This window comes from Excalfactoria chinensis, chromosome 5 (genome assembly GCF_039878825.1).
Source record: "Excalfactoria chinensis isolate bCotChi1 chromosome 5, bCotChi1.hap2, whole genome shotgun sequence".
Classification (NCBI taxonomy): domain Eukaryota; kingdom Metazoa; phylum Chordata; class Aves; order Galliformes; family Phasianidae; genus Excalfactoria; species Excalfactoria chinensis.
Genome location: NC_092829.1, coordinates 55,054,733 through 55,122,612, shown reverse-complemented (window position 1 = coordinate 55,122,612; position 67,880 = coordinate 55,054,733). Strand labels below are relative to the sequence as shown.

At 53.6% G+C, this 67,880-nt stretch overlaps 4 protein-coding genes, 1 long non-coding RNA gene and 1 pseudogene across 6 annotated transcripts in view; 4 read left to right on the top strand and 2 right to left on the bottom strand.

Annotated features, from left to right (window-relative positions):
- Nucleotides 1-5,180, bottom strand: part of LOC140253608 (uncharacterized) — a 6,081-nt gene extending 901 nt beyond the window's left edge. Inside the window, exons 1-3 of the long non-coding RNA XR_011903912.1 lie at nucleotides 5,054-5,180; nucleotides 4,817-4,937; nucleotides 1,766-1,877 (exon numbers count right to left, since the gene is read on the bottom strand). This is a non-coding gene — a long non-coding RNA (uncharacterized lncRNA). The remainder of the gene's footprint in view (nucleotides 1-1,765; nucleotides 1,878-4,816; nucleotides 4,938-5,053) is intronic.
- A 6,857-nt stretch (nucleotides 5,181-12,037) lies between these two features.
- LOC140253258 (protein MANBAL-like) lies at nucleotides 12,038-17,498 on the top strand. Of its 2 annotated transcripts, none has more exons than XM_072338761.1 (5): nucleotides 12,038-12,058; nucleotides 15,902-15,991; nucleotides 16,066-16,147; nucleotides 16,522-16,716; nucleotides 17,155-17,498. In XM_072338761.1, the coding sequence occupies exons 4-5, from the start codon at nucleotides 16,567-16,569 to the stop codon at nucleotides 17,260-17,262; spliced, it is 258 nt and encodes an 85-aa protein (XP_072194862.1). In that variant the 5' UTR covers nucleotides 12,038-12,058; nucleotides 15,902-15,991; nucleotides 16,066-16,147; nucleotides 16,522-16,566; the 3' UTR covers nucleotides 17,263-17,498. The 2 variants fall into 2 exon arrangements, with proteins under 2 accessions (XP_072194862.1, XP_072194861.1); XM_072338760.1 differs by lacking the exon at nucleotides 12,038-12,058 and adding an exon at nucleotides 15,625-15,788.
- A 1,068-nt stretch (nucleotides 17,499-18,566) lies between these two features.
- LOC140252468 (E3 ubiquitin-protein ligase Itchy-like) lies at nucleotides 18,567-24,734 on the top strand. Its single transcript, XM_072337223.1, has 6 exons — nucleotides 18,567-18,704; nucleotides 22,615-22,713; nucleotides 22,894-22,998; nucleotides 23,185-23,281; nucleotides 23,809-23,880; nucleotides 24,559-24,734. The coding sequence occupies exons 2-6, from the start codon at nucleotides 22,648-22,650 to the stop codon at nucleotides 24,597-24,599; spliced, it is 381 nt and encodes a 126-aa protein (XP_072193324.1). The 5' UTR covers nucleotides 18,567-18,704; nucleotides 22,615-22,647; the 3' UTR covers nucleotides 24,600-24,734.
- Nucleotides 19,339-21,910, bottom strand: LOC140252529 (uncharacterized; annotated as a pseudogene).
- A 3,134-nt stretch (nucleotides 24,735-27,868) lies between the features above and the next one.
- On the top strand, nucleotides 27,869-32,317 carry LOC140252467 (uncharacterized). Its single transcript, XM_072337222.1, has 13 exons — nucleotides 27,869-28,108; nucleotides 28,266-28,327; nucleotides 28,630-28,783; nucleotides 28,977-29,233; nucleotides 29,434-29,519; nucleotides 30,010-30,307; nucleotides 30,422-30,478; nucleotides 30,644-30,700; nucleotides 30,836-30,895; nucleotides 30,973-31,037; nucleotides 31,261-31,336; nucleotides 31,499-31,545; nucleotides 31,637-32,317. The coding sequence occupies exons 1-13, from the start codon at nucleotides 28,006-28,008 to the stop codon at nucleotides 31,836-31,838; spliced, it is 1,524 nt and encodes a 507-aa protein (XP_072193323.1). The 5' UTR covers nucleotides 27,869-28,005; the 3' UTR covers nucleotides 31,839-32,317.
- Nucleotides 32,318-36,615: 4,298 nt separating this feature from the next.
- Nucleotides 36,616-39,462, top strand: LOC140253339 (ciliary microtubule associated protein 1A-like). Its single transcript, XM_072338854.1, has 6 exons — nucleotides 36,616-36,720; nucleotides 37,818-37,947; nucleotides 38,190-38,390; nucleotides 38,770-38,871; nucleotides 39,213-39,334; nucleotides 39,445-39,462. Exons 2-6 carry the CDS (start codon nucleotides 37,830-37,832, stop codon nucleotides 39,460-39,462), a joined length of 561 nt encoding a protein of 186 aa, XP_072194955.1. The 5' UTR covers nucleotides 36,616-36,720; nucleotides 37,818-37,829.
- The last annotated feature ends 28,418 nt before the right edge of the window (nucleotides 39,463-67,880 follow it).

Here is a 67,880-nt window from a genome sequence, read left to right as displayed (position 1 = left end):
TTTGGGCACCCCAAGTCAGAAAGGAGGTGCTGGAGCAGGTTTAAAGAAGGGCAGCAAGGCTGGTGAAAGGCTTGGAGAATACGCTCTACAGGGAACGACTGAAGGAACTGGGGCTGTTCAGTTTGGGAAAAAGGAGGCTGAGGGGAGACCTTATTGCTCTCTCCAGATACCTGAAAGGTGCTTACAGTGAGAGCGGGGCTGGTCTCTTCTCACTGGTGACAGGACAAGGAGAAATGGCCTCGAGCTGCACCAGGAGAAGTTTAGGTTGGATATCAGGAAAAACTTCTTGACAGAAGGGTGTGTTAAGCACTGGAATAGGCTCCCCGGGGAGGTGGTTGAGTCGCCATCCCTGAACGTGTTTAAGAACCATTTGGATGTAGTGCTCAGGGACATGATTTGGCAGCAGGTTGTCAGGTTTAGGGTAAGTTTGGTTAAGTTATGGTTGCACTTGATCATCTTTAAGGTCTTTTCCAACCTGAGCAATTCTATGACTCTGTGATCCCTATTGAAGTTGACCTTCTGCAGTTTCTAAAATCACTCTGCCTACAGCAAAATGTTACTCTCTGCATCCTCCTGCCTTCCAAGACTAAGTACAGAAGCCTATCTGCCAACCAGTAGTCTTTGCTGGGCTGCTTGCTGAAATTACACACCAACAATGAAGAGGCAACACTACAAATAGAAGTACATCAGCTGAATTAGTTACGCTTTAGAATACCAGATGCTACTAAGATCTAAACTACCTGAGGCCCCACAGGCAGCCTTTCTCAATCTACACTATCATCTACTGCAGCTAGGAATTACGCTCTGTGTTCCTAAGCCTACTTCTTCAGCTGATTGCAAAGACTGGCTGTATCAGCAGCACAATATCAAGAGCTCGGGGTTCTGGTTACGTGCAGCAAAGCTCGATCTTAACAGAGACATCTTGAACTATTCTGGAAGCCACCCATTGGTTCCTGTCGATAGGAAAGATCAAATGAAATCCAACAAGCCTGCACTCTCAGCCTGTGCTCTCAAATCACATGACAGGATCTGCCAGAGTGGGATGCAAGAATGACACGAGTCCTCCAGCAGTGAGAACCTTCATTTTAAAAATAACCACATTTCTATGAGGCTGTAACAGCAAGTGCAATGTGCCCCCCCACGCCACTGCTCAAGCAAGTAACCAGCTGCTCACAAAGGGTGAGGGGCGATGACAATCAGCAGTGTGGTAGATACCCTATCCTAAGCAAGATCGTTCTCCTAAGACATTCAAATTCATGCAGCACAACCCTACCTTATTTTCTGTATTCATCTCTGTGTTGATCTCACGTGGATCAACATAACAGTCAGCACCTGCAATGAGTCTAGACCGAGCAAAGCTTTTGATGGAGGGAGCAAAGAGATCAAGACAAGATGATGGAGTGCAATGCAGTCAAAGCAGATGGCCAAGCAAAAGCTATGTGCATGCATTTCCAAGCTGAGCACGCACCTGGAGTTGGGACTGGATCACTCATTGTCAGGAGAATTCCTGAGTACCCTCATAAAGAGAGCTACACACCGGCATGACTGGAGTCCATTTACATTAATTAGCCCTCTTTACATTTTAACATGCACCGTTTACTACTCCAAAGTTGCACTTCCTTTTGCCTTTCTATCTGAAGGGCTTTGAAAAAGTCTCTGAAATAGAAATTCCATGACTGCTGTAATACACTTGGGCAGGTATCTGGACTTCCATCCTGAGACATCCAATGCCTTTTATGGAAATAAAGAATACTCAAGGACTTACCCCACCAAATTCACACTCAGTTTTACACCACTGGTTTTTGGTCTGATAGGCAGGAGGCAGCACAAAGCAGTGAAAGGCAGCAATTCAGCAATCCCAGGAAGTCAGCTGGGCTCTAGGGAGACAAGAAGGGCAGTAAGGTGACAAACAACCATTGCCTTTCATCCTTCTTCACAGATCTTAACATCCTGGTTTCCTCCTCCCCTTTACACTCTCCCTTTGTCCATAGGCCAGCAAGTCCTCTCTGATGGCCTGAACTGCTCAGCAAAATGGAAATCAGACAAGCTGTTCTCTACTCTGGGAGAGTTCCAAAGCTTTTTGACCTGGGGTGAAACACGAGTGCCTCACAATACTTTTCCAACCATTAAAGCCACTATCTTTCCTTATGTGTGTATTACCCATCTTTACGTTTATCAACAGGTCCTGAAGATCCCAGAGAAAATGACCAAGGGACATTCCTCCTTATTTCTCCTATTGTTTGGCCACTACTTTGTGCTCCTCCATAACAATGAAACACTACTGGCACGTTCATTATCCTTTCTATTCTTGAAATAACAAGTACTTCAACTTGAGGGTTTTCTGTTTATTTTCCATTTCCCCATGCAATTCATTTGAAAATTAGCGATGGACAATCCTCAAGCTTTTGAGAGGTTTGAGCTGGTTATGAGAAGCATCCAGAAGCTCAGAGGCTTAGCCAAAGCTAATCTGGACATTTCCAAAGCACTTGGATCAAGACAGAGGCACAGAAACCCCATGGCTCAGGACTCCTACCATCACTTGGCTCGCCTCTCTCACTGCTGCTCCCACACCAAACATCCAGGACTGGTTTTTACCACGTCCTTGATAAAGAGCACACAGGATACTCAAGCACATCTTTCCCCTATGAAAAACATGGCTCCTGGGTCATATAAACTCTGCAAAGCTATAAACACGTGTTTAAGTCCTACAGGAAACAGAGAAACTTAAAACATATGCCCAAGGCCCCTGTTTAGCAGTAATCATTTGCTGAATTTGGGCTCACAACAGGATCCCAACTTGTCACATCCAAAGCCTTAACGTCCCTACCTAACAGCATCTACTTCATCAAACACAGAGGAAGGAAGGTCTCAGTAACGTACACCACACAGCTCTTCTGTGACAGCTTCACCAAAACCTTACTGGATTAGCCTTGCTATCACCTGCAGCTCCTTCCAGTCACTGTTTTGAGGGGTCAGAGCCCAAACTCTGCTAAAAGGCCACATACCATCATGAGATCAGGTACACCTGAGGCAACCACACCACTGAGGCTCCTTTGGTAAACTTCAGTGGTCCCCAGTGATCGCTAAATAAAAAAAATAAGTAAATAAAATCCAGAGTTCCAAACACAAGCACTTTTCTCAGTATCCCAACACCTCTGCCTTGTCCATCACTGCCCAGCAGGACTAAAGTCAAAGCAGTGCAAACCACAACTCCGCAGAAGTTGCTGGAAGCTCTGTTCCATCTTCTCACAAGGTTTGCAGATCAGAGCTCAATCAATGCTGGCTAAGCACAAGCTGCTCACAGAGAACAGGGGCTCTGCTATCACCAGCACCTGCTATACATCAAGAAGGTATGCGTCAAGAAAACAAATACAGCAGCACACAACTAGGAGCTCCCCATGACTGTCAGCACTGGAAGGAAAGCAGGCTGAAGAGAAACACAGCTCAGTCTGTACAGGACAGCAAAGCAGGGAGGATTAAGGACAGAGACTGATCCTGGACTGAACACATTAGAGAACAACAGCCTTTAGAAGAATAATTCATTACACAGATTAACAACATACAAGTCTGAAATGACGGTTGCTGCAGAAGATTCCAGAGTGTTCCTCATTTGAAATAAAGAAGTAATAATAATAAAAAGAACCATAAGTAAAGAAATCAGGATGGATATAATATGAAAACTCTTTTCAAGTGGCCTGGCATCCTAGGGCAAAATGAAGACTACACAGAACACCAACAGCAAAGGAGAGAACAGAAACAGCTTAAGGGGGTGCCACAGAGAAACTGGGAAGCGACCGAGTCCCTGCTCAGATAATAACTGCTGTGTGAGGTAGAAAGCTGATGGTGATACCTTCTGCCAATGAGGAGCACAGCTGGGAGGAGAAGGATGAGGAAGGATGCCATCTGCAGCACAGGCATCCACACCAGCGGTATAACCCATCTCAGAGCTACAATGCCAAAGTGATTATAAGGTTTTATTGAACAGCTCTGTATGGGACGATTCAACTACTGCAAGCTCCAGCAAGCTGCTAGTGACTGATAAACCAAGACTTCTCAGCAACCTAAAAGCTGACAGCCTTTCAAAAAACAAACTGATTGTATGCTTTCTGAGATGGTTTGTTCAGTCTACAGAAATGAATCCAGCAGGCAGTTCAATGGTCAAATTCTGTGCTGCCAGCAGAGCCTTCTCATGAGCATTAGGAACATCCCCAGTTACAGAGCTACCACAGAAGACACAGCCACCTAGGAGAATAGAAAAATAAGAAGCACCTTACCGTACCCTGATCTAACTCCTCTCCCACATTTAGAATTGAAACTAGGAGTTCAAATGCCATAAAAAAAAACTGGGGGGAAAATCATCTGGTAATTCCCATACAAACCACCAAGATCACAGAACCACAGAATATCCCAAGTTATAAGGGAACCACGAGGATCATCAAGTCCAAACAATGATCCAGGAAGAACAACACAAATTCAAACGGCCTTTAAGCTGCAGCAGCTCAGGGCCAGGCCCACAGCCCCGGGGAGCCTGTTCCATGACCACTGGTATCAGACGCAGCAAGCACAGGGAGCACGCAGGCAGGCACAACAAAGCAGCAAGCAAAGCCCAATCTCTCAGAGGGGGCCTGCTTACAGAAGCCCAGACATTGCCCTCCCAAAAAAACTCCACCATTTTGACAGCCAAAACAGAAACTACCTTTGCACTTCTCACGACTCTTCCCTGCGCTCCCAAATAAATGGTTTCATGACATCCCCTACCACACTGCAACTGCTCAGAATAATCAAAATTAGATCGTTCATGACATAAGAAACTCACTTTTGCCTGGTAGCAACGACAGTCCATTCCCATCGTGTCCCTCCGTGTTACGAACACTGCAATTGGCCTTCTGACAGCCTGGATGAATCCACCAAAAGCAAGGAAGCACCCTGCACTTACTCTGAAGAGAGAAAGAAAGCAAGGTTCATGGAAACAGGCACACAAGGCTTGCAGTCAGACACGGTTCTCCAGATCATGCCACAGATAGGACTATCACAGTGCCAGAACATAATTTACCTCTAAGGGAAACATCTGGGAACACATTCTCAACTTCAGCACAAGCTGTAATGTCTCAGCATATTTAGCTTTCTTATTGTTCAGCTGGAAAACACGATACTCCCAAGCATCAGTCAGCAAGAACTCGGATGAGCCAGCCCTCTGGTTTTTACCATTACAGACATCATTACTGCCACCTCTGACACCTCACCAGGAGACGCTTCCATTTATCAGCCTGGTCTTGATTCCTTCCATCAGCAGCTGCTCCTAAACTGACCTCGATTCATACAGTGATACCATCGACTTCTAGCACGAGCTGACCTGCAAGATAGAGAAGAGAAAGCAGGATGGCCACAAACACTGATATAGCATGATCTAATATTCTTGAACAACCACAAACAAGACAAAACAGGAGATAAGTGCATCTGCAGCAACACCCCAGTTCATAAAGAAATGCAAATCCAGCCTGGCCTCAGCAGCCCTTATATATTTCTTACACGTCTGATTAAGCCAACTGTGGTTTGAACCAGGAGAATTCACAATCTCTTGCAGATGTGACTGTAAAGCAGAACATGACAAAGCAAAAGAAAGAAGAAAAAATAGCAATACAAAGAGCAATAAAGAAAAAAAAAACAAGGCAAAGACCAGGAAATCCAAGTTTAAAAAGGAACCACACAGCATCTGTAACAGCAGAAATATGGCACAATGGGAATATACTAGCAAAGCAAGGAAAGAATGGCTCACCCACCTCTGAGGACGGAAGCGCACAGAACAAACTCCACAGAGGAGAAATCATCAGAAAAAAATCCCACCCAGGGGCAGTCAGCCCTCAAACATGAGCTGTAGGAGAGGTGCAGCCAGGCTCCAGCCCTGCCAGTCACTCAGCTGCACTCAGCAGTGCTTAGCAGAAGGACTCGGGGAAGGATGGGTAGGAACTGTCAGGAGGACAGCTGGCATTGCGTGGCCACAAACAGGCTGTTGGAGCAAGGAATGTTCCTAGGAAATTAAAGCAGAGTAAAGCAGCCGTATCTGCTCCTGCCTTTCACTGCAGTTACCGTTTGAGGTTCTGGTTCAAGGCTGAACTTTGCAGTCTGAGTGCTGCCACAAGGCCCTGGCTGTGCCGGGCCCCCTTCCGGCCCGGGCCCCAAAGCAGCCCCGACTGTGCCGGGTTCCCCTCTCACCTGGGCCCTGCAGTGGCCTCAGCTGTGCCGGGTCCCTCTCCGGTCTGGGCCCTGAGGTGGCCCCAGCCGTGCCTGGTCCTCCTCCATGCTGGGCCCCAAGGCCCTGCCTCTGCCTGCTCCCCCTCTGCTCTGGGCCCTGAGCTGGCCCTAACTGTGCCAGGCCCCCCTCTGGCACAGGCCCTGCCTCAAGCCCCGCCCCCTGTGGACAGCAGTGCTATTGCCTGTTTTTTTTCTCTCTTCCCTCTGCTTTCCCTCTTCACAAATGCATTCGGATCCCCCAGGATGAAGTGCGCTGGTACTGCTGCATTCTTCCTGAGCAAACTGTCTGGACAGCTCAGCTTTTTCTGCAGAGCAGCGTGCCTTTGGAAGTGCTTGGAGGATGGAAACTAACAGCAGGAGAACACTGAGCTCTTCTGGGTCCTTCTAGGAATGGCCAAGAGACAAGAGTGTGCTCAGCCTTGTCTGGTTGCTTGTATGCAGAAATCCCATAATGCCACAGTCAGAGAGGCGAGCACCAGCCTTGGGGCATACAGATGTGCATTCCTATTCATTCCTACTAGCTCCCCTTGGACTCCATTGACCACTATGAGGCCACATGAGTCTTGACTGGTTTTTAATGGGCTGCACAAGAGTCACCTTCACTTCCCTGCTGTTTGACTTCAGATCACCCCATGGGGTGACCCTGGCATTGGTTTCCTACAGTTTGGATCTAGGAGGCGTCCATTCCCTTCCCTTATGATGAAAGCGCAGAAGCCACGCGAGCACTTGCTGAGGTCACAGTGGTTGCCACAGTGGGAGCATCTGTCCCACAGCTGGTGAGCAGAGCTGGTGCTCACGCGGAGACTGAGCTCTGTGCCTTCCTTGGAACAGATCACCCTGGCAGAGCCTGTCAGAAGCGCTGCTGTGCTGTGCTGGTGAGCTGGGCGCAGCTTAGGCTGAGCAGGCCCAACAGGTGAGCTGGGTTTGGTGCTGGCTGGCTGCTGGGAGGTGTCCCAACCGAAATGCTGAGCTGGGGAGGAGTTCCCAGCTCCAGCAGTGCCCCTCCGCATGGCTGTTCCCAGGGGAAAGAGGTTCTTGTGGAGATTCCAACCCATGTTTGGGTGAGGATGATGAAACGCCATTCAGAAGGAAGGAGAGGGCAAACAGAGCGCAACTTGTGCCTCAGTGCCGCACGGATGGCTGGGTGCAGAGCTACTGAGGAGATGGAGAAGAGCACTTGCTGACACGAGCCACGGCAGTCAGACACAAGCTGCAGCTGGCGTTGGGACGTTCTTGCAGCCAGCTGATTCCCAGACCTTTCTCTCCACAGCAGACTCAATTGCATGGCAGAAGAAAGCTGGGAATGTGCTTCTCCCTCCTGACTTTTCACTTGTGGATGATTTCTGCAGGGTTCCTGTCCAAAGGGAGATCTGGGGGATCGAGGCAATCTTAGGAAGAGTGAAGCTCTTTCCAAGAGCAGGGAAAGTTCCTGTGGAGAGAGCCCTCAGAACTTGGGCTTCCTCTGAGACCTGGGCGGTCATGTCTCAGCAAGGAGACAAGCGCGGATCCAACGCCTGCTCTGTGAGCGGAAAGGTACAGCCGGGTTCCTTTGGCTTGACTTTTCTTCCTTGTTCTCATTTGTAAGGGGAAGGAGTGGAGCAGGGGGAGCCCTGCTGGTCCTTTATGACCTCAGGAAGCGCTTGGATTCTGCACTCACTGCCGGCAGCCTGGGCTAATGGCACGGGCAAGGCTCGGGCTGTATTTCCCCTTAGTGATCAATGATGTCTCAGCACCCTGATATCCCATGTCTGGCACCATCTGGAAGCTCTCTGCCAAACTCAGCTGCCCGTTGCCACCAGCGTTTCTTCCTTTCTCTCTTCAGAGGCGGCGCGGCACTGCTGGCCGTGTTTGGGAACTGCAGCCAGCAGGCTGCCAGAGATCCAGCTGCGCCTTGCAGCGCACAGAGGGACGCAATGGGGATGGACCGTCCTTACTGCCACGCAAAAGTGAGTTTCCCTTCTGGCCGTAAAACGGGGTTTTTCTTTATGGGGGGCTGGACATGGCTAACAGGACAGTGCTGCTACTGACATCTGTGAAATCAACACACTATCTCTTGTTTTAGGGATGGAGCCTGCGCATCCATGGAGTGGTGCTGGGCAAGGGGGAAAACAGAAAGCCCGTGCAGGTAAGAAGCTCTTGTGAGCTGTGGTGTGGGTACCTGCCTCTAAATAGGGCTGCACAAAGGGGTGCGTGTGTGATGGAAGAGTGAAGAAAGTCCACTGCAGATCTGTGCTGCCTGCAGAAATGGCACCATGCTGTAGCTACACTTCAACTACACTTGAAGAGTGGAAGTTTGTGGCTGGCTGTGCTCAGATCTTCCTCCCAAGAGATGCTCTTCAACTATTTATTGTTCCTTCCTGCCAGAAGCTGACGCAAGTGGCCTTCCAGCAAAGCGCAGCCTTGTGGAAGGTCTAGGGAGGACTGCAGCCTGTGCCGTGGCTCCCAAGAGAGGTACAGGCACACAGCAGGCATCAGGCTTTGATGCACTGTCTTTCTATCTGGCTTTCTGTCTGTTCTTTCCTGGGACTGTTGTTGCTGCGTGTTGCTTGAGGTCTTCACCCCTGGGATTTACAATTATCTTTCCTGCCTAGTTTTGAAATGCAAACCCACACTTCACCTGAGATCCGCAGCCGTGAACACTGAAGATGTTATTTCCTGGTATTCTGTCCCATTCTGCAGACTGAAAGTAGCCTTGGGCTCTCTTTAAATCTCACTGCTTCCCCTTTCTTATTGTAACAGATGTACGACGTGAGCCAAATGGAAAGATCTACGTGAAGGTGGTGCAGGGGGAGATTTATGAGAGAGGCCGTCTCCAGGCTGGAGGGCTTCCTCCAACAGCAGGTCCCAGCTCAGGGAGAAGACCTTCCCCAGCTGTGTGCCCCCGCTCTGTCTCCAAGACCCTGGCTGGGTGTAAACGCAAGGGCTTGGACGAAGAGAAGCAGACGGCAGTGCAGTTGTCTGCTAACAAAAGAGCCAGGGGTCAGAGCACAGACAGTGTGCTGGCCCCAGCAGCACACCCTGGGCCTGCCCCAGCACAGAGCTCCAAGCAAAGAGGTAAGAAGGTGCTGTGGTACCGTCCTGGTCAAGTGCTGTCCTTATCAAATGCACTGAGTTTGCTTAGGGCTTGCTTTGCTTTTTCCTTCTCTGTAGAGGGGAAAAGAGTTGAAGAGTACAAAGTCCAAAGGCAGCGAGGTGCCAGAATACCTAACAGCATCTCTTTCCATTAACTCCACGATGCTCTTCTGTAGGTCCCCCTGGAAATGTCATTCACTGAGAGGCTTCCTAGTCCCATTTCCTTTGTCTTTGGACTGCCATTTGTTTTCATGGCACCCATGTTTCTGCAGTTTTGCTGTTGACAAAATGAATTCATTGGTATTCTTGCTTTCTAGCGAGAAGACAACGACAAAGAGAAAGGAGAAGGGAATTGAAAAAGGCTTCTCTGAGAGCTGCGCGTGCAGAGGTGAGTCCTTGGTGAACACAGACAGGCATTCTCTTGTTGGTCTCAGTGCCTCCATCTGTCAGACATGAAAGAGATGGTAAAATGCTGAGGGAAGCGATGGGATAGCAAAACAGCCAGCTGTGTGTTTGAGGAAATGACACTGTCAGTGAGAGCCTCCATGGGGAGCTTGGACGCCTTCCTCTGGCTTGGGAAGGATGTGGCTGGTAACAGTCAAAGGGTTTGGCTGTGATAAGGAAGCTTGCCATGTCGGGCACTGCAGCCTTTGAAACTGCCTTCCCACGACAGAGCATGAATCTTACCATAGGCAGCGTGTCATGGGAAGTAGTGTCAGTGACCTGCATGAAAGGAACGTGCTGTTCCGCATGGGGCCATTCTGGAAGTTTACTGGTCAGACTTTCTTCATGAGATCTCCCTAGATTGTTTCTGTCCTACTTCTACGCTTGCTTTGTCTCTTTCCAGTTCTCCGCAGTGATGAACAGCCTTGTGGAGATGATGCGAAAGCTGCAGCTGAAGGACTGAGAGGAGGAGCGTCAGAAGGCAGCGGCTGCAGTGCGCAGCGTTTCAGTTGCTGCCCAACTCAGCACTCCAAGTTTGATTGCAGTCAATCAATAAACCGTCACAATTACAGATTCACAAAGAGCGCACGGCCCGGTTTGTCCAGTGGCATTCCATGAGCTGCTGCACCACTTTGGGTCGAGCAGCATCTACGCATCTTCAGCCCAGCACAGCCCATCCCAGCACTGTTCTTCCAGGCCGTGCTCCAAGTGCTCCTGCTGTTGCCAACACCCATAGAGGTTTCCCATGGAGCTCCATGGCATGCAGGACCTGACCCCGCACACAGCTGTACAACCCCACACCTTTGCACAGCCCTGCACACAAACACGGGCAGCTCCATCCTTGCACACAGCCACATGCCTGCGCATACTTGTATGACCCCATCCATTTGCCTAACACTGTGCACACACACTTGTGTGCAACCCTGTCCTTCTGTCTACCCATATGTGTGGGCATCTGTGTGTGCCACCATGCCTCCTTTGCACACCCATGTGCCCACACAACCTTGCATGCCCTTATTTGCATTTACCGATGTCTGCAACCCCATCCATTTGCAAACCACTGTGCACACAAACGTGTGCATCACCTTCCTTGCACTCCCAACATGCATGCAGACACCTGTACCACCCTATCCTTGCACAAACACTGACACGCACACAGACGTGCAACCCCACCTGTTTGATCACCCCTGCACACACACACACGTGTGCAGCTCCATCGTTGCACTCCCCAAGTGCACGCGAACCCGTGTCATCACATCCTTCTGCCCAGCCATGTGCACACACACCCATGTGCACACACACCCATGTGCACACACACCCACGTGCACACACACCCACCCTGCCCCCTTTGAACATTCTCCTCCCCACCTTCCCCCATTCGCATGCATGTGCCCCCCCACCCCTCTTTACCCACACCCTCTGTCTCTCACACCCCCACTCCTTTCTTTCTCCTTGCATACATGTGTGCATCCCACCCCCCCTTGCCATGCAAATGCACCATCCCCTCCTGCACCCTTTGGCCACACCGCCTTCCTCCTCCTCCTTCTCCCCCCGTTCCCCTTTCCTGTCCCCCCGCATACCTCTCCACTCCTCTTTGCTGCTGCAGCCCCAAATGCACCTTCCCCCACGCCGCCCTCCTCGCAGTCCTCAGGTCTGCACGAGGCTTTGCCATCGCTTCCTTTGTGCACAGCCCTTCACTGCAGATCTCCTTATTGTACCCTGCTTCTGCAGCACCATTTAGCAATCCCCCCTACTAAAGTACAGGTAGCTCAGAAATCCAGGTTGTCTCTAGTTATTGTTTTTAATTAAAACAAGCATGAACGATCCATACTGCACATGATGTGATGATGTGGAATATTGACAGCACCACCACAAAACGATGACATTCCACCCCTTGTCCTTTCCAGAGGCTGGAAGGACCCAAACAGCTTTTCCCAACATGTTCTTTACACGCACAACAGGGACTTTATCTCCTGTGTAGGGGCTGGATTGGCTGGGACCATCACGATTGACAGATCCTCTAGTACTGACCAACCAAGTGGCTTCTGCCAGATGCTTCTCCCAGCGCTTCCACGTTCCACCACCCATTGCTTTCAACATCGTTTTCAAGAGCTGTTTTGTTGTTCTTCAGGTTCATGAAGGGCAGCTCCTGTTGGACCAACCTGATCTCCTTTACCGGCAGCCGCCCCCCCCAACAGGCCCCGGGCCGCCCCCAGCCCCGCCTGAGCCACATGACAGGAAGGGCTCGGCGGCATGGCATGGAGCTGGGGAGGCCTCCCAGCACTTTGAGGTGAGCACTGCCAGGCAGGGACAGATCCCAGCAGTCCCTGCTGAGCATGAGAACAAGGACACGGACACACAGAGTGTAGGTTTGCTGAGGGATTTATTGATCATCAGAGGGTGTCACTGATCATCGGGGTCCTCACTGGGCACCAGAGGGCAGCACTGGCAAGGAGGAGCCTTGTCCCTGCAGGGTTTGTCCCCTCGGGGCAGGAGAAGGACTGGCAGCAGCCAAGAGACCCGGGGCAGGACGTGGGTCCCCTGGGGACGGAAGCCACATCCCCTGTCCCAGCTGCATGGTGACTCTGGCCATCCATAGGGCACCCTGAGCCTGCCCCCTCCAGATCCGTTCCTCTGCACAGCCCCATAGAGCGCAAAGGAAGGGCTGGAGGTGACAGTGCCCAGGTCCCTCTGGAACAGGCCACAGACAGTCCCCTCCATGCCATCAATTAATTCCCAGCCCCTGATGCCCGGTCCTCAGGGCTGCGGAGACACCCAGGGTCCCCCAAGTGCCCTGTGGGGCTGTAGTGTCCCCGTGCCGCTCACCTGGACGGTTGGGGTTGGAAATAGGGGCAGGGCAGGGGGGTGGGGGGACTAAGGGGAGGGAAATAAAGGTGCCTAGAGACTTGAGAGTGCCAAATAGAGAGGAAGGGGGAGCTGAGTAAGGCTGTTGATGTGGTCTACTTGGACTTCAGCAAAGCCTTCGACACTGTCTCCCATGCTATTCTCCTGCAGAAGCTGGCAGCCCGTGGCTTGGACGGGTACAGTCTCGGCTGGGTAAGGAGCTGGCTGGAGGGCCGGGCTCAGAGAGTGGTGGTAAATGGAGTTAAATCCAGCTGGTGACCGGTCACGAGTGGTGTTCCCCAGGGGTCGGTGCTGGGGCCTGTCCTCTTCAACATCTTTATTGATGACCTGGATGAGGGCATCGAGTGCACCCTCAGTAAGTTCGCAGATGACACCAAATTGGCTGGGAGTGTGGATCTGCCTGGAGGTAGCGAGGCCCTACAGAGGGATCTGGACAGGCTGGAGAGCTGGGCTGAAGCCAATGGGATGAGGTTCAACAAGACCAAATGCCGGGTCCTGCACTTTGGCCACAACAAGCCCAGGCAGCGCTATAGGCTTGGGGCGGAGTGGCTGGAGGACTGCATAGAGGAAATGGACCTGGGGGTATTGATTGATGCTCGGCTGAACATGAGCCCACAGTGTGCCCGGGTGGCCAAGAAGGCCAACGGCATCCTGGCTTGCATCACAAACAGTGTTACCAGCAGGAACAGGGAGGTGATTGTCCCCCTGTACTCAGCACTGGTGCAGCCGCAACTCGAGGGCTGTGTTCAGTTTTGGGCCCCTCACTGCAAGAGAGACATTGAGGCCCTGGAACTCATTCAGAGGAGGGCTACGAAGCTGGTGAGGGGTCTGGAGCACAGGGCTTGTGAGGAGCAGCTGAGGGAGCTGGGATTGTTCAGCCTGGAGGAGGCTCAGGGGAGACCTTATAGCTCTCTATAACTTCCTGAAGGGAGGTTGTGGTGAGCTGGGGGTCGGCCTCTTCTCTCGTATAATCAGTGATAGAACTAGAGGGAATGGCTTCAAGCTGCGCCAGGGGAGGTTCAGGCTGGACATTCGGAAGTATTACTTCTTGGAAAGGGTAGTCAGGCATTGGAATGCACTGCCCGGGGAGGTGGTGGAGTCACCGACCATGGAGGTGTTCAAGAAACGTTTGGATGTTGTGTTGAGGGATATGATTTAGCTGGGAAGTATCGGTGATGGTTGGACTGGATGATCTTTTAGGTCTTTTCCAACCTTGATAATTCTGTGATTCTGTGAAGGAGGGAAACCCAATACTTCGGAGTGGTCATTGCATCTTAGGTCTGGGCTCAGCCCGTGCAGCAGCACCTCGGGGCTGGGGCCGAGCCCGGTGCCTGGGGCTGTGCTGCCTGCAGGAGGGCTGCGGGGCTGGGGCAGCCGGTGTGGGTGCAGCACATGGGCATGGGGGAGGGCCGGCAGCAGGGAGGGCATTGGGCCTGAGCCCCGCTCGTGTTGGTCACAGCACAGGGGCTGCAGGGGACACCAGGAGCGCAGAGCAGGGAGGGCCGGGCTGTGTGCAGGCCAGGGCATGAAACCTTCCCTCGGCAGCTGCTGAGCTTTTCCCCCACGTCTGCAGACTCTCCGATGAGGCTCTGCAGCAAAGCCAGCCTGGCCATCCTGATAGTGCACAAGGGGTTAGGAAAGGGCACAACAGAGCGGCCATTGAAGAGCACAAAGCAGCGAAGCACAGCAGGAGCCATTGACTGCCTGCACAGATGAGCTTCTGCAGGCACCTCCGTTGGAGATCTGCGTACTGAGTGTGGGCGGAACGTGAAGGGAAAGGAGGAGAGGAGGGGAAGGAAGGCAAAGAAAGGAAAGGAAAAGAGGAGTCCAAAAGGCCAGAGCAGGAAAGGAGAAGGAAAGCTCCGTGCCGCCGGCGCCACCCGCCAGGAATCCGGAAGCGAACCCCCCCACAGGCCCAGGTGCTGGATGCCAACATGGAGAGCAGAGCTTGTGTGTCCCAGGAGGCAGGCGTAGTCAGGTCCGCTTTGGAGCCTGCTGTTGTTGGCGCTGAGCTCAGGAGCCCCATCAGCGTGGTGCTGCGTGCTGCGTATGGCAGCCCGAAGAGATTCCCTTGTGGTGGAAGGGGGAGGCCGAAGGAGGCCGAAGGAGGCCGAAGGAGGCCGAGGGCCCTTTGCTCAGGGCCGGCTCCTCTGTGCCCTCTTGCTGGCCAGAGAGCAGGGCTGCCCGCTGGGCACAGCGAGTGCCTTCTGGCTGCCGTGCCGTGCCCTGCCCTCCAGCCCCCTCCTCATGCCATGTGGAACGCCAGTGCCAGCAGTGCCAGCAGCGCGGCCGCCATTTTAGAACCCTGGCCATGTCACAGCTGTCGCCTTGGTCACCGTTGCCCCACGCAACGCACTCGCCTCTCCGAGCTCTGGCCGTCAACAGCCATGTGGGCAGCCAAGAGAGCGAGGCTGGACGATGGGCAGGATGTAGGTGGGAAGATGGAGCCGGGGACCGCAGGAACGAAGAGGAAGAGGGGGCCCGCCATGACCATCGGGCAGCAGACAGGCAAGAGAGCCCGTTCCCATTGCACCTGGACCAGCCCCGTGACCACCTCCATGGAGCCCATGGAGGTGGATCCACCTCTGGACGAGCCCATGGAGGTGGATCCACCTGTGGACGAGCCCATGGAGGTGGGTCCGCCCGCGGCACAGCTGGCCTGGCACCACACCACCGTGCCAGGCCCCGCATCAGTACCACCAGGGCTGCAGCATCGCTGGTCCAGGCGCAGGGCTCCTTACCATCTGCGCGGCCCCCGCCCCCGGCATTAGCCGGGAGGCTTCATTTCACATCTGCTCCTCCTCTGCGGGTCCCCGGTCCCATCTTAACCCTCCTATGTCCCATCTTAGCCCTGTTTTTATTGTTGGTTTTCTTGTTAATTTAGTTGTAGTGTTAGGAGTAGGTTATTGTTCGTGTTTTTGAGTTAGGAGTAGGTTATTGTTCGTATTTTTGATTAGGAGTAGGTGTTACTGTTCATGTTTTAGTGTTAGGAGTAGAGGATTGTTCCTGTTTTAGAGTTAGGCTTAGGTTACTGTTGGTGTTTTATTGTTAGGTGTAGGTTTTTGTTCCTGTTTTAGAGTTAGGCTTAGGTTACTGTTCGTACTTAGAGTTGGGTGGGTTCCTACCAGCAGCTGGCAGCAAACAGCGCTCACTCGGTAAGCACACACCTGCTTTCTCACCCGAAGACGTGAGTGCTGCTCCATGAGTGCGGAGATGTGCTGACATCTCCCAGGGATGGGATTTGCAGCTTGTGACTCTTGTGTTGCAGGTTGTCGAGGGGCAGCGCGTGAGTGGCTGTGAAATGCAATTGGGCTTCAGGAGAGCAGTCTGGAGCTGCGTCTGGAGCTGCCGTTGTAAGGTAGGTGTGCCTTACTGTAAGCGTGCTCTGAAGCAGTGCTGGTTAAGCACGGCTCACTCCGCTGTCTTCAACAGATCAGCTTTCTGCTCGCTTTATTTCCGTGGCTGGCGTTGTAGAGCACAGCAGCAGCAAGGCCGCGAACACGTCCACAACCAGGTACGTGAACATGGGTAACTTTAATGGTAAGAATAACATTGCTGTGATAGTAATAGGGCAGTGGCTACGTGTGTGTGATGGATCTCAGGGATAGGTTTAATCTTGCCTGGTAAGCTCTTCCCTTATTTGACGTCCACCCGTCCCCTCTTGCTTCTCTTCCCCCACCTGCAAGTGCAGCAGTACCGAAGGCTGAGGGCTCTTTTCCTAGGCAGGCGGGCAAAGGGAATGCAAGTTTGATGTCCCTCTTTGTTCTCAGGTCAGTAGGCCCTGGATCTCTTCCGAGCAGCTCTCTAAGTTAGCCTGGAAATGTTTGCTAGCAGGAAGTGACCCCGTCGCAGTGCCTGAGACTAACGGTGCCTTTTTCCCCCTCTCAGCAGGCAGCCTCTGTGAGAGCAGTGGAGCAGCAGGCTGTCTGCACTATGGCTGCTGAGCTGCATTTCTCGCCACCTGAGATCCCTGAGCCCACACTAAGGGAGAACGTGCTGCGCTGCGGACTCTTGTTTGGAGCCCTTTTCCAGCTCCTGTGTGTTCTGGCCATCATCCTGCCAGTTTCCAAGTCCCCAAAGGCAGTAAGTAGCGCTGTGTGAGACTGATAGCAATGCTCAGGCAGTGGGCTGGGAGGGAACCGTCTGTAGCTGTTGCCTACGGCAGAGTGCCCCGGCACTGCTGAGAGTGCCGCACTTGGTTCTGTCCTTCCTTCCGCACTCCAGCAGCCTTGAGGTGCCAGCTTGTCCTATCCTGCAGCTGCTGCTGCGCCCTATGAGCTGCCAGGCAGGGGGTCCACCCGATTAGCTCGGACCACTTTGCTATAGAGGACTTTAGGCTCTGGTTTGCATGGGATTTTTGGGAACTAGACAGAGGGGGAGTTTCTAATGTGCCCTGAGGTCAGGAAGGTGATTTCCTGTGCTGGCCCCAAAGCTGCTCGGTCAGGTGACTTGAGCTCCCAAAGCCAGCTGTCAGCCAGTTGATAGGGAGCTCCCTGACTGTGTCCCAATTGCTTCTTGTAGGACTCGGAGGGTTTTGAGTCTAAGACTTGGGAGACGGTGAAGAAACCCAAGGCGAGTGCTGCACAGCTGAGCAAGAAAGCCAAGAAGGAAAGCAAAAAGAAACGATAAGGGCTTGAGCAGTGAGGCGCAAAGGACAGCAGAATCGCTTGGAATGCTTCCTCAGAGGTGCACCAAAGGACACAGACTGCGTGGTCCTGTTTTCAGGCATGGCCGTGCTTTCCCTTTTGTGGACTGCGGAGAGGAACTAAGGAAGCTGTGTCTTTAGTCATTACCAGTATCCCGCCTATTTGATTTCCCATTGAAATGCATTTTGGTTGCATTTAGCATCTCTTTCTTGCAAATAAAAGCGGAACAAACATTTGAATAGTGGTGCTGCCTCTTTCAGTAGCTGCTCAAAAGGTGCCTGGCTCGGGCTGGCAGTCGCAGGGCCATGAAGCGGTCGGCTTCACGTCCCTCCCTGGAAATGGAGCTGCTTGTCCCACGTTTCAATTGGCTGGGAGTGTGGATCTGCCTGGGGGTAGCGAGGCCCTACAGAGGGATCTGGACAGGCTGGAGAGCCGGGCTGAAGCCAATGGGATGAGGTTCAACAAGACCAAATGCCGGGTCCTGCACTTTGGCCACAACAAGCCCAGGCAGCGCTATAGGCTTGGGGCGGAGTGGCTGGAGGACTGTGTGGAGGAAACGGAGCTGGGGGAACTGATTGATGCTCGGCTGAACATGAGCCCACAGTGTGCCCGGGTGGCCAAGAAGGCCAACGGCATCCTGGCTTGCATCACAAACAGTGTTACCAGCAGGAACAGGGAGGTGATTGTCCCCCTGTACTCAGCACTGGTGCAGCCGCAACTCGAGGGCTGTGTTCAGTTTTGGGCCCCTCACTGCAAGAGAGACATTGAGGACCTGGAACGCGTTCAGAGGAGGGCTACGAAGCTGGTGAGGGGTCTGGAGCACAGGGCTTGTGAGGAGAGGAAGGAAAGGGGGAGGGAAAGGAAAGAAAGCGAGAGGAAAGACACGACATGAGACGTTCATGATCGGGTCCTTTCCCGGCAGCCGCCCCCCCCAACAGGCCCCGGCCCCCAGCCCGGCCTGAACCACGTGACAGGAAGTGCTCGGCGGCGGCGGAGAGCACTTCCGGGGCGATGCAACATGGCGGCACGGCGGGGCCGGGAGGAGCGGGCTGTGCGCTGCGGACGGGGTCGGGCCTCGGTGCGGGGGCACGGAGGGGCTGCCGGGGGAGGAGCTCGCGGCGCTGCCGGCAGCCAGAGGCGGCTCCCGGGCGGCTCCACGGTCTCGCTGCGGAGTCAGCCGGCCGGCCCCAAAAGCCTGGAGGCAGAGCCTGAGCCGGCCCGGGTCGTGCGGTGCGGCTCCGGCCGTGCTGGGCCGCGCGGCAGGAAGACGTCCGTTTGTTTGCCGGTCGCTCGCTGGCTGTAAGATCCGGGTGGCGCCGGGTGCCGAGCCGCGACTCCCCGGCGTGCTTCGGTCCGCTGTTGTGCGACGTGTCGGTATCGACGTGCGGAATCAGACTCTATAACCAGGATCAGGTTATAAAGCAGGTAGGTGTTTATTCAGCGCTGGGCACATGGGGGATGGCTCCTCCTAGCATGTGCACTGATGGACAGAAGCGTTAGCAAGTTATAGAGCAAGCATATACATATTCCTAACATATCCATTGTTTTTCCGGGAACTCATGCACATGCTGTCCCTCCTACTGACGCGTGCGCAGTCCGTAGTGGGGGTCTCGCTCCGGTGGTCGTTGTGATGAAGTCAGTAGTCTTCTTCAGGTTACATTGACCCAGTTCCTCTACTCAATCAGTCAAAGCCAATTTCTTTGGCTACCTTTCCCTTATGCATACCCCCAACGGTATTGTCTTAACTATGGACCCAGCTGTATTATCCCAGCTGTGTTATCCCAACTGTATTATAACTATAGCAATGTCGACATGTCCCACTAGTCCTTTTCTTCTAACATTCCCCAAAGCCTAGGATGCTTAATCTTCATGAAAGGCCCCCATTTACCCTAATTCTTACTTTCAATTCCCCCCTTTTCTTGAATCTAGCAAAATCTTTTGCTAAATGATTCCATTTCTAGAAAGAGACTTTCTAAAAGAACTTCCATTTTCTGCCGTAATCTATGCCTCTTCCAATCCTCATAGCTATTTCTCTATCTTTGCAAAGCCACATCACACATCATGACATGATACACACCAAAACAAGCAAGGCCAATATGGCAATGCAAGTCAGAAACAATTATTTTAACCAGGTAAAATTGGGGAGCCAATCAGTTAACTTTTCCAGGAACTCTAAAACCAAGGGAAGTGTCGTCTAATGAAACTTGATGGAGCACTGTAGTACATTCCCACATAGTCTGTAAGTCTGTCTCTACTCTTTGTGTCTCATCTACGTAAGCACAGCAAACTTCCCCCTTCTTTTGCTGTTATTAAGTCCAGCACCATTCTATTCTGCAGTACTACCTTACTTAACATTGAAACTTCTACTTATAGCGCTTGTATTGCATCAATAGTTGCATTTTCTATTATCTCTAACGTAGCTGAAATATTAATGATTGCAAAGCTATGAAAGGCAGTTGGCCTGTCTATCAGGGGGTTATTTACGTGCTTCACCCTCTTCCAAGGAGTTCTTAATATCCCAGGAGGGAGAATCGTGTTGTTGTACCAAATATCCCCCTATGCAGTGTCCCCTCCAGTTAACTTGGTAGTCTTTCTTGCCTGTCCATCACCACAAAGCCACCACAACCCCGGTCCCAAGGGGCACTTTTCTGACCCATGATATTGTAGCAAGGGTCATTTTTCCCACTTTGTCTGGGGCTTTCAAGGTTACAAAACTGTACTCCATCTCTTAGGGACGCATTAAATTCCCCTACGCTTACTGGTTGACCTATGCCATATCTCCTAAGCATTGTAATGTTATGTTTTGCCCAGAATTGTAACTCAAACTTAGGTCCCTTTATTTCTGAGGTTATATTCTCATTCATACACTTACGTTTACCTCCTGCTCCTTTCCACAATGTCCAATTAGTGGATGGAATCCCATATTGAGGGAGTTCCATTCCTCCATCCCTTGGCAAGGCTGTACATACACAGGAATCTGAAATATTCATAATTCGAGTAAGATTTTCTGTCATTTGTATAAAAGCATTATCCCGCCAAGCTAAAGCAGCTCCTATATATATATATATATATATATATACTAAAAACTAATACGTTCATGTTTTCTTCTTAAGTCTAAGCTTAAGAGGTTCTTTCTCTTCAACAGTCCACCGTGGTCGGGCAGCCTTTTTCAGGCGAGTGTGATGTATCCACCGGATCAGTCCTTCCACCTTAGCCGCTGTATGTGTAGTCAGTGGCACTTTGTAGGGCCCTTCCCACTTCAGTTCCAAAGGTGAATAATCATGTACTGGCCCATCCAGGCCCTGTGCTCTAGTACCAAATACCACTCTTTCAATTCTCTTTATTTGCCTTGTTAGGCTGATCACATATTTGTTCAGCACCTCATCCCCCACTTGTGTGGAAATTCCCTGTTGTACAGCATAGGGTCGCCCATAGACAATTTCATACGGGATTAATCCTTCCTTGGTTTGGTGTTTAGTTAAGAGATTGTTCCTGGCACCCCGAACCTTGGAATTATTTCATGTAACGGAACCTTTGTTACTTCCCTAGCCTTGTTAGTTTGACAAGGGTATGCCTCAGGCCATCCTGAAAAGGTATCTGTTAAAACCAAATTGTATCTATACCCCTCTTCCTGTTGTGCTGACAGCTCTGTACCCCAGCTGCTGCCTCCCTGCTCCCTGCTGCCGGCTGCCTGCTTCGTGGCAGGAGGAGATGCTCTCTTGCTGTCGCTGAACATCTGCAGCGGGGAAAGGACGCCGACATCGTCCACAGGCCTGAGGTGGCTGCTGTCCTTCCAAGTCCCTGGGTGTCCTCTGGAAGTTGTGTCCCGCAATACTTCCCTAGCCCGTCTTTGCCAGCAAGGCTGCCTGAGATGATCTGGCGAGCAGTGGGGGTGTGATTGCTGAATGCAAGGGGGTTGTTGAATGCAAGGGCTTTCTAAGCCAGGCGAGTAACAAGCAGTCTTGTTGAGGAAGCTTGTTCCCTATGAGGTCTTCCCTCAGAGACTCTGAAGCTTTTGTTCAGAACTCAGTTGTCCGTATTTCTTGTTGGTGATGTTTCAATGCCCAGAGGTGACCTGCAGGAAGAGGCGCTGGGTGCTGAAATGGAAGCCGGGGCTTCTGTGTCCCAGGAGGCAGGCGTAGTCAGGTCCCCATCGGAGCCTGCTGTTGTTGGTGCTGAGCTCAGAAGATCCCTGAGTGTGCCGCTGCTTGCTGCGTGCGCCAGACCCAAGGGGGGATTCCCTTGTGGAAGGAGGGGGAGGGTGAAGGAGGCTGAGGACCCTTTTCTTGGGGCCTGCTCCTCTGTGCCCTCATGCTGGTTGGAGAGAAGGGCTGCCCGCTGGGCTCAGGGAGCGCCTTGTAGCTCCCGTGCCGTTCCCTGCCCTCCAGCCCCCTCCTCATCCTATGCAGAATGCCACTCCCAGCAGCACAGGTGCCATTTTGGAATCTTCCCCATGTCACAGCTGTCACCTTGGTTGCTGCTGCCCCACCTGGCGCACTCGCCTCTGAGAGTGCTGGGCAGGAGGCAGCCATGTCCAGCATGAAGAGAGTGAGAGACCAGGATAGCGTGGTTTTAAGTGGGAAGAAGGAGCTGGGGGCCCCAGAACCAAAGAGGAGGAGGGGTCCCGCCATGACCATCAAGTGGAGGAGGGGGAAGAGAGCCCGTTTCCATCATGCCTGGACCAGCCTGGTGACCACCAACCATGTGGAGCCGATGGAGGTGGATCCACCTCCGGATGAGCCTATGGAAGTGGATCCACCTCCAGAGAAGCCCATGGATGTGGATCCGCCTGCGGCTCAGCTGGCCTGGCACCACACCACCGTGCCAGGCCCCACGTTGGCAAGGTCACAGCTTCACCATTGCTGGTCCAGGCGCTCGGCACCTTACCTGCTGTGCGGCCCCTGCCCCCGGCGTTAGCTGGGTGGCATTATTTAACATCTGCTCCTCCTCCACCTTGTTGCTCCTCCGGTTCTGTGGGCCCCCAGTTCCTTCTTCCCCCTGTCAGAGTTAGGCACCAGTTCTAGGCTTTGTTGTTGATGGTAGTGTTAGGTTAGTGTTAGTGTTCAGTTTCGTTTTAGCATTAGGCATAGGTTCCTGTTTGTTCTTTAATGTTAGGTATAGGCTCCTGTTGTTATTTTAGAGTTAGGCATAGGTTACTGTTTGTACTGTAGAGTTAGGCCTTGGCTGCTACACTCAAGTAAAAGTAACCACTGCTCATTGGGTAAGCACACAGCTGGTTGCTCACCCCGAGCAATGAGTGCGACTGCCCTGAGAGCGGAGGTTTGAAGACATCTGTGATGAACTGAATTTCCCTCTTGGGACTTTTCCTTTGCAGAACATGGAGGAGCAGAGTGTGAGTGGCTGAGAAATGGAGCCGGGACTCAGGAGAGCAACACGTGGCTGTGTCCCAAAGCTCCCGTGTGGCCATTGCAAGGTAGGCGTCCCTTACCGTAAGCGTTGTTCAAGCACAGCTTGAGAGATTAATATTAAAAACGAGCGTACTGTGATTGCAGGTGCTTTGAAGTACAGTAGTATTGAAGTACAAAGGTCTTGCTGTAGAAGCCAAGTAGTAGCTTGTAGTTTCCATGTTTATGATCCATTTTCTCCCCTAAAGGTGCTGCTGTGTGGAATGCAAGAAATGGATCCGAATGACTGGCAGAGGCATACCATCTACCGGCGTTATACCAGAACCAGCAGACAGATGCTGTGGTTCTGGCAGGTTTGTAGACTTCTTTTTTCCTCACAAGAACACAGCAACAGCTTAGTGAGCAGCAGTCAGAATTACTCAACAGATATTTAGCGTGTAAATATAAATGATAACTGCTGATCCAGCTGTCCGAGGGGTGATGGGGAAGTAAACGTCTCAATATTAAACTTAACATCAGTGTTAATTATTATTTTTCAGTTTGTGAAAGAAATAGATAACGAGAAGAGAATGACACTGCTACAGTTTGTTACTGGAACGTGCGGATTACCAGTCGGAGGATTTGCTGACCTCATGGGTAACAAGCCCTTTTTAATTCATTTTATGCTTGTGTTAATTCCTTTTTTCCTAATAAGGACCAAGCTGTGTGTTTAAGGGTATTTTTTCATAAATTTATATGGAATCTTTTTTCTGACTCTTGCATATTGGTAGAGCTGTGATAGAAATAGAGATACCGGGAATGTGAACACGTCTTGCATCAGTGGCTTGGTAGATGGTTTGGACGTGGTCCTGGCAGGGGCAGCCTGCTCTGGGTATCCCTGCTTGCTCACAGTGGAAGGACTAGGTAAACTCCAGGGATTCCTTCCAGTACCAAACCAACGATGTGATGCAGTGGTTGAGTTTCTTTGAAAACCGCTTCATATTTTTGCATTTCACTACGTGGATTGTTTCAGAGGGATGTAGTGAGAGACAGATGTTTCTGTGCTCTGCTAGTAGTTCTAATCTTGTTTTCTCTTCAAGGCTTTCACACACTGTTGTCATGTCTTACCTACTGGTCTACACGGGCAGTTAGACCTAAGAATTCATGGTTTGATTTTTGTACAGGGAGCAACGGACCCCAAAAATTTTGCGTTGAGAAAGTTGGGAAGGAAAACTGGTTCCTAGAAGTCACTCCTGGTAAGTACGAAGGATCAAACTCTGCCGTGGTTCTGTTCTTATGGATGGCAATCTCCTTTCAGATTGTAGGAAGTGGGTGTGATATGGAAGTGGCTGAGATTGTGTGAAAGCAAATCACTGGGTGATGGCAGTAAGCTCTGCGGAGTAATAGTTGAACTTCTGAAAAGCAGTTTTGTTGTGGAGCTGATTCCATTGTAAATGCCGTGGATTTGCACAACACTAAAAACAGCAAGTTACTTTTAGTACTGAAGGTAGTACTTTCTTCTAAAGAGTCTGGGATCGATCTTTCATGATCACCAGACCCGATCTTGGCAATGAAAACAAATAGCCACATTCGTGCTCCCTCTTGGCTGGAGGAAATGTAGCTTCTGCTCAGTTTCTCAGTTCTGCTGGTGCTTTGTGAAGATGCTCAGATTTTAAATTTCAGATACAGAAGAGAGATAAGGTGAGAGTTGTTGCTGAATACGTTGCCAGTTCTGGAAAGTTATCGCTGCTCAGGTGCTTGTTGTGCTTTAACTCTCACAGACAAATGCACATCAAGATACAGCTGTTTTAGAGGGTACAAATGCAGTTATCCCTCTGAACAGGACAGTTCACATGCCTGTGTTCCTCGTGGATTTTTTTGGTGGTCTAAGCTGTTCTTCAATACTTAAGGTTTCTTTTTCTTTTCATTTTCAGTCGCTTGCACCTTCCAGCCTAGAAGAATTAGGAGCAGCTGAAGGAAAAGCTTTTATTTGCAATTGAAGAAACAGAAGGTTTGGGGCAGGAATAGCTGTGGTTTGCACCTTGAAGAATGTGAACTCAGTGTGACGTTCTTCTTCGCTTCTTCTGCTTGTTGCACACTTCCTTGTAAAGTAGACTTGACTTGGATTATTTAACAATAGTAGCGTGTAAGTAAATGGATGTTATCCTGAGGTTTTATCCACGTAAACTCTGGATTTCTACCGAGTATTTTCAGAAACCAAAAGAGCAATCAGATATGGCGACAAAGGAATTGTGACCCGAGTAGGGATTTAATACAGCTCTGGGCTCTGCTTTGTTTTACCTTTCGTCACTTAGAATGTGTCCCTAAGGACTGAGAGATTTTTTTAAAATAGTTTTGTCTTTCCTATTCAGTAGCATATTTGGCTACTGATGTACTGGGAAGTTCAGTAGTAGCTGCAGTGCTGCAGCAACATCATCACCTCTTGACAGCAGTGTTATTAGAGCCAGCTTGTAACCGTCCTCTGCCTACTGTGAGCAAATTCATCACTTAAGCTATTCTTCTAACTCAAGTGTGGCTGGACTGTTTTTTCCTTGCCTGGAGTCTGCTCACGTGCCAGTGGGACTCAGACTGCTGTTCAGGGGATGTCAAACTGTGGCACCAATCCAGGGCGTAGCTTTGCTTTGTTTTCCTCACAGTCTTGCTAATTTCAGCAAAAGAACCGTCTGCCCAAAGTTGCTGGAGATTTGCTTGTGCCCTCTGAGGAGTTCTGATCTTCTTCTGTGTAACACATCTAACTTTTCAAACTATGTTCACACTGTGGTTCTTCACTTGTTTTGCAGAAGACAAGACCACCTGGGATTGCACTGATTCAACTTAGATTCCCATTTGCAGACTGATGTTTCCTGTCGGGAGTGTTAATGGACGTTATCCTCAGTGTTATTCTTCCACGATGCCGTCAGTTTTCTCTGGAGACTTCTTTGGTGTCTCAGGAAGAGGTACAAAATAACTGGGTTTTGAAAATGATGGTACTTATCATTTTTGGTGATGAACTGATGATGCAGTATTAGCATTATCAGTTCTCGGAGGACTTGAAAGTTTGTACGTGGATTCCAGACTGTTTGTGTTTATATGCTCTATTGAACAAGGCCATGAGCTTGGATAAGCAGCACTGGATGGTAAAATACTGTACTGAAATTCATTGTCGAAATGTCCTTGTATTGTAATTTCCAATACTCAGGTAACTGTAACAGTATCTCCGTAAGTCAAATACTGGCATCCTTCCGGGAGCTCCATCTTTCTTCCTCTAGGCTCAAAGTCCTCTGGGGAAATGCCACTCCTCCCCTCCCTTCTGAGAGCCACAGTGCCCAAAGAAGGCAGGTCACAGGACCAGAAGGTGAACTCTTGAACTGCCACCGCTCTGCATGATGTTCTGATGTGGGATATCTACAAAACATCCCCAAACCACAACAGGTAGCACGGAGCTGCAATGGGGAATGCCCTCCACACACGGCCCTGTCGGTGCACGATGCTGCAGGCACGCTCCTTGCCATCTGCACACACGTGGGCCGACTTTGCACTGCCGGGCACATCATCTGGCCTGGGCACTGCAGGTACCCACACATGATGGGGTGCAGACACGGCAAGGCCAACCCTGGCTGATTGTGCATCTCATTCCCGCTTGGCGTGGGAAGGGGGACTTCAGTGGGACACAATTGCTCTAAAGGAGTTTTGGGGCTCGGTTACAAATGTTGCCCTGACCTGTTGGCCTTGTCTGTCACCAGTTGCAGTGGTTACAAAGCACACGGAGGATGCATCGCGCTGTGTAAGCTGAATAAAACACGGGATCACACAAAGTACAAACATCTGAGTTACAACAGCACACATCACCAACTTGTCACAGACACTAGCCCGTGGTTCTGCAGGAGTGGTGACACAAACATTACAGACCATTACAGATGTCAACATCTTCCTTTCCCACCCTTTTCTTCCCTGCATGCGAAGCAGCAAGCTGCTGGCCATCAGAGGGCTTGCAGTGACATCAGAAGGTGGCTGCGGTCATCTGAAGGCTTTTCTGGTTGTCGGAGGGCTCCGCTGGTTGTCAGAGATGTTCACTGACCATCAGAAAGCTTCAATGATTGAGTTGGGGTGTCACCGGTCATCAGAGGGCTTCATTGGTCAGTGGAAGATTGGAGGTGTCCATGGGAGGGGATATGCAGCCCTTGTTCTGGGTGATGGGTAGGGGATTGGGGCACTGAGGCATGCGGCCTAAAGCAGACCCAAAGGAGTGACAAGTGGCTGCAATAAGAGAGGGGCTAAAAGTAGGGTGTTGTGGTCACACTGTGTCCATGCAGAGGCGGATCAAAGGGTGAAGGCTTTGGGAGGAAATGTATGGAGGAACTGAGAGAGAGCAGAGGGAGGGTACTGGGGTTGATGGCAGCATGAGGAGCTCCATCCTTTAGGACTTTGGAGCAGATGATGAGTGAGGGAGGGGAAGCCCACAGGGGTGCAGGACATGGTGTGCATGGCATGGAGCTGGGGAGGCCTCCCAGAACTGTGAGGTGGCCAGTCCCTGCTGAGCATGAGAACAAGGACACGGACACACAGAGTGTAGGTTTGCTGAGGGATTTATTGACCATCAGAGGGTGTCACTGATCATCGGGGTCTTCACTGCTCACCAGAGGGCAGCACTGGTCATCAGAGGATGTCAGAGCGCTGCACTGGCAAGGAGGAGCCTTGTCCCTGCAGGGTTTGTCCCCAAGGACTCGGGGCAGGAGAAGGACTGGCAGCAGCCAAGAGACCCGGGGCAGGACGTGGGTCCCCTGGGGACAGAAGCCACCAATAGGGCACACTGAGCCTGCCCCCTCCAGATCCATTCCTCTTCACAGCCCCATAGAGCACAAAGGAAGGGCTGGAAGTGACAGTGCCCAGGTCCCCCTGGAACAGGCCACGGACAGTCCCCTCCATGCCATCAATTAATTCCCAGCCCCTGATGCCTGGTCCTCAGGGCTGCGGAGACACCCAGGGTCCCCCAAGTGCCCTGTGGTGCAGGGACCCATTGTGAGCACTAGAACAACGTGGCCAAGTCATGGTCATGTAGCCTGCTCAGCCCCAACTGCCCCCATTGCCTCCTTCCCCTTCCCGTTGCCCACCCATGGCAAGAGGGAGCCCAACAGAGGCTTTGGAACACCAGGGGTGTCCCCAAGGCCCAGGGGAACTGAGAGAACAGAAACACATCCCAGCCCCATCCTCTCCCCTCAACTCACAGGCCCGGGAGTGGGAGAAGGCAGAGATGGGTCAGCAGTGCCAGCATCATAATGGGCAGCTGGCCATGATGTCACCGCGTTGCCGTGGTGGCAGAGCACAGAGGTGGGTCCTGCATCCTGAAGGAGCATCTGGTACAGAGCAGACGCATCTGAAGGATGAGCTCCAGCATGGCTGACGCCAACGAGGAGCAACCTGGGATGAGTGAGGACGGCCCCATGGTGGGCCATGCCTCTGGACAAACACGCAGTGAGACTGAAGGTACACGGGCCCACAGCCACCATGGGAGCGATGCTGCAGCCAGTCTTGGGATGGAGATGGCACTTTTCCATCTGCCGCCTCCATCCTGCCCAGCAGTGGGAGGGGTGCCGGGAAGAGGCAGATGCAGAGTGTGACCTGCTTTTCCTTTGCCCTCTAGAGCGAGTTGCCGTCTGGGATGCAGTGGCCGCCTTCATCCGAGAGCAGCTCCTGGTGCACAAGGTGTGTTTGTTGGCTGTTGGGTTCCTCCTCGCCCTGTCTGGCTCAGCCTGGACTTCCTCTGAGCCTTCCCCTGCACACACAGCAGGAAACTCACCCCGTGTTTCCCTGCTGAGCTGCGTTTGGGAGGAAGGGCGAGGGGAAGGAGTGGGCTGTGCAGCCCCAGAGCCATCCCCGCTGCCCTGGCTTGTGCCTCTGAACAGCAGGAGGGGGCTCCTGAGCACTGTCCCCGCACAGGACCAGCTCCAGCTCTTCCTCTAGCCAGCCCTTAACTCTTCCGCCCTTTCTTCCTCCTCCACTCGCAGGGGGTCTGGATTCCCACCTTCGGCTCCTTTGACATCATCTCCAAGGAGATCAGGACGAAGGACAGGACCGTGACCCTGTGCTGGCCTGTGTTTCAGCTGGCCAGAAACCTCATTGCAGTGCACCACCTCAAGTCCCGCAGGGGGTCCCTGCCAGGTAGGAGGGGGGATTAAACCCTTGCTGGCTTCATGGATGGGGCAAACAGGGCCACCGCCTCCCTTCTCAGGAGCAGACCTCCCCCTCTGAGGAGCCCGTCCAAATGCGGGGCCGTTCTGGATGATGTCCCTTAGAAGCAGTTCTAGGTGGAAGAGCAACCTTATCATCAACCCCATCCCTGGTATTTTCTCAGTTGACAGGAAGGTGGAGGCCCTGAAGAGCAGCCAGGTGGCCGCAGCCGCCTCTGTGAGCTGGAAGACAGCACAGAAGTGCATCCAAAGCACCGTGTCGCTGCTCTCCAGCTGCCTGCAGAATGGGAAGAACGTGGCTGTGGTTCTGAAGGATGTTGGAGTGCTGCTCATTGACGGGCTGACCTTCCAAATGAAGTTCTATTACGACTTCCTCGAGCAGCTGTCGGGGAAAGAGAACTTCAGGAGAGCCGTCCGCAAGGTGAGCCGTAGGTTTCTCCATAGCCCGGGCAGTGCCGTGAGCCTCACTCAGCCCGCACACGGCCCACCAGGACCCGGGCAGCTGCTCGAGCCGTGCAGGTGCTGCGGTGCTGTCAGCTCTCCCTGCCTCGGGCTCCTCGTGTCCCCTGTGCCTCAGCCATAACCAGGACATCCCACAACCTCCCTGTTCCTCCCCTGCAGGCCCCCTCGCTGCTGGACATGGGGGTGTCCCGCGTGACACCGGTGGCTTCTCTGGTGTCCTCTGGCTGCCTTGTCGTATTACCCAAGTGAGTATTTTTCTGCTGCTTGATGCAGCTGCTCAGCTCTCATTCCGTAGCGCTTGTGCCTCGTGTCCGTCAGTGTCCTGCCCAGGAGGATGTGCCATAGAATTGCAGAATGACTGGAGCAGGAAGGAACCCGAAAAGAGCACCCGGTGCCACTGCCCTGCGGGGAACAGGGACACCTACCTCCAAATGAGGTTGCTCTGAGCCTGGTCCAGCCAGGCCTTGAATTCCTGTCCAGGCACCCAGCATCTCTCTGGGCAAGACATCCCAGTGCCTCACCACCCTCCAGCCAAAACCTTCCTCCCATCCAAAGCCAGTCTTCCCTCTTTCCGCCTGAAACTGTTTCCCCTCCTCCTATCCCAAGTGACCCTGCTAACGGCTTTAGAAAGCTTTCATGCAGCATGAAAACGTGCCTGTGAGCAGACAAGCAGAGCGAGCAGCAAGGATTGCTTTTGCACTGTCACACCGCTCACTGCCTTTTCCTCGCTTCCAGGTTTCCAATGGAGTTGGTCCCCTCTCCCCCTGGACTCTTCCAGCACAAACCACGTTCTGTCCCTGTGACCTCCCAGGACCCTCCTGTGCTGGTGACGTCACGATGTCGCGCTGACCTTAAAAAACCCCCCCGGGGTGGGGCAGGGGCAGTGGGTCAGTGCCGAACCTGCCGGCCCCGTTCTGCAGGCGGTGCAGGTCCTGCGAGCAGCTGTGCCAGTGGTGCAGCAATGCGGGCCCAGTTTGCCAGCGGAACATTAACAGCTCTGCAGCGCGTGGAGCTGCTGCAGCAGCTGGAGCAGGTGAGCTCTGGGTGGACGGGCACAGAAGGGCCGAGCTGCCGGCTGGAGGGCACCCTGCCCACGGCATGGCAGCAGAGAGCCGGGTGCCAACGCTGCTCCTTTCCCCTCCCACAGGCTCATGAGCAGATGATGGAGAAGCGCACGGTCACGGCCAGGGCGTCTTTGCTGAAGGTGAGCAGATGCTGCTGTGTGGGGTGGGGTGGGAGAAGTGCCCTCGTGTGGGTCTGCAGCTCCAGCCCTGCAGGCCCTGCTTGCTCCGATGGAGGAGGCAGGAGGGGACGGAGCCCCGTGGGAGCGCCGGTGCCCTGACGGCCGCTGCTCTTCTCTTTCCCACAGGACGCCCAGCAAATACGGGCTGAAAGAACGGCTGCCCGTAAGGAGGAGCTGGAGCAGGTAGGGGGCAGTGAGGGCTCGTCCTCACAGCTCGGCATCCTCACACCTCTGGCTGTGCAGGAGGACCTCGGTCCCCATCCCTCGGGTCCACGGGTCCCAACGCAGCCACCGCTCATTACACCCATTGTCTTGCAGGAGAAGCAGCTCATTGCCCAGCTGGAGGAGCAGCTGAAGGCTGGGAGCGAGGAGATGGAGGTAGTGTGGAGGGGCGAGGGGAGCGGGGCTGCCCACCCCCGTGTTGTGGACATGGAGCTCAGCCTTTTGTCTGCCAGGTGCTGCGCCGGGAGAAACAGCGCCTGCGAGAGGAGCGGGAGGAGCTGGAGCTGGAGGGTGCCTGGTGAGTGGGAGCCACCCATGGGACCCTGCACCCCACGCCTGCACACGGGGGTCTCTGACACACCTGGGGCAGCAATGGGTGCAGCGCTGCTGGGGATGGGGCTCTGCTTCCTGCATGGCGTGGCAGAGCAGCCCCGTCCCAGCCCTGGGGTGGGCACGCACTGCTGGGGAGCCCCCGCGGTGACAGAGGCCAGCAGCCTCCAACCAAGCCTTGTTGCCCACAGGCGGCAGCATCAGATGGAGCTGGAGGTAGAGCGCGTGCCTGGGGCTGTGCTGCCGGAGCTGGTGGAGGCACAGCTGGTAAGGGGCAGAACACACGGCACCCTCACCCCATCCAACAGAGGTCTCCCTGGGGACAGGGCTCCCTGCAGCACCGTTGTGCTGCTGGGCTCCCGAGTCCTGCATGAAGCCCTGCTGCGCAGCGGGCCCTGACCACCATCCCTGCCCCATCTTCACCTACAGGAGAAGAAGGAGCGGGCCAGGAGACGTGGGCTCTCCTTCTGGATGCAGTGAGTCTCCCCTCCTTGCCCTGTGCTGAGCCAACAGCTGCCGGGCTCCCATCAGTGGGCTGATGGCCAGGACCCCTCTTTTGCCCCACAGGACCATCTGCCTCATCTTGGTCTGCCTCCAGCTGCTGCTCGTTGCTGTGCTGGGCTCTGGCCTATTTTACGCCCGGCACTATGACCAGGAGCTGCTCTATCGGCTCCTGCAGCGGGTGCTGCCCCAGCCAATGTACGCTCTTGTGGCGTACTTTGCAAGCAGGACCCTGCGTGTGGTCTGTGATGGGCTGCTGCCCATCTGACCGCCCAGCTCAATAACCCCTCCCAGCTCGGGGCTACGCAGTGGGGCAGGGGACAGGGCTCTGTCCCCATGGAAGGGGCCTCTCCTGTGCTCCTGCCCCCAGGCACAGCAGTGGGGCAGTGCTGGCAGGCGGCTGAGTGCCACCACGTTGGACTTGTTGGAAATCAGTCTGGACTGTCATCGGGAGCCGCTGTCAGCTGAACAACAAACCTCCGACGGCCCATCAGACTGAAGATCCGCACCCGACAGCAGGACGTGGCTGGATCTACGAGCACTGAACCGCCTCGCTTTGCTGCCTCTCTGTCTCGTTTTCTTCCCCGTTTTCTGTCTTTTCTCTTGGTCTTCTTTCATTCTTTGACTCATCAAAGCAGCCGTGGCCTATCCTAACGGCCTCTAATTGTAATTAGCCCATTAGCCAATGTTACCTCCTATTGGTTGTTAAGAAAGCCCTCAATAAATACATACCTATTATTCCCCTCATTTTGGCGGTTGTGACCCTTTGCTGAGCAGGGGAGGCTCAGGAGATGGGAAAAGATCCACCCCTTGAAAAGCACAGAGTGAGAGCAGACATAGATAGGAAGAGAAATGGGATGGGCAGCATCCCTCTGCACTCAGATGCCTGCTGCTTTGTCTGCATGCATCTCTTCTGCCCACTGCAGTTTATCCATGAAGGCTGCAGCAAAGATAAAGTGTCTCTGCTATGGAGCCCTGGAGGGGGATAGAGATGGAAAATGGGGAGAAATGGAACCTAAAAGCAGAACCCCGAGGCCAAATGGGTCAGCCCTACAGCAAACTGCATAACCCCAAGAAATAAAAGGGTGAAGCCCTTTCAAAAGGGCCAAAGATTGAACCCCTTTAGCAAAAGGGTGCACCCCAGTGCCAAATGAGATCCAGAGCTGCAGCTCCAGTGCTGTGTTCATTGTTGGGCCCCTCACTACAAAAAAGGCTCAGGGGAGACCTTATTGCTCCCTATAACTTCCAAAGGGAGGCCGTGGTGAGCTGGGGGTCAGTCTCTTGCATAACAATGATAGGACGAGAAGGAATGGCCTCCAGCTGCACCAGTTGAAACGAGATGATCATTACAGTGCTCCTCAATGCAGGCCATCCTATGATCCTATGATAAGATATTGAGAGCCCCTCAATGCCCTCCATTGCCCCCAGTGCCCCTCAGAGCTCCCCAGTGACCCTCAGAGCCCTCCCCAGTGTCCTCCATTGCTCCTCAGTCCCCCTCAGAGCCCCCCAATGCCCTCCACTGTCCCCAGTGCTCCTCAGAGCAGGGGAAGCCGAGCATGAGGTTGCACTGCCCAAGCTGCAGGAAGCTGAGGACTCACACCACCAGACAACAGCTTGCAGCCAAGAGCCACTATCTTGCTCAAGGGCTGAGTCCAGCCTGTCCATGGAGACTCCAGGCACACCACCCAGGCTGAGGCTTCGGGCATGTGACTCGGTGACACTTCCGAGGAAGAGGGTTGAGAAAAGCAGGGAAGAGTGAGAACAAGCCAAGGAAATGGCAGCAGCAACATCCCGTGGTGAGACCAGCCTGCCCGAGGAGTCCTGCGACAGATCTGTATTGCTGCCTCCCATAAGGGAAAAAACGGGGTCTCCCACTGAAAAGATGGCAGCAGCAACATCTCACGGTGAGCCCAGCTTGCCCAAGGAGCTCTCTGTTGTCCCATCTGGGTTGCTGCCACCCATCAAGGAAGAAACGAGGTCTCCCACACAAGAGATGGCAGCAGCAGCATCTCATGCTGAGTCCAGCCTGCCCAAGGAGTCCCCAACCATCAGATCTGGATTTCTGCCTCCCATAAGGAATGAAACGGGGTCTCCCAGATGTCAGTCTCCAAAGACCGAAGTCCCACCCCGCAGGAAGGACACACCTTACCCACACTGATGCGGGCATGGGGTGCCCAGGACAGACAGAGCTCCACCGGAGGCTGCAAAACAGCTGCTGAGTCCATTAGTGCCATTGAGACCCATCTGTGTCGTTCCTGCATGCCATCTCCTTGAAGAAAATCAAAGGAACAAGGAGAGCGACTGAGGACTCTTGCGAGACCCCTTGCCTCTGGGAGATGCTTAGGAACAAAACCCTACAGCTGGAAGTGTTTTCAAGGCAAGGGATAAAGACTGTCATGGCTTGCTAATTTTTGCTATTGCTCTTTTACATCACAACATCTTACTTAATATACAAATCTACACACAAATAAACCATCATCAAAACACCTTACGCACTTGGGTCTGTATGCATATATATAGACAGAGTTACCGACTGCTCTCCCCCAGCATCAAATTCCCTTGTGGTAACACAAGCATCCCCATCATTCTGCAGCACCCACCGAGTGCACCCAGCTCCCTGGGCAAAAGCAGTTCCAGGGAGAGGTGTGCCCTTTCCAGAGGCTGGAAGGACCCAAACTGCTTTTCCCAACACACTCTTTACATGCACTGCAGGGACCTTATCTCCCTCTACAGTGTGCAGGGGGCTGGATTGGCTAGGACCATCACGACTGACAGATCCTCTAGTACTGACCAACCAAGTGGCTTCTTCCCAATTCTTCTCCAAGTGCTTGAATGTTCCACCACCCATTGCTTTCAGCATAGCTTTCAACAACCCATTGTATCTTTCAGTCTTACCAGAGCTGGTGCATGGTAGGGGATATGATAAACCCACTCAGTGCCATGATCTTTGGCCCAAGTATTTATAAGGGAATGTTTGAAAGGAGTCCCATTATCAGACTCAGTTCTTTCTGGGGTGCCATGTCGCCACAGGACTTGTTTCTCAAGACCCAATTTGGTGTCTCTGCTGCCATCTGTCGCATGGCAACCACATGGAACAGAGATCCCAGAAACACACACATCTCTGTCATGGTGTTATCTGGATCAATCTGCCCGTGACAGGGGTGGGGGAAGAGGGGCAGTAGGGCTGTGGGGCCCCCGACAAATGGGAAGGGAATAGGGAAAGGGGTAGGGAGATGGGAGCTGGGCACAAGGAAACAAAGAGAGCAGCAGCAACAATCTAAGGAGGAAAACTTCTTTCACTAACTGTGATCAGGGAATGCAAGGTAACCCAGGCCCCACAGGCCGGACAGCCGGCTTCTAGCCTGGCAGGGAGCCTCGGACAGGATGGGTTTTGGCCTGGCAGAGACCTCGGCCTGCAGGCTTTTGGCCAGGAAGGGCTTCCCCGGCCTGCAGGCCTTTGACCTGGCAGTGCCCCCCAGACCAGACAGCTGGCTTTTAGCCTGGCAGGGGCCCCCTAACCGGATTACCAGCTTCAGGCCTGACAAGGTAGCCCCCAACTTTGTGGCTGGCTTTTGGCCTCACAGGCCCAGCAGGTCAGTCAGCCATTTTGTTGCCAGGCAGTGAGCCCCAGGCAGGCTGGATGTTGGCCTGGTAGGAATCCCCAAGCCGGCCAGCCAGCTTTTGGCCTTGCCAGTGTTTGCTGGCCGGCGGCAGGCTCTTGGCCTGGCAGGGCTTCCCTAGTCGGCCTTTGGCCTGGCAGGTGCCCTGCAACTATCTGACCAGATGGCTTTCACCCGAGGGCCTTCCTTGCCAGCTGGCTTTTGGCCTGGCTGGGACCCCATGTGCCAGCAGGCCGGCTATTGGCCTGGCAGGGCCCACTCAAGCCACCCGGCTGGCATTTGACCTGGTATGGCGCCTTGGGACAGCTGGGTTTTGGCCTAGCAGGGACCCCACAGGCCAGCCAGCTGGTTCTATCCCGGCAGGGACTCCTGGGTCTGCCAGCTGGGTTTTGGCCATGCAGGGCTTCCCTGTCTGGACGGCCAGCTTTCATCAGAGATTCGAGATCTTTCTCAAGGGCTGAGCTCAGCCTGTCTCCAGAGCCCCAAGACACAGCATCCAGGCAGCCACTTCTGGCCTGGGGCTCACTCCAACTTCTCGGACAAAGGGCACAGAAGATCAGGCCCAGAAGGGCCCGCCCAGCCAGCCTGCCGCCTTTTGGCCTGGCAGGTTTGGGGCCTGGCAGGGCTTCCCTGGGTCCGCCGGGTTTTTGTCTGGCAGGGCCCTCTGTGCCGGCTGCTTGGCTTCTGGCGTGGCAGGGCACCCCGGTTCCTGTTCAGCTTTTGGCCTGGCAGGGTTCCCCTGGGCCCCCCAGCTCACAGGGCTGGCCCCTCTCCACATCAGCAGAGAGCCCCGGGGCAGCCGGTCAGCTGTCTGTGGGGAAGGCTGCATTACAGCCCAGGCTCCTGGCTCAGCCTTCAGGGATGCGGCCCCAAAGCCATCAGCCACTCAGGCAGACCCCTCCCGCTCTGTCCTTTCAGTGTTCTGCCACCCATCCGGGCAGTGCATGCAGCCCCAGAGCAGCCGATGAGCTGCCAGCTGCAGGGCCAGGAGGGAACGGATAACCAAGAAGGGCTGGGCCGAACAAGACGGGTCAAGTTCCTCGATGAAGGAGGAGGAGCAGGGGAAGCCGAGCGTGAGGTTGCACTGCCCGAACTGCAGGAAGATGAGACCCCAGACAAACCATCCAGGCTGGCGCTTCGGGCATGTGACTCGGTGACACTTCTGAGGAAGAGGGTTGAGAAGAGCAGGGAAGAGTGGGAACAAGCCAAGGAAATGTTGTGAAGAGCCCTTCCATTGTGGAGAGGGCTGCGGCTTGAGTTGAGCATCTTCTGGTGTGTCACACAGATCCAGGGCTTTCAAGAAGCCGCTGCTTTCAAGTGCTTCAGATGGTGAATGTTCCTAGACAGAGCGCTTGTCTCCTCCAAGCTCTGAAGCCAAGGTTTGTTCTGCAGGTCCTGCTGATGGCACAGGCATCAAACAGCCCAGAGCTCATGGCTGGGGAGAGACTGCGTATTGCTTTGTGAAGGGAGAGCTGGAGGAGGGCTTTGAGCAGCGCTGCGCAGGGATGCAAGCAGCTGGTAAGAGAAGAGGTGTGTGTGCTGAGAGCAAGGGCTGTACGGCTCATGTCTGGGTGCTGACATGGAATGCAGGCAGAGCTCTTTGCAACTAAGTGTTGGCTTCAGTTTAGCTCCTCCTTTCCTCTCTCCCTTTCAGCAACCTCTGTTACCATTCTGCTGAGAATGGCTAAAGATGCACCCATGGCTGGCATCAAGACTAACTTGATCAAGCCATAGGAGAGCTCCAAACAACAAGCAGCAGAAAATTGTTGCATGTTCTAGGGGAATATGCAGACATCACACGTGACAGGTTATGCATAGATTACTGAATTTTTTGGAGATAAATCTATCCCCCTTTTTGCTGTATTCTTTCCTCTTTTCCTCCTTTCCAGCCTCACTAAAGGTAATTCTCATCTCTGCTGCACCTTCTGTCCCACCAGGACCTCTCACTGCCTGGACAAACATTTTCATAACACTTCTGGGCATGTGACATTTCCATAACTGACCAATCCTGACTGCACAGCAGTTCCCATTCACACGTGTTAATCCAACAATTAGAAAGAAAACGAGAGAAAAACTACCAATCTGAACAGCCAGCAGGACCAAGCTGAGCTCTGCTGTGTGATCTAACTAAGAGCTCGGTCCATCTGCAGGTGTCAGCAGTGTGAGCTACGACTTCTTACTGGTTGGGGTGCAAGGCCGAGAAGGTGTGGAGGGCGCGGCTCCAGGCCAGCCAGATGTCACAGCACGGATGGCATCACCCGGAGCCTGTGTGCTGTCACAATGTGCTGCCATGGTGACGCCGGGCCCTCCCCAAGGACAGCCGGCCACTGGCTCCAGGCACCTCATTTGTGAGCTGTGCTGCCCGCAGCCGCTCGCCGTGCCCTGTGCCTGAGAGCAGCCCCAGCAGCAGAGAAGCTCAGCCTCATCGCGCTCGTCCTCCAAGGCTCAGAGAGGTGAGGGAGAGCTCCTGCACACTTCAGGCTGCAGAGCCCAGCTGCAGCATGCAGGCTTGGCTGCAGTGTGTGTGAGGGGCGTGTAGCACAGGACTGGCAGTGAGCAGGAGAAATTGCTGCCGGCCCTTCCTGCTCAGGAACTCCCGTCAGTAACTGCTCTGCTCTTGCCTTTAGGTTTGGAGGCACATGCCTGCCAGCATGGACGGAGCCTGGGTGGGGACCTGGAGACCCCATCGCCCACGTGGCCTCATCTCGGCCCAGTTCCCCAGCCCCGGGCCCCAGTACTCCATCCCGGGGACAACAGGTACAGCGACCATCCCCAGGGCTGGTCAGAGGGGCAGAGCAGCTCCCCAGCCTTGCCCCGTTCTGTCAGAGCCTCCTGGCTCTCTGGCGCAGCTGCAAGCCAGGCCTGGCCGAGGAAGGCCAATGCTGCTGGCGCTGCTCCTTGTGACCCGAGGACAAAGGGGCCTGCTTCTGGTCTGGGTCCAAAGGAGCTCAAAACATGCAGCTGCACAGGGGTGTGCTCTCTTCTGCTTTTCCTCCTAGGTTACGTGGGCCACAGCCCCACCAAAAACCGTGCCCCCGCCTACACCTTTAGAGGGACCAAACGGCCTGCGGCAGAGAGCTGTGGGCCAGGTCCCTGCTACTTTGTGGAGCCGGCCATCACTAGGAATGGCAAGTACGTGGTTCCAGGCACCCACCTCCGGGGACGACCCACGACAAAGACCACCGTCACCCCCGGACCGAGTGAGTAGCACTGCTGCAGCACTTCTCCCAGACAACACGAGCACGCAGCATGTTTGTCCGGGGTCAGCTCACGCCCTGATGGAGCTGTAGGTCTTTTTTGAGAGAGCATGAGCTGCTCTGAGCAGCGATAAATGCCCTCGGAGAAGGACAGCTGCCCAGCACCATGGGCCCAGGGCACAAGGCACTATGTCTGAAAAGTACAAGGAGCAGGGGGCTGACAGGAGGGACAGCAAGGCAGGACATAGTGGCGGGGCACAGAGAAGTGTCCCCGCATGCTGCCTGTGTCCCCCAGCAATTCTGCAGCTCTTCAGAGGACCCTTTCTGGCTGCAGACGGAGACCAGCCCTTCACAGCTTTCTTCCTCCTCTCCTCTGTCCCAGGTGACTACCGCACCGAAGCTGCCAACAGGCACGTCTTCAAGTGCCCACCGGTGCAGTCCATGGCCTTCCGGCGGGAGCCCCTCCGGACAGACCGCCCTCCAGGTACGTGACCCTGGCAAAGGCAGACCCTTCAGCCTGAGCATCCTCCAGGGACGGGCTGCTGCTCAGCACCAGCAGAGGGCCTGCTGCATGGCCTGTGCGGCAAGATGCGGCGCTGGGCCACAAGCTTTCTTACATGACCACCACCTCTCGGCCAGCAGCGTCTCCAGCTGCTCATGCTCGAAGCTGCTGGCACTGGCCCTGTGTCAGAGGAGAGGCAGGAACTGGCAGAGGGGCAAGATGTCCCTCCACTTCCCACCAGCCGGCTGGGCAGGCTGCCCCTCGCTGCTGCTTCCATCTCCTCCATCCCCTCATGCACACACTCTCTGCTGCTCCTCCTGCAGGTCCTGGCACTTACACACTGCCCAGGCTGATGGGGCCCAACACAGCCTACACATCGGCCAGCCCCTGCTACTCCATGAGGGGAAGGAGCCAGCGTGGTCGCTTTGATGAGGACCTTGCCAAGGTGAGCTCTGCTGCTCCTCTTTTCCATGTTAGCATCCGAACCTGGGCTGCTCTCCCTGTGCCACAGGGGCTTCCAACCCTGCTGCAACTTTGCTTAATGCAGCCTTCCAGGGAAAGAGAGAGCCTTGAATGTGACCCCAGCCCCGTGTGGCCTCTCTTGCAGACTCCAGGTCCTGCGGCGCTCCCCAGAGTGGCTGTGGATGTGTACAAGACCAAGGCGCCCGCATACACGATGCCAGCCCGACCAAAACAGGGAGAGGGCAAAGCAGTGAAGCCCGGGCCAGCAGACTACAGCGTAGGCCGGGTAAGGCCTCAGCTCAGCTCTTCCCCTCTGCTTCACAAGCACAGCCTTCATGCCTCTCCCCCTTTCCCTGAGGCTTCGTCCAGCCAAACAGCTTCTGGCTGCAGGAACCAAGTGCAGGACAGCAGGCCTGCTCCTTGCCCTCGTGCCACCTCCAAGTAGAGGAAGTGAGGAACAGCGCAGCACGCAGCTTTTCCTCCCTCTGCTCCTATTCCCTTCAATGGGCCGTGCTGGTCTTTCACAAGCTCTTCGGGGGGGATGCAGCTCAGAGGGGCTCCAAGCAGCACACCCCCAGCATAGGAGAGTTAGCTGTGAGGTCCCAGGTGCACAGCCAGCCCTCTTTGAGACAGGAGGGGCCCATAAGAGCACATGTAAGGCCAGCACACCTCCCTGAGCCAGCTCTGCTCTAGCAGGGAGCTGCACCAGCTCTGCACTGGCGCTCAGCCCTTCCCAGTGAGGCACCAGGGACTGTCTGGGATTGGGAGGGGTGCAGGACAGCAGGGAGCAAGGGCAGCAAAGAAGGGCCCTTGCTGATCTGCCTTTCCTTTCTGCCCTCCCAGGTGACGCTGATCAAGCCCCAGGCGCCTGCCTCCACTTTTGGGATCCGGCATTCCCTCTACACAACCCCTCTCATCGTGGAATAAGACAGCAAAGTCTGGAAGGCCGTGGTTGCTTTCCTGGAACGGGAGGGGAGGAGAAGAAAGAGCAGCCAACTGCCGGTTTCCTTCTGATTCCATTTCCCTTCATCCAGTTGGGCTTTTGCCCATTATACTGTTAGATGTTAGTGTTAGGAGTAAGTCATTAATAAATTAATTTAGTACCTTTATGTATACCTTCTTGTTACTCCTTTTTCCTCACCGCTGCACACAGGAATGCGCTGCCGCTCCCTGAAGCCTTTCTAACATCAGCGCATTGCAAACCGCTGATGCTTGCTTTATCAGTCATTTGCATTACTGAGGTCTGCCACGTGCTGAAGTAAGGAATCAATGCAGCAAATAGCAAAGGGAGTCCAGTGTGGGCAGTGCAGCCCTTCCAGCGCCATCAGGTAGATGTCAGTGAGATGCCTGGGGCTGGGTGACTTAAACACCTGCTGGTGATCATCTGCCAGCTTACAGGATGGCCGGCAGCATTTCCTGTACCCGTGACAACACCTGGCTTGGCCGTAAAGACATTCCTGAAACAAAGGCTGAAGGGAAAATAATGAAACACGGAGGCAAAAAGAGAATAAAAAGCAACAGATGGCAACAAATATAGAGAAGGCAAGTAAGAAAGCTAACCATAGCACAACAAAGGAATGCAAAGCAAAGCAAGGCAAAGAATGGAAAAAAGCAAACTTGCAGGAATGGAGGAATGTGGGAAGAGCTGGGCCCCTGCTTGCCACAGGAGCTGCATGGGAGAAGAATCTGGGCCAGAATGTAAGAGGAACTCCTTTGGGTTCTGGGTTTGAATCAAAGCTGAGAAGCTCGGGAGGAGCTGTGGGCCGCTCCAGGCCACCTTGCTGTCTCCCCAAGAGATCAGGTACATGGGCAGGGCAGCGGGCTGAAGTGCCAGAAACAAGCATCCGTGTGGAGGAAGGCAAAGGGTGGAGGAGGATCAAGGGTAGCTACTGGGCATGGCCTTGCTCAGCAAGGGAAGGAAAAGCCTGGAGGGCATGAGCAGGGAACAGAGGAGGGCAGGCAGTAGGTGTGAAGCTGGGAGCAGAGAATGGTTTGGGTTGGAAGAGAGCTCAAAGATCACACAGTACCAACCCCATTCCTTTTCCCCATTCATTCCCCATTTCTTCTCCCTGCTTCATACAGGCACTTACAGACAAAGTAAGGCTCATGGAGAAGACTGGGTATACACAAGATCTTTAATTCATTGGTGCTAGAGAACTGCTGGAACATACTTGTCCAGATCATGGATATTTTCCTACAAGCACCAACCAGGCATGGCAACTCACAGCTGAAATGTCATTGCCCTTTCCAAGTAACCAGTCTACCTACAGGCTTCTCATTAGAGACTTGCAAATAAGACCAGAACCCATTTATTCCCATTTCACGGGTTGGCTTCTCTTCACCACACATCACATGCACAAGAACAGATAGCTCTTGCAAGGAAGCACGTTCCTACACACCTGAGCATCCTGCTGAGCAGGGGCATCATCCACATACATTCCCTCCTCCCCAGTTTATTTACATCAGTTCATTTGCTGGTGAAATTCTAGTCTAGCTTTTCTCGGGACATTCAGCCACAGCGAGGTTGGCCAACATGCCACACCTAAAAGCTCCCCAGATTCCTTCCTCCTCACACCTGCCTGCACACACACAAACTGACTGTCAGGCAGCAGGACAAGGCCCGGCCTTTTGCACTACTCATAAAGCCCGGAGTTCTCATTAATGAGATGAATCTCTTCACTGGTGCGAGAAGCCAGAATTTCCATCAGGCAGCCTTCATCTGTTCCTGCTCCCCAGGGAATCGCCAAGGCAAGATTTAAGATACCAACAACCGCTCCTGACATGCAAACAGGTCGCTTTAAGAGTTAATAATAAATTAAGAAGACATTCATAGTAAAGCAGTAAGTCCTTGGCCTGAACTTCAGCAATACAAAAGAAACATTTCCAAACCTTCACAGCCCTCCTCAGTTCATGCACATCAGACATGGTGGTGGGAGTCATCATCCCAACCATCACCCTCTCAAAATTCCCACTCAGCAACCACATCAAGTCACCAATCAAATCCTAGAAAGCCAAGAGAGGAGGAAGGAGGTGGCAGAAGGTACGGCCTTCCAGGACAGATAGAACTGAGCCGTTCACCTCTTCTCTTTAGGCTCTAACCCTCCTTGCATCATCAGCTGCTCTGAACTGAACAAAAACAAAACAAGGTCAAGGAAATTCTCCACCGACCTTTCTCTTATGGAGATTGGGTCCTTTGTCACTTTTCACCCAAGTGACACAACCACCTTCACACATCTCTGTAGACCTTTTAGGTGATCAGAACTTGCTGACGTTGGGAAACATTTAGTTTGGTCAAGATGTCGATGATGATATCTTCATCCATGCCTGCAAATGGAGAAAAATGGAAGCCAGTCGCCTTGCCGCCCCAAGTCCCCTACACAGCCAGTTCTCAACAGCCCCAGGACTACATCCATGCCTAGAAGATCATCCAGTCCAACCATTACCAATACTTCCCAGCTAAATCATATCCCTCAACACAACATCCAAATGTTTCCTGAACGCCCCCATAGTCGGTGACACCATCACCTCCGTGGGCAGTGCATTCCAGTGCCTGACTACCCTTTCCAAGAAGTAATACTTCCGAATGTCCAGCCTGAACCTCCCCTGGCGCAGCTTGAAGCCATTCCCTCTAGTTCTATCACTGATTACATGAGAGAAGAGGCCGACCCCCAGCTCACCACAACCTCCCTTCAGGAAGTTATAGAGAGCTATAAGGTCTCCCCTGAGCCTCCTCTTCTCCAGGCTGAACATTCCCAGCTCTCTCAGCCACTCTTCACAAGCCCTGTGCTCCAGACCCCTCACCAGCTTTGTTGCCCTCCTCTGAACGCGTTCCAGGGCCTCAATGTCTCTCTTGCAGTGAGGGGCCCAAAACTGAACACAGTACTCGAGATGCGGCCTCACCAGTGCCGAGTACAGGGGGACAATTACCTCCCTATTCCTGCTAGTAACACTGTTTGTGATGCAAGCCAGGATGCCGTTGGCCTTCTTGGCCACCCGGGCACACTGTGGGCTCATGTTCAGCCGAGCATCAATCAATACCCCCAGGTCCGTTTCCTCTACGCAGTCCTCCAGCCACTCTGCCCCAAGCCTATAGCGCTGCCTGGGCTTGTTGTGGCCAAAGTGCAGGACCCGGCATTTGGTCTTGTTGAACCTCATCCCATTGGCTTCAGCCCAGCTCTCCAGCCTGTCCAGATCCCTCTGTAGGGCCTCGCTACCCCCAGGCAGATCCACACTCCCAGCCAATTTGGTGTCATCTGCAAACTTACTGAGGGTGCACTCAATGCCCTCATCCAGGTCATCAATAAAGATGTTGAAGAGGACAGGCCCCAGCACCGACCCCTGGGGAACACCACTCGTGACTGGTCTCCAACTGGATTTAACTCCATTTACCACCACTCTCTGGGCCCGGACCTTCAGCCAGCTCCTTACCGAGATGATAGTGTACCCATCCAAGCCACGGGCTGCCAGCTTTTGCAGGAGGTTAGCATGGGAGACAGTGTCATCAAGTGTAGTATTCAAAAAATAACACATTTTCTTCCCAGAATGCCACCTTATATTCCCAGAATAAGACATTTTCTCCCCAAAACATCATCTTTTTTACCAAATAGAAGATAGTATCTCACCAAAACACTGCTTTCTATCCCCAAAATAAAACATTTTCTACACAAAATGCTGCTTTTTATTCCCAAAATAGGATGTTTTCTCCCACAAATACTGATTTTTATCTCCCAAAGAAAACATTTCCTGACCAAAATTCATTTGATGCCACCAGTAGGATATTTTCTCCTTAAATACCTCTTTTCATCCCAATAGAATCCATTTTCTACAAAAAATGCCACTTTGGAAACCAAAAGAAGACATAAAACACATAAAACACCGCTCCCAAAGAGAAGAAATATTCTCCCTGAAATACCAATTTCCCGTCCCACCCTCCTTCCTGAAAATAAGATATTTGGAAAGAAAGTTGCTTTCACTGTCAGATCTCAATGACTTGTTAAATGTTTTGCATTCACTTTGCTACACTTCTGTCTGTAGACATCTTTCAACCAGTTCAAATATTCCCAGAAGTAGAAAAACAAAGGGACGTTCCAGTGGAACAGCACTAGCAGGAGGAGCATCTCTCATTGCTGCCCCCAGGACCCACAGCACTCATTTCTCCCTGCCTGCACAACACTTTGCTTACTGTCCATGCGCTCCTGGCAACACAAGCTATTGTCATTTATTTACTGTTTTGTACATTCAATTATTAAATGTCTTGCATTCACTTTGCTATACCTCTTTTCAGCCGTTCATTCAGTTACAAAGCCCACCTCCCCGGGCCCCCAGGCCCACCTTCAGGGCAATCTGGGCAGCAGAAAGGGCAGCGACCCAGATCTGCCACCACCGTTGGACCCATCCCTCCCCTCCAGGACCCCCTCCCCTCCTCAGTCAGTTCTGCGTGGGAATGGAGGGATGAGAAAAGGCTATGGAAATTCTTGGAGAGCTGAGTGGCTCAGCCTGTAGTGGAGGAGGTTCAGTGCGATCCCACACACAGCCATCAGTCCCCAGGCGCAGTAAGGACTGAGCCAGGCTGCACCCTGCAGTACCCAGCAGCAGGATCAGAGTCTGAGGCCTGCCTAGGTCATGTGGCTGCATTGCAGGCCGAGGTATGGAGAAAGCCCCATTGGAAGATGTTTTCGGTTCCTGAATGTCCCCCCCTCCATCTTGCTCTGCTTCACCCCCAGCTGCAGCTCGGCGTCCCCCAACATGTTGCTGTGGTTGCAGAGCTGGACTTGGCCCTTGACCTGTGCCCCTGTCCCCACCATCCACCTTGCCTTCTCACCCCTCTCTACCCAGTTCACGCCCCATCTCTCTCACCTCCATGTCCCACCTATGTCCTCTCTACGCCCTCTTCCTAGTCTTCTCCATATCCCCTCCATCTTCTTTCCGAGTCCAATCTAGGTCCCCCCCTTCTACATCCCCTCCATAAGCCCTCTGGGTCCCGTCTGTCTCTGCACACTAGGAAGGCCATACATGGCTGCAGAGCTGCAGCACTTACAGCGTCGATGACTGCTGAGATGACCCACCTCTCTGCAGCCTCACTGCCAGGAACAGAACCGCTTGGAGCATGACAGCCCCCCAGAAACAAACCAAACCAAGCCAAGCCAAACCAAACCAAACCAAACCAAACCAAACCAAGAGCTTTACCACCCAGCAGGCAGAGTGAAGGAAGGAGAACACGGCCCATGTCACAACCCACTGCTCCATACAGCTCCACACAGAACCAGAAAGCTGAGCAGGAAAGTGCAGAGAGCTGGCCTAACTCTTGCAGGATTGTAGCCAATAGCCCAGAGAAGAGGAGGAAGCAAGGCAGAAGGCAAGGTTATGTCTGTGTGTCTGTCTGACACACATCCACGTGAAAGAACATCCCTTCACACACTGCTTATGCACATGCATCCACATGCTGGCAAACTCTCTGCACATCCACGTGCAAATACCATCCAGGAACGCTTTTGCATCTACACACATGTACAACCGCACACCTTTGAGCACTCCTGGGGACACACACGCGTGCCACCTCTTCCTCGCTTACCCACCGATGCATGTGCAACCCCACCCCTTTGCACACCCCTCTGCTCATACGAATGTGCGCAACCCCATCCTTGCACTCCGCACATGCATGCACACACGTTTACCACCCATCCCCGCACACACTCACACATGCACTCACACACTTTTGCTACCCCGCTCCTCCGCACCCTCCTGTGTACACGCACTCCTGCAACTGGTTTTCCCATCCTGCAGCCAGCAGTTCTCCAACCTGAGGCTGCCTGGCTGTGAGAGGAACGTCTCAGTGGGAGCGTGGCTGTTCCTCCCCTCTGACAGGACAGGTGTGGGACAGAAGAGGGAAGCAGAATGCGTCCACTTTTTCCTCGTTGCTCTTAGTTTCTGTCTTGTGCTGGGAAACAAGCAGAGTGACTGTGCCTCTCTGTGATGCTTAGCTCTGTCCCTCTGCCATCATCTCTATACTCAGATGTTCCTCCACGTAATGCTCCACACTACGAACCTGCAGATCCCAAAGGAATCCTTGGCTGCTCTCACTCACCTGGAGGTTGCAGGGTGCTGGGCCTCCTGCCTGTACTTCCTTCCAGATGTCATTTGCAAGACCCTGTATGTAAAAGTGATATGCAAAGTTTTCCTTTCCCAGACACCAGCTGTACCAGCACCTCAGTGTACCCCTTACGGGAGGTCCCGCTGGGACAAGGACAAATAGGCTGTAAACTATGAAACTCCCCACTCACTAGTGGAGAAGTTAGACATTTTAAGAAGGAACTGAAATCCTCGGATGAGGATCCTCTAAGAGTAGCAGAACAATTTGATCAATTTCTGGGGCTAAATTTGTACTGGTGGATGGAACTGATGTCTGTTCTGTTGTTTACTGGAGAAGAAAGAGGCATGGCATGATTAGGTGAGCAGCTAAGCGAGAGTGGGAAAAGAAGAACCCTCCAGGGCGTCCTGGAGTGGTACCAGAAGAGCAAAAATAGCCCGTGGAAGACCTCAACTGGGATGGTAATAATCCACAACAGCGGCAAAATATGAAAGATCGGCGAGACATAATAACGGCTGGGATTAGGGAGGCAGTACCCAAGTCCCCGAATCTTACCAAGGCATTGAGCTCTCAGGACTCAAATTAACAAATGAGACCTTAAAGATAACTGGGGGTAGAGGGAACTGGGATGACAGTATCGAGCTGAAACTAGTGTTTAAAGCAAAAGCAGGACAATTATTCTACGTACCTGATGCAGGGACCAACTTGCTGCGGATAGCTGATGAAACTGGGAATGCAAATAACAACGTGTCAAGGTGGGATTACTGTATCAGTGAATGTATTAACTGAGGCAGACGAGAGAGAGATAGACCCTGCGGTTTGGGTCCAAGGAGGAAATAGAGGGGGATTAAAAATAACCCCTTTGAAAATAAAAATGCAAGAAAAACATGAAGTCATAAGACAGAGACAATATCCAGTTCCATTTGAGGGACGTATTGGCCTTAAACCTGTCATACAGTGATTACTAAGGGATGGGTTGCTGGAACCACATCTGTCACCTTTCAATACCCCCATTTTGCCAGTCAAACAGAACCTGAGGTCTCCTACCGATTAGTGCAAGATTTGAGAAAAATTAATGAAATAGTACAAAAACAGCACCCAGTGGTTCCAAACCCATATACCTTGATGAGCGTGAGACATACATACCTCATGACAGGAAAACAAACAAACAAACAAAACAAAACGACAACAACAACATTAAGCTTACTAGACCTTTTTAAATGGAAATGAAGTAACAGGTTGGAGAAATCTGTTTGTTCGTCCTGTATCAGGAACAGACATCAGGGGGCAGACAGAAGTAGTTACTACTTCCAGCAGCTCAACTGCAGCAGGAAAAGCTGGGAATGCAGAAGGAGTGAGAAGATCCAAACAACCACACAGCATTTTAATATGAGTTTTTCCTGGTGAGCGTTGGGCATTTCCGAGCATTATTCTTAATGTGATATTAAGTAAAGTTAAAAGATCATAAAATCACACAACAGTCTGGGTTGGAAGGAACCTCAGAGATCATCTTATTTCACCCCACCCTGCTGTGGACAAGGACACCTCCCACTAGACCAGGCTGCCCAAAGCACTATCCACCCTGGCCTTGAACATTTCCAGAGAGGGTGCATCCACAACTTCTGTGAATTCCCAAGGGACCCTTATTCATAATCTTTGATTGCTCTTTGGATTGATCAGTAGGCAGAACTTGAGTTACTTGATGGAAATAAAGGGTAACAAATCAAGGCAATAAAGACCGAATGTTATTTCCTTTTACAGAGAGCTAATCAAAGAAACTGAACAACAGGAAGTCTTGGAAAGGGGAGTCCATAGGAGTCTTAAAGGTACGTATGTATCAGTACACACACACACTGTGGCACTGCAAGTGAACTGAAAGCTTGGTCTGATGTAAGAAGGTGGTTTGCTTCTCCAGCTTTGCTCTAACCTATCTGCACAAACAGTGCTGCTCTGAGGGAGTTCTCAAAGCGTTTGCTACAAGACATAAATCCTAAAAATAAACTTTTTGTAAACCAAGTGACTTCTTGCACCCAGGCTTATAAAATACATCAGGAAATCGCCCAGAATCCCTGTAAGTAAGTTATTTCAGTCTTCTGTGAAATGTTTGTTTGGATGTTGGTCTGTTCCCTCCTACTAACAAGTGAAGTAGTATCCACATCAGGAAGTCATTCCATGCTTTTGTACTGGTACGTCATGCCTGTGCTGCACATAGTGAAGCCTGAGCATAAACTGAAACTCCCCTTTCAAATAAAAAAGACAAAAGACAAGAGTGTCTGGGCAGAACGACACAAGTGTTAACAAACAGGCAATTGGTTAAACAGATCCACAGGCTCTCCTGCTCTAATGAGGTGGGTTTTTTTTCAGTGGGATAGCATGTCCCAAAGAGTTACAGTGTGCCTGCGTGCAGCAGCACTAGTGAGCCTCACAAGGTGAAGGTGGGTGAGTGCAAAAGAAATCTTAAGAGTGCAATAGAGAAAAGAGGGCAAACCCATGACATAGTTCAAGGAGCACCGCTGCCTGCAACAAAGCTGGGAGCAGACTACTCTGCACCCGTGGTAGGTGCCCTTCATTGCCTGTGCAGAGCACAGATTTGGAAAGTCGTGCAAAAACGGAAAGAAAAGCAGATCTGATCCATCTTCTTGTTCCAGAGAGGGAGACAGTTGCCAAGACCCACAGCAAGCAATGTCCTCCCTGACCGGTTGTTCTTCTGGCTGACCACCTAAAAAATAACTGGGCTCTGCAAAAGAGGAGAGTCCTGAGCTGGAGGGCTCCAGAGGGGAGCTCTTGGTTCCTGAGCCCTAGCTTGCTGAGATGAAGAAAGAACAGAATGTCCTTGCAAAATAAGATCTGAGAAGAACTAGTTAAACAAACTTATCCTGCAGATATATGGCAATATATACTAGCTTAGCTTCTGCCTGTAAATCTCGTATGCTTGACAGAACAAAGAGTATACATTTTGTCAAACGGGATACAATGATAGCTGGGGAAAACAACAAAGGAAATGGCAGGGTATAGCGGAAATGCTAAGTCATGGCCTGAAACAGTGATGGAGCACCTGGTGGGAAGGCAGGGCCAACCCAGGGGAGCTCAGGTGCATGCAGTGGACCTGAGTGACAGGAAGGGATGAAGCCAGGATCCACCCTCTCCCAGCCCTTACTCTATGGTTGGCAGTGGAGGTGAGGGTATCTCTCTGGAGATCCCTACTTGCCTGAGGCCTTCTGAAGGAGAGCAGCCTTTTTCCTTAATGTCTGCTGTTGCTGCATTTGGGCTTGTTCTCATTCGCTGTAGCCAAAGACTTTTCCATTCTGCTTTTATTGCATTACCTTCCATCCTGTTATAGCATTCCACAGGAGGTACTTACAGGGGGGAGATGAGTGTGTAATAGGTGAACTGAGAAGAATGTGAACCCTGAGTACCTTAGCAATAGGGAAAGGGGGAAGGGTCCACTAACATTAGGGAACAGGGATAAAAGGGTGTCTCTGTCCCCTGAGACTTTGAGAGACCTCGCAGGGGTATGCCCCAGTGGACCCTCCCTTTATTCAAATAAAGAAAACTAAAAGCTTCTGTGTCTCCTTTTGGGATAAAGATAATTAAACAAGCCTATTTGTGCATGAGTATTCCCCATCTTACACCTTCTCTTCCTGGTTTTACGAGGAAAGAGATCAGATGGCCTGAATGCAGGATACAAGCCTCAGCCCCTGCAGCAACACCTGAGGTCCCCATGCCCAGAAGCATTCCCTCTATGTATATTTGTTTTACTAAGAGGATGGATTCATTTCTATCATGCTGCACTGACTGTAGCTAGGATTTCTTCAGGCTGATTTCTCCTGCTCCCTTCCCACCTCTGACGATTTGTGCGATTGTCTCCAAGATGCTCTCCTGCACCCTGCCAGCAAGGCTGAGACGAGAGGAAACCAGCAAGGTGAGGGTTTGAACCAGAACTGCTTTTACACTGGTGAGATCCCGGTCCTGGCGTCACCTCCTGCCCAGCACCACGGGTTTGCTGAGGGTCTGGACGCTGAGCAGAGCAGGAAAAGAGCAGGAGACGGGAAGAGCGGATACAGGTAAGACAGAACTCAAGAAGAGCAGAAGAGAGGAAGAAGAAAGGATGCAGGTAAGAAAGAAGAGCAGCAGACAAAAAGGGCAAGACAGGAAAGGACCGGAGACAGGCAAGGCAGCAAAACAACGGGAAGAGGAGATGAGCAGAAGGGGAGAAGAGCAGAAGAAAAAGGAGAGGGTGAAGGTAAGGAAGACGCGCAGACGAGGAGAAGAGCAGAAAGGGAGAGGAGTGGATACAGGTAAGTCAGAAAGGCAGAAGTGGAGAGGAGCTGAAGAGGAGAAGAGTGAATAGCCGTATGGCAGAAGGACAGAAGACGGGAAGAGAGGACAGCGGTCAGTGAGAAGTGCAGAAGAGAACAAGAGCAGAAGGGAGGAAGAGAGGGCAGAAGAGCAGAGAAGGAAAAGCGCCCTCGAGCAGAAGAGCAGACAGTGGTCGGAAGAGAAGAAGAGGAGAGCATGAGAGGTGCAAAAAGGATACGGCTAAGTCGGAAGAGCAGATGAGAAGAACGGGAGAGGATGCGGGTAAGAAAGAAAAGCAGAAGAGGAGTAGACGTGCACGAAAGAGAGGAGTGAGCATCCAAGGAAAGAAAAAGAGCAGAAGAGCTGAAGAGGAGAGGATAAGAGTAAGGGAGAAGAGCTGAAGGTTGGATGGATAGTGGCTGAGGAGAAGAGCAGGAAAGGGAAGCAGCAAAGAGGGAAGAGCAGCAAAGACAGTGCTGTCTGTTCTGCCCCAAGATACGTTGGAGGCCAGGAGCAAACGTCCACGCTATCAGGTTAGAGATGGGACGGGAAGGATGTTTGAGTATGAGAAATGAAACCATGGCAAGCCTGGGGGAAAGGGGCTGAGCCCAACGGTCACAGAAGCCCCGTTGGGGGAGGGGCTCCCCTAACTGCCACTCTCCAGCTGTCATGGCAGGTAAGGCAGCAGGCTCCCCCTGCTCCCGAGCTTCAGCTGGCCCCAGCGCCCCAGATCCCAGCCCAGCGCCCCAGATGCCGCCCTCGTGAGCCAGATCTCAGCCCAGCAGCCCAGATCTCAGCCCAGTGCCCCTTCTGGCCTTTCCCCACAGAGAGAATCCCTCGAGGAGCGCTGACGGTGCCTCTGACACCTGACGCCACCTTCACACAAGCGACTGTGCCGCCACCGGACCCCGCCTGGATGCAGCCCACCATCCGCGGACCGATGCCGGTACCACCCCAACCCCTCCCTGTCCCCATTGCCACCCACCTGGCGCCTCAGGCCTCTGTCTGGCCTGGGGTACCAGGTGTCTGGGGACAGGCAGCGCAGCTCCCAGCTGGGGGGCTGCCCCCAACCGTGGCTCAGCTGCCACCTGGGGGCCTGCCCCCAACTGCGCAGCTGCACTTACCACTGCTGCAGCTGCTACCTGGGGGGCTGCACCCAGCAAGGGCTCCCCCCACCGCCCCTGCTCCCTGCTGGGGACATCCCCTGCCGGCAGGGACGCTGGTGCCCCAGCAGCCCATGGGGCTGTGGCCTGGGGCCGTGCCCCATGCTGAGCCCTCGCAGCCCGCAGGCACCTGCCTGCTGCAGGCCCCCGGCCGCCCCGGCCCCCCGCCACTTCTGTTGCAGGTACCGGCACTGCAGCAGCAGGTGCTCCCCGTGCCCTGCACCCTGCCCGCCAGCTGGGAGCTGCCGATGGAGCCCTTTCAAGACGCCGTGGTGCTCACGGAGGACCAGGGGCACCCAGCGCCCACCGACGTCTGCCCCCAGCCCGACACGGCTCCGCTCACCTGCAGCGCTGCCACGCTGGAATCAGGAGGTGAGTTCAGGGGCCGCAGAGCAGGCGGCTGGCTGTCCGCACCGGCCGGCTGTGGGAAAGCTGGCATTGCCCCACTGGGGATGTTCTGGCTTTTCCAGCACGGACAACAAGCGCAGGCACCCCGCAGGACACCGCAGACATGGACGATCTGCTGGCATGGATCAACGACGGTGAGTCTGGGGGCAGCAGAGCTGGCCAGGCTGGTTGGCACCCAGTGGCTGTGGGAGAGCTGGCCTTGCCCCACTGGGCAATGATTTTCTTCCTTCTCCAGAAGTCACATCCGAGACCGGCATCCTGGACAACAGCGAAGACTTTGACGATCTGCTGGCGTGGATCAGCAACGGTGAGTCTGGGGGCAGCAGAGCTGGTGGGGGGGTGTCTGCACTGAGCGGGCGTGGGAAAGCTGGCCCTGCCCCACTGGGCATTTTCTGCCTGTTCCAGAAGAGACACCCAGCAGCAAGAGACTGGAGGACGATGTGGAAATGGACATTTTGCTCACCTGGATTGTTGGTGAGTTTGTGGCTTCCAGAGGTGACGGGTGGCTGTTTGCAGCAGGTCAGCAGGTGTGGGAAGGCTGCCATCATCCTTCTGGTCTGGGGGATGCTCTTGCTTTTTCAGAAGCGACGAGTGCTCTGGAGGTCCCCCAGCACAACCAGGACCTGCCTGCAGCCACAAGAGAGAGGCCCAAAGACACTGAGAACACGCAAGAGGAAAATCATCCTGACGAGCTGCTGGCAGAACTGGGCAGCTACAAAAGGGAAGAGCTGATGCGGTGCATCACTGCCATGGAGCCAGTGAGCCCAGATGTCTCCAGCAGCCCGGACTCCTCTTCTTGCAACACAGAGCCCCCTGAGTCCCCGGGGGCCAGCAGGGAGCCGAGCAAAGACAGAAATCCTGAATCAGGGCTCCTCGCAAACCCGCTCTGGAGGCAGCCAGCATCCCCTGAGCTGCCTGAGCCGACCCCCCTGGCTGCCCCCGCACCTCTGTCGCCCCACACCGCACATCTGATGGAAGAGGCGCGGCGGAGGCAGCCCCAGGTGCATCTCAGCCGCCTGGTGCTGCCCACCCCCCTGGCTGCCCCCACACCTCCATCGCCCTGCACTGCACGTCTGATGGAGGAGGCACGACGGAGGCAGCCCCAGGTGCTTCTCAGCCGCCTGCCACTGCCACCTGGCTGCATCTCCTGCCGGCTGGCAGACAAGCACCATGGGGACAGCAGCCAGCCGGCCAAGCACCCCGTGCCTCCTCTGATGCAAACTGGACAGCTCATGGAGGAGGCACGGCGGAGGCAGCCCCGGGTGCTTCTCAGCCGCCTGCCACTGCCACCCGGCTGCATCTCCTGCCGGCTGGCAGACAAGCACCACGGGGACAGCAGCCAGCCGGCCAAGCACCCCGTGCCTCCTCTGATGCAAACTGGACAGCTCATGGAGGAGGCACGGCGGAGGCAGCCCCGGGTGCTTCTCAGCCGCCTGCCACTGCCACCCGGCTGCATCTCCTGCCGGCTGGCAGACAAGCACCACGGGGACAGCAGCCAGCCGGCCAAGTGACAGCACCCACCTGCACCACCACAAGAGGCAAGAGCAGCGGCTACAAGCAGCACACTGGCAGCGTCCCCGCCACAACCAGGAAGCCACCGCATGGCCAGCATGTACTAGGCCACAAACACCGGCGCTAGGCGGAGCTGCCTGTGCCAGCACAGCGGCCAGCAGGAGGACTCGGTGCCCATCACAGCCCAACAGCGGCTCCAGCGGGAGTGTACCAAGAAACCGGCCCACTTGCTGTAGCAGGAGACGTGGCCGTAGCCGACTGATGCGCTTCCCTGTAGCCCTGGGCTCCTCGCCGGCCCCCACGACACCCAGAGAACAGCGGCAGTGTTCCAGGGGCACCAGCACCGGCCCCAGCCCTACCCCTCCCAAACTGGGCTGTCCGCAAACGGCACCTTGGACTGGGGCACTGCGGGGCTCTGAAGCTGATGGACCGCCAAAGCGCTGCACTGTCAAAGCTCCGGGCTGGGAAATGCTGGGTGGGGGGTGGGAAATGCTGGGTGGGGGGTGGGAGATGGTTGGCTGGGGGGGGAGGGGGTGGGAATTCTTGGGGTGGCCAATATTAGGGTGGGGGATGGCTGGCGGGTGGGAATTTGGGGTGGGGAATTGTTGGGCCGGGGGACTGGTTGGAGGGTGGGAGTTTGGGGTGGGCAATGAAATGGCTGTACTCTGCTACTGTTGGGGTGGGAATCTGGGGGGTGGGAAACCGCTGGGGAGACAAATGTCTGCGGTGGGAGATGGCTGGCATCAAAATGACTGGACTCAGTAACTGCTGGCCCTGGGGATGTGGGGAGGGGGAGGGAACTTGGTGGGGTGGCAATTCTGGGGGAGAAACTGTACTCTGATAATGTTACATTCTCAAAGTGTTGGAAATTGGAGGAAGGAATTCCTGGGGTGGGAATCTGGGGGGCTGTTGTAATACCAGAAGAATTTTACAGAGCAGCAGCCGTGGATCAAGAGAAGGACTTGACAGAGCAGCAGCTGTGGAGCAGGATCAACAGCACGAGAACCATGGACACCTCTAGGAAAAGAAGGAATGGCTCGCAGCTTTGAAGGGAGGTTTTGAGGGTTGTTATTGTAGTAGCTTTCCTCCAATGAGTGTGTGTGATTTTACATGCCCTCGTCTGTCTGCTATAAAAGTATGGCTTTTCGGGCAGTCAGTGGACGCAGCTCTATTGAACCATATTGCTGTGTGGCTGTTAGTCCTAGCTCGCTGACCTTTTGCCTTCAGGTTAGCCAACTATTGTCTCAGGAACTAGAATTATTAGGCACTATCCAGGTTATTGTGTGCTTCTATTTTATTAATAGATTAATAGGATGTGAACAAATAGGATCTGATGTTACCAATGCTGGAATCTACGGGAATAATCATGGAACGTGTTAGTAATGCTCGGTTATGATGGTATTAGCCTATCAATTAGCCTTTTCTTAATTTGCAAAGACAAAACCTGGAAAGGAATCCCAGGCAAAGGGATGACCGTATCACAGAATGGTTACCTCTCTTACATCCAACTCATAGGGGTTTTGAAAAGATGACCACGCATCACTTGAGACAAAGGCGCACGCTAATAGAACTAAATTGGAGGTGTTCCACTTGGGCTCTGTATCACGCGCTGGCCACGCGGATATGGAGTACAACTGGAAGAAATCCTTCAGACCCTGAATGCAGGAGAGAATCTGTGGTGGGTGAGAGAGGAAAGGTGCACTTTGAAGCAGGGGACGCCCTGCTGGCACTGCCTGTCGCATCCACCACCAACACGGTCTGCTGTTGATCCTGCTCCACAGCTGCTGCTCTGTGAAGTCCTTCTCTTGATCCACGGCTGCTGCTCTGTACAATTCTTCCCGTATTACAACAGGGGGCTGGGAGGTTTTTGGCAGAGGGAGGGAACTATTGGCGGGAGGGAGCGGGGGGGTAGGGGTGAGAAAATGATGATTGGGGGTGGGAGTTTTAGGGGGTGGGATCAGAAAGAATTGTTAGGGTGGGAAATGGTTGGGAATATTGTCATTTATTTACTGTTTGGTATGTTAAATGATTAAATGTCTTGCGTTCACCTTTGCTATACCTCTGCCTGCGGCCATTCATTCAGTTAGAAAGCCCGCCTCCCCGGGCCCCCTTCAGGGCAAACTGGGCAGCAGAAAGGGCAGTGTCCCAGATCTGCCACCACCATCGGACACAGCCCTCCTGTCCAGGATCCCCTCCCCTGTAGCGGAGGAGGCTCGCTGCGATCCCAGACACAGCCATCGGTCGCCAGGTGCAGAGAGGACTGAGCCAGGCTGCACCCTGCAGTACCCAGCAGCAGGATCAGAGTCTGAGGCCTGCCTAGGTCGTGTGGCTGCGCTGCAGGCTGAGGGATGGAGAAAGCCCCATCTTGAGACTTTGTCGGTTCCTGAGGGTTCCCCCCTCCATCTTGCTCTGCTCCAGCCCCAGCCGCAGGCCGGCGTCCCCGACAGGTTGCTGTGGTTGCAGAGCTGGACTTGGCCCTTGACCTGTGCCCCTGTCCCCACCATCCACCTTGCCTTCTCACCCCTCTCTACCCAGTTCACGCCCCATCTCTCTCACCTCCATGTCCCACCTATGTCCTCTCTACGCCCTCTTCCTAGTCTTCTCCATACCCCCTCCATCTTCTTTCCGAGTCCAATCTAGGTCCCCCCCTTCTACGGCCTCCCCATAAGCCCTCTGGGTCCCGTCTGTCTCTGCACACTAGGAAGGCCATACATGGCTGCAGAGCTGCAGCACTTACAGCGTCGATGACTGCTGAGATGACCCACCTCTCTGCAGCCTCACTGCCAGGAACAGAACTGCTTGGAGCATGGCAGCCCCCCAGAATCAAACCAAACCAAACCAAACCAAACCAAACCAAACCAAACCAAACCAAGAGCTTTAGCACCCAGCAGGCAGAGTGAGGGAAGGAGAACACGGCCCATGTCACAACCCACTGCTCCATACAGCTCCACACAGAACCAGAAAGCTGAGCAGGAAAGTGGAGAGAGCTGGCCTAACTCTTGCAGGATTGTAGCCAATAGCCCAGAGAAGAGGAGGAAGCAAGGCAGAAGGCAAGGTTATGTCTGTGTGTCTGTCTGAAGGAAACTGAGCTGCAGACGTTCAGAGCGCTGCTCAGTGCAGCCATGGCACAGACAGCTGCACACAACAGGGCTCCAGGAGCACTGACAGCTGCTGAGGCACTGCTGGGAAGGAAGGGGGAGCTGCCATTCATCCCTATGGAGAAAGTGCCAACGGAGAACCAGGAACGCCCAGCACAGATCCACCTGGAGCAGCAAAACCAGCAGAGCTCCCCGAGAGAGAAATGCTTCCTCGGCAGCTCCTGCCTGTGCTGCACTGCCGCACCCAGACATGGGCCCTGCTCTCCCTTCTCAAGCCGTGGGCTGGGAGCTGCGTCCTTCCCAGGCAGCACAGCAACTGCTCAGCACACTGCAGACCGCTCCCCCAAACCATCCTCACAGTGCCTTACCTCCTGGCAGGCTCAGGGAAGGAGCACCCGCTGCCCTGAGCCCACAGGCCCAGCCCTGCACAGCCCTGCACCCAGCACTGTCATGGCGGCGCCCGGAGCTGCCGCACAGCATCCTGGGAGTGGTAGTTCCTGCGGGGCCTGCAGCTCCCAGCAGGCCCTGCAGCTCCCAGCAGGCCCAGGCGAGGGCAGAGGGGAGCGGTGCTGTCAGCCCGGAGCTCGCCCAGAGAGCCCAATGTTCGCAGCACTTCACACCAGGCACTTGGGACTCGGCTCTTTCTGTCCACAACGTCCCTGAGCTGCTCAGAAAGCACAACTGTGTCACCCTCGCTGCGCTGTGCAAAGGAGGCTGCCATTGCAGGCTCAGCTCTGACCTGGTCCAGCATTGCACTTCCTTGCAACTGGAGCACTGACACGCTTGCTTCTTGCAAGTAGCAGTCGCCCACCGCTTTGCACACCTCTGTGCTCATGCCAATGGGCACGACCCCAGTCTTGCACTCCCCGCCTGCACACACACACACACACACACACACACACACACACACACGTACCACCTCGTCCTTGCACACCCTCCCACATGCATGCACAGATCTCTGCAATGCATGGACACACCTGTGCAGCCGCACCGGTTTGCTCACCCCTGCACACCCACGTGTCTGCAACCCCAGCCTTCTCCACAACTACGTGCACACTCACTCGTGCATGAAGGCTTGCACAGCCTTGCTCACAGCCATGTGCATACACACAAGTGTGCAAGAACAAATAGTACACCTGCAAACACCTTTTTGCACACATGAATGCGCAGTGCACACCCTGATGTGAAAGAACATCCCTTCACACACTGCTTATGCACATGCATCCACATGCTGGCAAACTCTCTGCACATCCACGTGCAAATACCATCCAGGAACGCTTTTGCATCTACACACATGTACAACCGCACACCTTTGAGCCCTCCTGGGGACACACACGCGTGCCACCTCTTCCTCGCTTACACACCGATGCATGTGCAACCCCACCCCTTTGCACACCCCTCTGCTCATACGAATGTGCGCAACCCCATCCTTGCACTCCGCACATGCATGCACACACATTTACCACCCATCCCCGCACACACTCACACATGCACTCACACACTTTTGCTACCCCGCTCCTCCGCACCCTCCTGTGTACACGCACTCCTGCAACTGGTTTTCCCATCCTGCAGCCAGCAGTTCTCCAACCTGAGGCTGCCTGGCTGTGAGAGGAACGTCTCAGTGGGAGCGTGGCTGTTCCTCCCCTCTGACAGGGCAGGTGTGGGACAGAAGAGGGAAGCAGAATGCGTCCACTTTTTCCTCGTTGCTCTTAGTTTCTGTCTTGTGCTGGGAAACAAGCAGAGTGACTGTGCCTCTCTGTGATGCTTAGCTCTGTCCCTCTGCCATCATCTCTATACTCAGATGTTCCTCCACGTAATGCTCCACACTACGAACCTGCAGATCCCAAAGGAATCCTTGGCTGCTCTCACTCACCTGGAGGTTGCAGGGTGCTGGGCCTCCTGCCTGTACCTCCTTCCAGGTGTCATTTGCAAGACCATGTATGTAAAAGTGATATGCAAAGTTTTCCTTTCCCAGACACCAGCTGTACCAGCACCTCAGTGTACCCCTTACGGGAGGTCCCGCTGGGACAAGGACAAATAGGCTGTAAACTATGAAACTCCCCACTCACTAGTGGAGAAGTTAGACATTTTATGAAGGAACCGAAATCCTCGAATGAGGATCCTCTAAGAGTAGCAGAACAATTCCATCAATTTCTGGGGCTAAATCTGTACTGGTGGATGGAACTGATGTCTGTTCTGTTGTTTACTGGAGAAGAAAGAGGCATGATTAGGTGAGCAGCTACGCAAGAGTGGGAAAAGAAGAACCCTCCAGGGCGTCCTGGAGTGGTACTAGCAGAGCAAAAATAGCCCGTGGAAGACCTCAACTGGGATGGTAATAATCCACAACAGCGGCAAAATATGAAAGATCGGCGAGACATAATAACGGCTGGGATTAGGGAGGCAGTACCCAAGTCCCCGAATCTTACCAAGGCATTGAGCTCTCAGGACTCAAATTAACAAATGAGACCTTAAAGATAACTGGGGGTAGAGGGAACTGGGATGACAGTATCGAGCTGAAACTAGTGTTTAAAGCAATAGCAGGACAATTATTCTACGTACCTGATGCAGGGACCAACTTGCTGCGGATAGCTGATGAAACTGGGAATGCAAATAACAACGTGTCAAGGTGGGATTACTGTATCAGTGAATGTATTAACTGAGGCAGACGAGAGAGAGATAGACCCTGCGGTTTGGGTCCAAGGAGGAAATAGAGAGGGATTAAAAATAACCCCTTTGAAAATAAAAATGCAAGAAAAACATGAAGTCATAAGACAGAGACAATATCCAGTTCCATTTGAGGGACGTATTGGCCTTAAACCTGTCATACAGTGATTACTAAGGGATGGGTTGCTGGAACCACATCTGTCACCTTTCAATACCCCCATTTTGCCAGTCAAACAGAACCTGAGGTCTCCTACCGATTAGTGCAAGATTTGAGAAAAATTAATGAAATAGTACAAAAACAGCACCCAGTGGTTCCAAACCCATATACCTTGATGAGCGTGAGACATACATACCTCATGACAGGAAAACAAACAAACAAACAAAACAAAACGACAACAACAACATTAAGCTTACTAGACCTTTTTAAATGGAAATGAAGTAACAGGTTGGAGAAATCTGTTTGTTCGTCCTGTATCAGGAACAGACATCAGGGGGCAGACAGAAGTAGTTACTACTTCCAGCAGCTCAACTGCAGCAGGAAAAGCTGGGAATGCAGAAGGAGTGAGAAGATCCAAACAACCACACAGCATTTTAATATGAGTTTTTCCTGGTGAGCGTTGGGCATTTCCGAGCATTATTCTTAATGTGATATTAAGTAAAGTTAAAAGATCGTAAAATCACAGAACAGTCTGGGTTGGAAGGAACCTCAGAGATCATCTTATTTCACCCCACCCTGCTGTGGACAAGGACACCTCCCACTAGACCAGGCTGCCCAAAGCACTATCCAGCCTGGCCTTGAGCACTTCCAGAGAGGGTGCATCCACAACTTCTGTGAATTCCCAAGAGACCCTTATTCATAATCTTTGATTGCTCTTTGGATTGATCAGTAGGCAGAACTTGAGTTTCTTTATGGAAATAAAGAGTAACAAATCAAGGCAATAAAGACCAAATGTTATTTCCTTTTACAGAGAGCTAATCAAAGAAACTGAACAACAGGAAGTCTTGGAAAGGGGAGTCCATAGGAGTCTTAAAGGTACGTATGTATCAGTACACACACACTGTGGCACTGCAAGTGAACTGAAAACTTGGTCTGATGAAAGAAGGTGGTTTGCTTCTCCAGCTTTGCTCTAACCTATCTGCACAAACAGTGATGCTCTGAGGGAGTTCTCAAAGCGTTTGCTACAAGACATAAATCCTAAAAATAAACTTTTTGTAAACCAAGTGACTTCTTGCACCCAGGCTTATAAAATACATTAGGAAATCGCCCAGAATCCATGTAAGTAAGTTATTTCAGTCTTCTGTGAAATGTTTGTTTGGATGTTGGTCTGTTCCCTCCTACTAACAAGTGAAGTAGTATCCACATCAGGAAGTCATTCCATGCTTTTTGTACTGGTACGTCATGCCTGTGCTGCACATAGTGAAGCCTGAGCATAAACTGAAACTCCCCTTTCAAATAAAAAAGACAAAAGACAAGAGTGTCTGGGCAGAACGACACAAGTGTTAACAAACAGGCAATTGGTTAAACAGATCCACAGGCTCTCCTGCTCTAGTGAGGTGTTTTTTTTTTTCAGTGGGATAGCATGTCCCAAAGAGTTACAGTGTGCCTGCGTGCAGCAGCACTAGTGAGCCTCACAAGGTGAAGGTGGGTGAGTGCAAAAGAAATCTTAAGAGTGCAATAGAGAAAAGAGGGCAAACCCATGACATAGTTCAAGGAGCACCGCTGCCTGCAACAAAGCTGGAAGCAGACTACTCTGCACCCGTGGTAGGTGCCCTTCATTGCCTGTGCAGAGCACAGATTTGGAAAGTCGTGCAAAAACGGAAAGAAAAGCAGATCTGATCCATCTTCTTGTTCCAGAGAGGGAGACAGTTGCCAAGACCCACAGCAAGCACAGCAAGCAATGTCCTCCCTGACCGGTTGTTCTTCTGGCTGAACACCTAAAAAATAACTGGGCTCTGCAAAAGAGGAGAGTCCTGAGCTGGAGGGCTCCAGAGGGGAGCTTTTGGTTCCTGAGCCCTAGCTTGCTGAGATGAAGAAAGAACAGAATGTCCTTGCAAAATAAGATCTGAGAAGAACTAGTTAAACAAACTTAAGATCTTGCAGGTATACGGCAATATATACTAGCTTAGCTTCTGCCTGTAAATCTCGTATGCTTGACAGAACAAAGAGTATACATTTTGTCAAACGGGATACAATGATAGCTGGGGAAAACAACAAAGGAAATGGCAGGGTGTAGCGGAAATACTAAGTCATGGCCTGAAACAGTGATGGAGCACCTGGTGGGAAGGCAGGGCCAACCCAGGGGAGCTCAGGTGCATGCAGTGGACCTGAGTGACAGGAAGGGATGAAGCCAGGATCCACCCTCTCCCAGCCCTTACTCTATGGTTGGCAGTGGAGGTGAGGGTATCTCTCTGGAGATCCCTACTTGCCTGAGGCCTTCTGAAGGAGAGCAGCCTTTTTCCTTAATGTCTGCTGTTGCTGCATTTGGGCTTGTTCTCATTTGCTGTAGCCAAAGACTTTTCCATCCTGCTATTATTGCATTACCTTCCATCCTGTTATAGCATTCCACAGGAGGTACTTACAGGGGGGAGATGAGTGTGTAATAGGTGACCTGAGAAGAATGTGAACCCTGAGTACCTTAGCAATAGGGAAAGGGGGAAGGGTCCACTAACATTAGGGAACAGGGATAAAAGAGTGTCTCTGTCCCCTGAGACTTTGAGAGACCTCGCAGGGTTATGCCCCAGTGGACCCTCCCTTTATTCAAATAAAGAAAACTAAAAGCTTCTGTGTCTCCTTCTGGGATAAAGGTAATTAAACAAGCCTATTTGTGCATGAGTATTCCCCATCTTACACCTTCTCTTCCTGTTTGAAGAGGAAAGAGATCAGATGGCCTGAATGCAGGATACAAGCCTCAGCCCCTGCAGCAACACCTGAGGTCCCCATGCCCAGAGGCATTCCCTCTATGTATATTTGTTTTACTAAGAGGATGGATTCATTTCTATCATGCTGCACTGACTGTAGCTAGGTTTTCTTCAGGCTGATTTCTCCTGCTCCCTTCCCACCTCTGACGATTTGTGGGATTGTCTCCAAGATGCTCTCCTGCACCCTGCCAGCAAGGCTGAGACGAGAGGAAAGCAGCAAGGTGAGGGTTTGAACCAGAACTGCTTTTACACTGGTGAGATCCTGGTCCTGGCTTCACCTCCTGCCCAGCACCACGGGTTTGCTGAGGGTCTGGACGCTGAGCAGAGCAGGAAAAGAGCAGGAGACGGGAAGAGCGGATACAGGTAAGACAGAACTCAAGAAGAGCAGAAGAGAGGAAGAAGAAAGGATGCAGGTAAGAAAGAAGAGCAGCAGACAAAAAGGGCAAGACAGGAAAGGACCGGAGACAGGCAAGGCAGCAAAACAACGGGAAGAGGAGATGAGCAGAAGGGGAGAAGAGCAGAAGAAAAACAAGAGGGTGAAGGTAAGGAAGACACGCAGATGAGGAGAAGAGCAGAAAGGGAGAGGAGTGGATACAGGTAAGGCAGAAAGGCAGAAGTGGAGAGGAGCTGAAGAGGAGAAGAGTGAATAGCCGTATGGCAGAAGGACAGAAGACGGGAAGAGAGGACAGCGGTCAGTGAGAAGTGCAGAAGAGAACAAGAGCAGAAGGGAGGAAGAGAGGGCAGAAGAGCAGAGAAGGAAAAGCGCCCTCGAGCAGAAGAGCAGACAGTGGTCGGAAGAGAAGAAGAGGAGAGCATGAGAGGTGCAAAGAGGATACGGCTAAGTCGGAAGAGCAGATGAGAAGAACGGGAGAGGATGCGGGAAAGAAAGAAAAGCAGAAGAGGAGTAGACGTGCACGAGAGAGAGGAGTGAGCATCCAAGGAAAGAAAAAGAGCAGAAGAGCTGAAGAGGAGAGGATAAGAGTAAGGGAGAAGAGCTGAAGGTTGGATGGATGGTGGCTGAGGAGAAGAGCAGGAAAGGGAAGCAGCAAAGAGGGAAGAGCAGCAAAGGCAGTGCTGCCTGTTCTGCCCCAAGATACACTGGAAGCCAGGAGCAAACGTCCACGCTATCAGGTTAGAGATGGGACGGGAAGGATGTTTGGGTATGAGAAATGAAACCATGGCAAGCCTGGGGGAAAGGGGCTGAGCCCAACGGTCACAGAAGCCCCGTTGGGGGAGGGGCTCCCCTAACTGCCACTCTCCAGCTGTCATGGCAGGTAAGGCAGCAGGCTCCCCCTGCTCCCGAGCTTCAGCTGGCCCCAGCGCCCCAGATCCCAGCCCAGCGCCCCAGATGCCGCCCTCGTGAGCCAGATCTCAGCCCAGCAGCCCAGATCTCAGCCCAGTGCCCCTTCTGGCCTTTCCCCACAGAGAGAATCCCTCGAGGAGCGCTGACGGTGCCTCTGACACCTGACGCCACCTTCACACAAGCGACTGTGCCGCCACCGGACCCCGCCTGGATGCAGCCCACCATCCGCGGACCGATGCCGGTACCACCCCAACCCCTCCCTGTCCCCATTGCCACCCACCTGGCGCCTCAGGCCTCTGTCTGGCCTGGGGTACCAGGTGTCTGGGGACAGGCAGCGCAGCTCCCAGCTGGGGGGCTGCCCCCAACCGTGGCTCAGCTGCCACCTGGGGGCCTGCCCCCAACTGCGCAGCTGCACTTACCACTGCTGCAGCTGCTACCTGGGGGGCTGCACCCAGCAAGGGCTCCCCCCACCGCCCCTGCTCCCTGCTGGGGACATCCCCTGCCGGCAGGGATGCTGCTGCCCCAGCAGCCCATGGGGCTGTGGCCTGGGGCCGTGCCCCATGCTGAGCCCTCGCAGCCCGCAGGCACCTGCCTGCTGCAGGCCCCCGGCCGCCCCGGCCCCCCTCCACTTCTCTTGCAGGTTCCGGCACTGCAGCAGCAGGTGCTCCCCGTGCCCTGCACCCTGCCCGCCAGCTGGGAGCCACCGATGGAGCCCTTTCAAGACGCCGTGGTGCTCATGGAGGACCAGGGGCATCCAGCGCCCACCGACGTCTGCCCCCAGCCCGACACGACTCCGCTCACCTGCAGCGATGCCACGCTGGAATCAGGCGGTGAGTTCAAGGGCCGCAGAGCAGGCGGCTGGCTGTCCGCACCGGCCGGCTGTGGGAAAGCTGGCATTGCCCCACTGGGGATGTTCTGGCTTTTCCAGCACGGACAACAAGCGCAGGCACCCCGCAGGACACCGCAGACATGGACGATCTGCTGGCATGGATCAACGACGGTGAGTCTGGGGGCAGCAGAGCTGGCCAGGCTGGTTGGCACCCAGTGGCTGTGGGAGAGCTGGCCTTGCCCCACTGGGCAATGATTTTCTTCCTTCTCCAGAAGTCACATCCGAGACCGGCATCCTGGACAACAGCGAAGACTTTGACGATCTGCTGGCGTGGATCAGCAACGGTGAGTATGGGGGCAGCAGAGCTGGTGGGGGGGTGTCTGCACTGAGCGGGCGTGGGAAAGCTGGCCCTGCCCCACTGGGCATTTTCTGCCTGTTCCAGAAGAGACACCCAGCAGCAAGAGACTGGAGGACGATGTGGAAATGGACATTTTGCTCACCTGGATTGTTGGTGAGTTTGTGGCTTCCAGAGGTGACGGGTGGCTGTCTGCAGCAGGTCAGCAGGTGTGGGAAGGCTGCCATCATCCTTCTGGTCTGGGGGATGCTCTTGCTTTTTCAGAAGCGACGAGTGCTCTGGAGGTCCCCCAGCACAACCAGGACCTGCCTCCATCCCCGGAGCTGCCTGAGCCGACCCCCCTGGCTGCCCCCGCACCTCTGTCGCCCCGCACCGCACATCTGATGGAAGAGGCGCGGCGGAGGCAGCCCCGGGTGCATCTCAGCCGCCTGGTGCTGCCCACCCCCCTGGCTGCCCCCACACCTCCATCGCCCTGCACTGCACGTCTGATGGAGGAGGCACGACGGAGGCAGCCCCAGGTGCTTCTCAGCCGCCTGCCACTGCCACCCGGCTGCATCTCCTGCCGGCTGGCAGACAAGCACCATGGGGACAGCAGCCAGCCGGACAAGTGACAGCACCCACCTGCACCACCACAAGAGGCAAGAGCAGCGGCTACAAGCAGCACACTGGCAGCATCCCCGCCACAACCAGGAAGCCACCGCATGGCCAGCATGTTCCAGGCCGCAAACACCGGCGCTAGGCGGAGCTGCCTGTGCCAGCACAGCGGCCAGCAGGAGGACTCGGTGCCCATCACAGCCCAACAGCGGCTCCAGCAGGAGCGTACCAAGAAACCGGCCCACTTGCTGTAGCAGGAGACGTGGCCGTAGCCGACCGATGCGCTTCCCTGTAGCCCTGGGCTCCTCGCCGGCCCCCACGACACCCAGAGAGCAGCGGCAGTGTTCCAGGGGCACCAGCACCGGCCCCAGCCCTACCCCTCCCAAACTGGGCTGTCCGCAAACGGCATCTTGGACTGGGGCACTGCGGGGCTCTGAAGCTGATGGACCGCCAAAGCGCTGCACTGTCAAAGCTCCGGGCTGGGAAATGCTGGGTGGGGGGTGGGAAATGCTGGGTGGGGGGTGGGAGATGGTTGGCTGGGGGGGGAGGGGGTGGGAATTCTTGGGGTGGCCAATATTAGGGTGGGGGATGGCTGGCGAGTGGGAATTTGGGGTGGGGAATTGTTGGGCCGGGGGACTGGTTGGAGGGTGGGAGTTTGGGGTGGGCAATGAAATGGCTGTACTCTGCTACTGTTGGGGTGGGAATCTGGGGGGTGGGAAACCGTTGGGGAGACAAATGTCTGCGGTGGGAGATGGCTGGCATCAAAATGACTGGACTCTGTAACTGCTGGCCCTGGGGATGTGGGGAGGGGGAGGGAACTTGGTGGGGTGGCAATTCTGGGGGAGAAACTGTACTCTGATAATGTTACACTCTGAAAGTGTTGGAAATTGGAGGAAGGAATTCTTGGGGTGGGAATCTGGGGGGCTGTTGTAATACCAGAAGAATTTTACAGAGCAGCAGCCGTGGATCAAGAGAAGGACTTGACAGAGCAGCAGCTGTGGAGCAGGATCAACAGCACGAGAACATGGATAATTCCTAATAATTCTAGTTCCTGAGACAAGAGTTGGCTAACCTGAACGCAAAAGGCCAGCGCGCTAGGACTAACAGCCACACAGCAACATGGTTAAATAGAGCTGCGTCCATTGACTGCCCGAAAAGCCATACTTTTATAGCAGACAGACGAAGGCGTTTAAAAATCACACACACTCATTGGAGGAAAGCTATCGCAATAACAACCCTAAAACCCCCCTTCAAAGCCGTGAGCCATTCATTCTTTTCCTAGAGGTGTCCTTGGTCCTCGTGCTGTTGATCCTGCTCCACAGCTGCTGCTCTGTGAAGTCCTTCTCTTGATCCACGGCTGCTGCTCTGTACAATTCTTCCGGTATTACAACAGGGGGCTGGGAGGTTTTTGGCAGAGGGAGGGAACTATTGGCGGGAGGGAGCGGGGGGGGGGGGTGGGTGAGAAAATGATGATTGGGGGTGGGAGTTTTAGGGGGTGGGATCAGAAAGAATTGTTAGGGTGGGAAATGGTTGGGAATATTGTCATTTATTTACTGTTTGGTATGTTAAATGATTAAATGTCTTGCGTTCACCTTTGCTATACCTCTGCCTGCGGCCGTTCATTCAGTTAGAAAGCCCACCTCCCCGCGCCCCCTTCTGGGCAAACTGGGCAGCAGAAAGGGCAGTGTCCCAGATCTGCCACCACCATCGGACACAGCCCTCCTGTCCAGGATCCCCTCCCCTGTAGTGGAGGAGGCTCGCTGCGATCCCAGACACAGCCATCAGTCGCCAGGTGCAGAGAGGACTGAGCCAGGCTGCACCCTGCAGTACCCAGCAGCAGGATCAGAGTCTGAGGCCTGCCTAGGTCGTGTGGCTGCGCTGCAGGCTGAGGGATGGAGAAAGCCCCATCTTGAGACTTTGTCGGTTCCTGAGGGTTCCCCCCTCCATCTTGCTCTGCTCCAGCCCCAGCCGCAGGCCGGCGTCCCCGACAGGTTGCTGTGGTTGCAGAGCTGGACTTGGCCCTTGACCTGTGCCCCTGTCCCCACCATCCACCTTGCCTTCTCACCCCTCTCTACCCAGTTCACGCCCCATCTCTCTCACCTCCATGTCCCACCTATGTCCTCTCTACGCCCTCTTCCTAGTCTTCTCCATATCCCCTCCATCTTCTTTCCGAGTCCAATCTAGGTCCCCCCCTTCTACATCCCCTCCATAAGCCCTCTGGGTCCCGTCTGTCTCTGCACACTAGGAAGGCCATACATGGCTGCAGAGCTGCAGCACTTACAGCGTCGATGACTGCTG

What these genes read in the sequence shown, in the direction of transcription:
- LOC140253339 (XM_072338854.1), top strand. Translation starts at nt 37,830, where the DNA reads ATGCCTGCCAGCATGGACGGAGCCTGGGTGGGGACCTGGAGACCCCAT. An exon ending in CTCCATCCCGGGGACAACAG is followed by an intron (nt 37,948 to 38,189) that starts GTACAGCGACCA and finishes TTTTCCTCCTAG; the next exon opens with GTTACGTGGGCCACAGCCCC. An exon ending in CCGGACAGACCGCCCTCCAG is followed by an intron (nt 38,872 to 39,212) that starts GTACGTGACCCT and finishes CTCCTCCTGCAG; the next exon opens with GTCCTGGCACTTACACACTG.
- LOC140252468 (XM_072337223.1), top strand. Translation starts at nt 22,648, where the DNA reads ATGGAGCCGGGACTCAGGAGAGCAACACGTGGCTGTGTCCCAAAGCTC. An exon ending in TCCCGTGTGGCCATTGCAAG is followed by an intron (nt 22,714 to 22,893) that starts GTAGGCGTCCCT and finishes TCTCCCCTAAAG; the next exon opens with GTGCTGCTGTGTGGAATGCA. An exon ending in AGATGCTGTGGTTCTGGCAG is followed by an intron (nt 22,999 to 23,184) that starts GTTTGTAGACTT and finishes ATTATTTTTCAG; the next exon opens with TTTGTGAAAGAAATAGATAA.
- LOC140252467 (XM_072337222.1), top strand. Translation starts at nt 28,006, where the DNA reads ATGAGCTCCAGCATGGCTGACGCCAACGAGGAGCAACCTGGGATGAGT. An exon ending in CCGCAGGGGGTCCCTGCCAG is followed by an intron (nt 28,784 to 28,976) that starts GTAGGAGGGGGG and finishes GTATTTTCTCAG; the next exon opens with TTGACAGGAAGGTGGAGGCC. An exon ending in TGCCTTGTCGTATTACCCAA is followed by an intron (nt 29,520 to 30,009) that starts GTGAGTATTTTT and finishes CCTCGCTTCCAG; the next exon opens with GTTTCCAATGGAGTTGGTCC.
- LOC140253258 (XM_072338761.1), top strand. Translation starts at nt 16,567, where the DNA reads ATGGCTGCTGAGCTGCATTTCTCGCCACCTGAGATCCCTGAGCCCACA. An exon ending in TTTCCAAGTCCCCAAAGGCA is followed by an intron (nt 16,717 to 17,154) that starts GTAAGTAGCGCT and finishes TGCTTCTTGTAG; the next exon opens with GACTCGGAGGGTTTTGAGTC.